Source organism: Nansenia antarctica, assembly GCF_963989245.1.
Source record: "Nansenia antarctica genome assembly, chromosome: 1".
NCBI classification, from domain to species: Eukaryota; Metazoa; Chordata; class Actinopteri; order Argentiniformes; family Microstomatidae; genus Nansenia; species Nansenia antarctica.
Window position 1 is genome coordinate 102,075,231 of NC_137674.1, and position 72,089 is coordinate 102,147,319.

Below are 72,089 nucleotides of genomic sequence, written 5' to 3' on the forward strand. Positions count from 1 at the left end.
TCCCGGCTCGACGACAGGACGTCGGGTTTCTGCGTCAACAACAGCCGCTGACGCTCCGACAGGCCGCCTTTGGTCTTGTATGGGGAGGGGATGGAGCCCTGGGGGCGGGGCTTCCTGGTTTCCATGGCGATGCAGAGCACCCCAGCCCATAGCACTAGGAGAGTGAGTCTCCAGAACATTCTGAGAGAGAAGAGAGAGAAATCAGTTACGTAACTGTTAAACCTACTAGAGCAGGGGAGGCTGGTGGTAGAGATCGGAGGTGAGGCTCATTGTGCATGGAATGGAATGAGGAATGGTAATTCCTCAGTCCCGGTCCATGCATTATTACAATGAGCCTCTCCTCCGATTTCTACCTCCACAAGTCTCTCCTGTACTAGAGGTTTGAGAAGAGTTTTTACTGCAACAGAGTTATAAAACAGTGAACAGGATCTTTTCAGAGTCTTTCTATTTTGGCTTGAAGATGGGTCTACTACTGTATATCTACCGATCCCACTCACGCATGTTTGTTTTTGGTGTGCGTATCTGTGTGAGTGTTTAGTATGTGTATCTCTGTGAGTGTCAGTGTGTATAACCGTACCGAAACTGCCTCGTCCTCCAAGGAAATTAATCTATCATCTGCGTCTCCATTCGTCAACATCTCGGTGTCGTTACTTGTATTTGCTTTCTTCTCAGCTGCACAACTCCTCTAACAATAAACACGTCTTGTCATCAAAGGAGGCACTTAAACACCCATAACGAGAAAGGGAAGTTGATTTTATTGGTCTCGTCGCCGGGTAAAATAATTAGGGCTTTGCTTACTCTAGTCGTAAACTATGCCACAGATATGTAAACATGCATTAGAGGGAACCATCTGAATGTTATTAGGGTTAGGGGTGGATGGGGGGGTGGAGGAGGGTGCCCTGTGGGTCCCCATCTCCATACTAGGACCAGGCAGAGTGAACTGAACTGAGAGTGACCTGGCAGGGCTCTGGCTCTGCAAGTGAGATATGTGACAGAGATGAAACCTTTCATAAACACACACACACACACACACATACGCACGCACATCACCTACACGCACATGTACGCACACACACATATACAGCCACGCACACATGCATGGACACACGCACACAGGCGCGTGTGCGCACACATACCTTTCTTAAACACACACACACACACACACGTCTAACTTTGCTGTTGAGGTTGCTCTCTCATTTCAATACCTTTGTATTCAGACTACAGAGGATTGCTGGTATGTATCATATGTACATAACTGTCCAAGCAAGTACATTTTTGACCATCACTCAGGCATCTTTGCAACAGATGTTGTTCTTTAAGAGTATTGCATGACATTTCAGTCAGAATCCTGAATGTGAACCAACTGCCTCAAGGCCTTTGGCCGCTCCTGTTCCCCCCAGTCTTTTTTGCTATGCAAACTTTTGACATCCTCTTTCCATTTCCCTGGACTTGGACTCACTTTGATGGCGGACAAATGGCTTTATCATAATCCACTTTGGGTTTGTGTCTCGGCTCTGTTTCTGCTCTTGACCCCGGGTCATGGCGGTTCTGCCCTGTTAAGCACCGAGTGCTGTCTCCGTCTCAATGTAACTGTCCCAGTGCTTAAACTGGTAATCTACAGAGCAGCTGTGGCCACTGGGTCTCTTACTACTGAGAGGGTAATGAAGTGGACTCAGGAACCAGGAGGGTAGTGGAGAGGTGTGTGTGTGTGGGGGGGGGGGACACTCAGAGGATGGTTGGATGGTGGTGGTTACAGGAGGGGAGGGGAGGATGGGAAGGGGGGGGGCGGTCAGTCATACTTCAACAGTCCTATAAAGAGCCCTGGGGATCCTCAAAGACTGAATGACAAGACACCAGCTTCACCATGGAGACACCAGCTTCACCATGGATGCTGGTCTCAGAGGATGTGGGACAATGGGTAAGTTACTGTAGTCTCTGTGTTGGATAGCTTACTGTGTTGGTCTCTATGTTGGTCTCTGTGTTGGTCTCTGTGTTGGTCTCTGTGTTGGTCTCGGTGTTGGTCTCTGTGTTGGTCTGGGGAGTTGGATAGCTTATTGTGATGTTCTTATAGGACTTAGGACATTGGGTAGCTTTACTGTGTTGAACACCTCAAGCACTGTAGTGCCTAACTACACTGGGAGAACAGTATCATGAGGAAATAAGAGACATACACAAACAGACCAGAAAAGAAAAGACCACACAGCATCCCAGATGAATCATGCTGTTTCCTTCCGGCCCTGGCTGTATCTTAAAGTCATGACCCTATTTTGTCTTCGAAATGTCTCTCAACTCCGGTGACTACTGATGTAAATGGATGAATCCCATGGTCATGGACAGTATGTATGTATGCTTCCTTCTAATGTCTCCCCTTCATTCGAGAGGACTGGCTCACATCTAGGTCTGCTGACTTACAAGGCCCTAGGGGGGTTGGGGTTTGGGGGACGTCCTGACTGTGTACACAGCAGATGACAAATGGCTTATACAGTCGCTGCCTCGGTCCCTCTCCACCTCCAAACTCTGCCTAAGTACGATACCGCCGACCCTGCCAGCTATCCTCATCAATCTCCTGGCAAGACAAATTGCGGTTTCGTGGGGGCGGAGGGGAGGTAGGAGCTTGGTGGGGGTGGGGGTGGTTAATGATAGTGTACAGAGAGAGAATGTTGGAAAACAAAACAAACTATTTAGTCTTGACTGTGCTTTGCTGCCCCCTGCACCCACTCCCACCCACCCACCCCCCCAACCAATCGTTGTGGAGTTGTTGAACCGGAGACCGCGGTTTGTATATTAATGCTGATACAAAGCAGAACTGCACCATGCTATCTGTTTCACTGTCTGGTAGGACCAGTGGTTCACAACTATACACTGGCTATGTTTTATCAGAACCACAAATCGATGGGGTTCTAGATAGGGCTTTGCTTCACTGGACTGTGGCAGACCCTGGGTCCACAAATAGTGGAACAACTGTATTTCAGAATAACAATAACTTATTGGCAACCCTGCAAATTTGAACTGTGATATCTATCACAATAACACATTCCAGTAACTCCACCTGAATGGACTGATGCTTGGGGGGTATTCCATGAAACTCGATTACAGGTAATTCAGGCTTGTTTTCATAATTCACGATAATTTCAAATCAAGTTCCATTCCCTGTTGCTATGCAACCAATCCTTCGGAACAAACCTGGTAGCTACCAGGTTTACGGTCTGGTTTAAGTTAGATGTGCGTCAAAAATGTCTCACAGGTGGAAACTAAATCCCGAACGACAGTTCCTCAAGTGTCTTTTTGGAAATATTAGGTCCCACCTTTTACGAGATAGATAGATAGTTAAAAAGGTGTAAAAAGATAGGTATGTGTATCAGCTTGCATCAAAAATAGCAGAGAGTTGTGTCTGGCACGGGGGTTAAGGCAGCCAGCTAGCAATCAGAAGGTTGCTGGTTTGATCCTTGCCTCAGGAGAGAGTGGTTAAGTTTAATTTAATGTTTCTTTTTCTGACATTTAACAGAAGCCTTCATGCAAATCGATTTACAATAAATACATTTGTCTAAGTAAGTGAATCATCTATCCCTCAGTAATCATCAAGACATAATAATCTATGCCATATCCAGGGTCCAGTTACAATGCTAGAAGAACATCATTTACTAGTCCACTAGGTGGAATACCCCGCTGGACCACAGGACCAGCGACTGTACTAGAGAAAACCAACAATGCCAGTTCATAGGCCAACAAATAATAACCAGACTGTATTTAAGAATCCCTTGCTAATTGTCAATTACTGTATGTAGTCACTAATTAGCTTTAAATAACCCTGAACACAGATCTTAAAGGTGATTGACCTTATAAGAGCAAGAACACACACACATATACACACAGAGCCTCACACAAACAGACACACGCACACACACATACAGAGAGAGAGAGAGAGAGAGAGAGAGAGAGAGAGAGAGAGAGAGAGAGAGAGAGAGAGAGAGAGAGAGAGAGAAGAAAAACTCAAATGTTTTTGCTTGAAACCAATTACCAATCATTAATGGAAAGCATGTTATTATTTTCTCCATTTGCAACTTGTGTTTTCTGAAACTGGCCTCTAGTGGCTCATTACCAGAGAAAAGGTTTTTGGGTGGATGTGTCAAATGCCAACATGTCATGAGGGGGCCCAAAGCTGTTTGGACAATCATTTGTCACCACAATCCATCTTCATAATGAGTACCAGCTGAGAGATGTTCCCCTGCAGTTTGGAGAGGGTCTGAACCCCTCAGTACGTAGTAGAAGAGATGTACTGTACCGATCCTGCGCGGATCAGTGACGGGACTGTGCCCTGCAAGGGAGGCTGGTGGAAGTAGAAATCGGAGGATGGGCTCATTGTAATACATGGAATGGAGTTGAGATTGGAATGAAATGAAAGGCAATGATATCAAACACCACGTGTCTCCTCAGATGTCTTCCTCCACCACCCGCCCCTGCATGGTACAGGGAGAGGCTGTACTTTGTCACACAAACGGTCCTTTTGTTTCCTGTCTTAATTTCTCGTTTTCTCTCCTACTGGGAGGTAGATATGAAGGCTCCATCTAACTAGTTGTGTTGTTTGACCATGAATGCTGGTGACTCCTAAGTTCGAGTAACGATGTCTAAGATGAAAGGTGTGTGTATGTGTGTGTGTGTGTATGTGTGTGTGTGTGTGTGTATGTTTATATTGAACACCAGGGCTAACAACAGCAAGGTGGAGCAGTCACCATAGCAGCAGTAAGCAAGTTAGCTCAAAGCATACAGTACATACACTCACATACATGCACATTCTCACACATACATGTACAGACAGGCACACACACACACACACACACACACACACACAACCTGCTGTAATTACTCCTCTACAATGTGATCATCTAATATATGTACATATATTAGATGACCAACTGTCACACCTTATGACTTATTACCAATTGTCACACCTCTACCTCACCTTCTCATATCAGTCTAAACAGCTGTTAAGTTCAACCGTTCATAAAGTTTTACTGTGTTATGGTCAATGAGAGCTCTCTCTCTGACACACTGTACATACTGTACTTGACCCGGGGAGGCTGGTGGAGGTAGATATCCAAAGGATGGGCTCATCGTAATGCGTGGAATGGAACTAGGAATACAATGAGCCCGTCCTCCGTTTTCGACCTCCACCAGCCTCCCGTGTACTTGACATTGGCTGGGCCAGGGTGACTGAAACGTACCTCTTGCCACAGTGTCCCCCCTCCGTCAGGGCTGGCTGTCCATCCTCACTGGTCCTGGAGAGGGAGTCCTGCTGGGGTTTCCATGGGAACAGCCGCCGCCGGCCAAGTTTGAGTGTCAGTTGAGTGTCCCTGAAAGTCTGTTTGCGTGTGTCTCTCTCTCTCTCTCTCTCTCTCTCTCTCTCTCTCTCTCTCCAACAAGTATTCAAAAGTCTTTATCTTTGATTGGATCTTCGATCAAATGTCCATCTCTCTGTTTGCCCTCTATCTCTCTCTCTCTCTCTGTCTCTCTTTCTATGTCTCTCTCTCTGTGTTTCTCTCTCTCAGTGTCTCTCTCTATGGGTAATCTCAGGCTGCGTCTCAGTGTGTGTTGCTAGGTCTGTGTGTCTCAGTGTTGCTCCCTCCACTGGGTATGGAGACTCTCCTCTGCTTGTTCCTCAATAGACCGGGGCTTTCTATTGGCTCTGATCATAAACCTCAAACCAAGCCTTACCTCTCCTATACCCCCTCACTCTCACTCTCTCACTCACTTTCTCTCTCTCTCCCTTATCCTCCCTCTCTGAGTTTCTCTTTACTCACTGCTGATTCTCCTCTCTTGAATTCCCAGTCGGTCTGTCAGTCTGTTTCTCTCTTACTCCCTCTTGATGTGTCATTCTGTCACTCCCTTTCTTATTCCTCACTTCGTCAAAACATCAATAACCATCTGAGTCAACAGTAAACAACAGTGTCCAAAAAACAAGCATGCCTTGAGTCAATCATGAGTCACTACTATCCCTCTCACGAAGGTCTGTGTTGGCTAAAAGTGATCTCAACTGATGAGGCTACTGAAACTTGGATAAGTGACACATTAATTAGATACATTTTGTATTCTTTACTTTAAAACAAAATTAAATATTTTAATTGATATTTAATTCCTCTGACGAGGAAGCCTGATGTGTATGATAGTACATGTGTATGATAATACATAATTAATTTGACAAAACCTGACATAATCTACATTCCCTGAAGTTAGAGCCTGATGACTGTGGAACTCTGGGCTCAGTTGCTCTGTGAAAGGGTCCATCATTGTGGTGACAGCTGGAACTACAGTTAACTGGGTAAAGTCAGCATGATTTTTTTACCAGGTAAATTGACTGAGAATATATTCTTGTGTGTAGCAACGACCTGGTCATTAGTTACAAGGAAGGGGGGGGGGGGTAAAAGAGCCAATTGAAAGCAGGGGATGATTAGGTGGCCATGATAGTTCTGTGTATGAGGGCCAGATTGTGAATTTAGTTTTTTAAGAATTTAATTTGACACTAGTTTGATAAGTGCCATTTGATCTTGAACCACTCAGGAGTCAGGACCTCGGTTTAACATCTCATTCGAAGGACGAAGACAGAACACAACCATTCATGTTCATGCTGCTGGTAAATACAAAGTACATGGATTCATAACTCAGACAACAGAAACAGATAAAGGGCCAACTTTAATAGATTTTAAGTAAAAGTGTATTTAAGTATGGTATAAAAATAAATGCAGGAGAGAGTAACAAATAATTACGTTCTACATAAGACCGAACATTTGACATTTGACATTTTGGAATGTGACTCTACAAGTGCAATGAAGACTGTGCTAATTATTGTAGTGCAATAAAATCAATGCAAAAGTAATCTCATAATATATACTGTATATGCATATACCGCACAACACTTCCCATAGCGTGACAAAGTATCTGTGATTCATGGTGTAGCAACGACATTTTGAATAGATTTTTCCGATAATGTCATATCTTTTTCTTTTCTTTTTTTTTCTTTTTTTTGACATCATTAGCTCAGCTGGAGCTAAAGACCAACGGGTCCAGAAAGATATGGTGGTGGACGGAACTGGACTGACTCTCTTCACAAAGGCATTTCCGGTCTCAATGTCTTTTTAAAAGTCCAAAAAATGCCTCTTCAAATACTGGAAATACAGATCAGGTAAAAGGAACAACAAGTCTTCTCCTTTGGACATGCGACGTCTGGCGGTGTAACTGTCCCACTCTTCGTCTGAGCGGAGAGCAGACGACAGACGATGACACAGAAATGATAAGGTCCTCCTCTGAACCCCAGAGAGGTTCTAGCATGATGGCACAAGATTGGTCAGCCTCTTTGACGTGAAGGATTTCCCCTGTGACAGGGAGAAGAAAGGCCAATGAGGAGAGGCAGAGGACACAGAAGAAAATAAATGAAATACATAAAAGCTGTGTGAATTGGCATGCCAAAGATAGATAAGAACCCGTATCCTCAGACCCTGCTCTTGTCACTGAGTGGGTAAAAGATGCGGGTTCTAGATGTACTGTAAGCCTGTGGTGTGTAGAATGAGATGTGCCATGTGAGGGGATGTCTGGGTTATACTGACATCCTATGGACGTCAAGTGAACAGCATAATGTCACATGACATTGTGTTCCATTTCCACTTTCCACTGCTGATACTGTACATCAGTAGAGGCTGTTGATGGTAGAAATCGGTGGACGCGTTCATTGTAACGCATGGAACGGAATGAGGAACGGAACGTGTTTGATACCATTGCTCTGCTCCAATTATGTTTTCGTATTTTGATTTTAGAAAGAAGCACTGCATGGTTGCACAAGGTCTCCTGGTCACTGTATCAAACTAGACCAGAGCTGACAATTTAGCAAAGGATTGTATTTGAATGTAATTATAATATTTGTTTTTGTTTTTGTTTAATGCACCACTATAACCTCACCACAATACACGTATATTTGAATCCATTCCTCATTCCACTCCATGCATTACAATGAGCCCATTCTCCAATGTCTACCACCACCAGCCTCCACTGCTGTACATAGTTAACTAAGAGTATTATCGAGACCGACAAAAACTAAATCTCCATGCACAAAAGTAGGGGAAAAGACAGAGTGGGTGTGTGACAAATACATTTACTATGGTGAGCAATCACAACCACATGCAAAGCGCTCAATATTACAGATTATTACCTGGAAGCAACATCCTTCAAAACAAGTTCTTACTCTTCTGTGGGGAGTAAGAGAGTAAGGAGAGAACACTTAGTGAAGCAGGAAGTACAGTACAGTACAGTACATTTTGGCAGGACAATTGGCGGTGGGCCAAAATGTCCAACATGCAACCCTGAGACCCTGAGACCAGCTCATCCAGTATCACCATTATTATTATTGAAAGGAATGATTCATCGCTACCATAATAAAGTAACAATAATATGATAATAATACATATAAATATATCAATTGAGATTTACAGCTGAAATGAGTGATTTGGCTCCTTTCCTTATATTATATGTTGCTCCTGTTCTGATTTTGCTCCTGTTCTTACAGCCCGGTGTTAATCAGGTGCATACTTAAAAGGCACTGGGTAAAGCTATAATTACCTGCATATAATTATTGCCTATTAATTATGCTTGCTGTTTTATTCACTGACTCAAGCACCACTGTGCCAGTTAGTCCCAGGTAGTTACCATTGGTGCTGTATTACCAGAAACTAAGTACCTCTTGTACCCACTACTACATTGTTACCAAATACTGTTGTTTCTTAGGAGATACTTGATGAATACCGACTGAAACAGGGCTGTACATTTTGATAAAATAAATAAATCAAGTTCAGTTCAGTCATAGAGAAAAATAACTATTCGAACATTAGATTTGGATATTGATAAAAAAGCCAGTAGAAAAAACAACACGTCAACATGCCCAGCCATGTTAACACAGGGGAGTGGGAAAGCGGACATGCTTTATCTGAACAGACTGCCCTTTGATTGGCCGGTCGGCTGACCAGAAAAGGACAGGTCCACGTACCACTTTCCAAGTGAATTGCTCAAATGAAAAGCCAGAAAATAAGAAACCAAAAAGTGAACAAATGGGAAGAAAGCTAGTGAAAGTGTAAGGGGAGAAATGAGCCTCTCTCTCTCCCTGGCATTAGATAACAGTGGTCCTCCAGCCAACATGTTTCAAAAGATGCAAATAGTAGAAAAAATAAGAATGGACTGGATATGTTTACAATGGATGGATGATACTGCAAAATCATAAGCCATATTGCAAATAATACAAAATCAAGAAGGTGCTATAACTTCCCCAACCTCCCCAGCATCACAACATCCCCCCCCCCCCCCCCCCTAGCTGCAGGGGTTTGTGGTACGCCGGTGCGTATGGTCGTTTCTAAGACTCCTTGGCATGTGAAACTACAGCCAATTATTCCATGGCTGCTAGAGACACAAAACATCCACACTTCCCGGCTCAAGGCAGACCATGAGCCCCAGGAGCCCCAGGCCTACCAGGTAGGGCAGCCCATGAGTTGTTTTTTTTTTTTTACTGTTCAAAGAAGCAAGACAACGCACCCCATCGTTTGGTGAGGTGCAGGGCTGGAGTGTGAAACTTAAAAGATAGAAATAGACTGCTCCGATGCTAATTATTTATTTAACCGATAATAAATAATTAGTATCGGAGCAAGAGTGTGCAGCTCTCGTTCTATCTTTTTGGGGGTTGACTCTACCTTCTTCTTGGCCTGTAGCAGCTCCTGGTAGGCACTGGAACGGATGAAGCGGCTGTACGAGTCACTCTTCATCAGCTTGTAGATGTGCTCCTGTAGACCACAGAGACTGGCTCAGATACAGAAAACAGACCGTTGACTGACAGTTGCCCTGTTATGGCTATTAATTATACACACCAGGGGAGGCTGGTGGAGGTAGAAATTGGAGGACGGGCTCATTGTAATACTTGAAATGAAATGAGCAATGGTATCAAACCACACCTTTCCTCATTCCGTTCCATGCATTACAATGAGCCCGTCCTGCGATTTCTACCTCCCCTGCTACACACACACACACACACACACACACACACACACACACACACACACACACACACACACACACAGCCGACCCAAGCTGTGCAGTAGCCAGCCTGTGTTTTCTCCTTCGTTACATTAACAGTCTAACACCGTTTTACCTGTGCGTCCTCGAAGGCGTAGCGGCCAGGGTCTTTGACATTTAGTGTGGTCTTGGCATAGCTCTTGGAGTCCACGTTGATGGCGCTGGGGGCTCCAGATGCCAGGAACTCCTGCCAGATCTCCTGGACCCGGGAGGGTACCTCGCGAATGGGACGCTTCTTCACCTCCTGTACTGCCAGCCAGAACCTGCAGGGCACAGCACCAACACCAGGTGGGTGGGTCGGACTCGGAGTCAGTCATCCAAGTCAAATGGTCTCTTGAATTGTTCCATTCACATTTACATTTTTGGCATTTAGCAGAAATGTGGCACCTGCTACGACTGGTGAATTGATGATTCACTTGCTTAGTCAAATGTATCGATTGTAAGTCACTTTGGAATAAGGCGTCTGCTAAATGTCAAAAATGTCAATGTAAATGCTCAGGCCAGGGGCCATTGGCAGTCGTTGTGTTAGAAGGACGTTGTTGTTTTTTGTTGTTTTTTCCATTGACACAGGAGAAACAGTAGGGGGTAATAGATGTCTCACGAGAAACAGTATAGGGGGGGAAGTAGGTGTCTCAGGAGAAACAGTGCCGGGGGGTAGTAGATGTCTCAGGAGGGACAGTTAAGGTGTAGCCTGAAGAGATGAGTCTTCAGTCTCCGACCGAAGATGGGGAGTGATTCTGCAGTTCTGACAGCCGTGGGAGTTACTCTGGCTTCTATCGTAGGAGAGCCTCCATTTGCAAAGAATTGGGGCATCTTCACCTTAGTAATTCTAATAGATGCTAATGAGAAAGAATCCAACGGGAGTTTCGAATGCAGCATCTAGCTGTTTCCATGATATGCAATGCATTTTCAGACTGTTTAGAAACACTCTGATTGAATAAATAGTCAAAACCATTGTAAAGATCAAGCTACAATAATAATGATGCTCTAGAGTATTCTAAAGTTGTTCTGTTTTGCTCTGCTCAGCACTACTTGCAAATTGGGGCCCAGAGCGTGTAAGAGAATGGATGGATACCTCAGGGAGGTCCTTTTTCGGGCTATTTTTGGTTGAATATAAATTAGGGTATCTGGACGGACTTGTCTGAAATGTCTGTAATCTATGATGAAGAAGGACCGGTTGTCACAGACAAGGCTTGATTCTAATCCTAGACTAAAAAGCGTAATCTTCAATGGAGATTTGACATTAAAGGTGTGATTTAGTCCAGGACGAGGCTTAAGCCATTGTCTGTGAAACCGGCCCTAAATGTGCTGTACCTTATGTGTCCTTTGCTCAACATAACATCAAATGTATTTAATTACAGGGATATTAGAGTAACTGATTAGGTGAGGAATGTCCCCTCTGACCCAGATGCGGGTACATTATGAAGAGTCACTCAGTAACATTCTAATGTAATTGACCTCGAAATTAGCTTTGGGCCAAACAATAATGACAAAGGCCAGCAGAGGGAGTACAGCAGACGTTCCCGTGTGTGTATGTGTGTGTGTGTGTGTGTGCGTGTGCGTGTGCGTGTGCGTGTGCGTGTGCGTGTGCGTGTGCGTGTGCGTGTGCGTGTTTTCATTACATCTCCTACCTCAGGTTTTCGGAGCTGAACTCTGACTCTAGGAACTTAAGGAACTGCTCTCGGCCCACCGGGTCCTTGAGCACCTCGTTGATCCCGAACGCCCATCTCTTCACCCTCTGCTGGCCTGGCTCCTTACTGGTGGAGACACACACACACACACACGCACACGCACAGGCATGCACATTTCAACAAGCGCAAAACCTCAAATGTATGTAGACAATATTTTGGAATATTGGTACTAACGAAAAAGTAATAGTGTGGAGTGCATGCACACACGTGCGCGCACGTACACGTACACACACACACACACACACACACACACACACACACACACACACACACCTGGCCTCCAATTCCCAGACCGTGGTGTCATCTGAGATCCAGGGGTTGGAGGAGGAGTCTGTCAGCGTGAGGAAGGGGTCATATTCAACATACTGCTCTGTGTAGGCCAACAAACTGATGAGAGAGGAAGGAAGCGTATGTCACCATCATCACCACCATCATCATCATCATCATTATCATCATCATCATCATCATCATTGCTATCTTACTGTACCATTAAAATATAAGATAGGTAATTAACAGTGTAACCCCAAGTAGTCCAGGGTTCAACGGTGCCATATAATTACTAGGTACCTGTGTCTATTTACTATATGTGTTTAGGCTATGATGGTTAATTAACATCTTAAATGACAATGGTGTTTAGGCTATTAGCCACACCCATTTATCCCTGGCCACACCCCCTGGTTACTACCTGGTGTGAGTATTAGGAAGCCATGTGCTGGTCAGTAATGTTTGTCACTAGGAAACACATAGTTTTAAGTCCTGTAGTGGTTGTACCAAGGTTACACAAGAGCGTCCAATAGACTAGTAGCATGCTAATTAGAGGATAATATACATATATTACTGTTCTATATTCCCGGTTGTGGATCATTGTGGACACCAGGCTATTGTAAGGTCTGCTGGAAGACAACGAAGGTTCCTTTCTGTGGAGGATTTTTCTGTGGATTTCTATGACTGAACTGAAGTGAACTGGTAAAATCAATGACTTCTTTGTTCATTAAAGATGGATTACATTCTCTGAAGGTTTTGGGATTTTGGACTGCATTGGACCTAGGTTCTGGGCCCTGGACAGTCTGGACGGATTGATGGCAGCTGCTGGATTGAAAAATCAGGTGTAGTGCTGAGGCACAAATGTGTACATTTCAAGCCTGCAAACTGCGACACTTTAAATGAATGTGCAATAACACTATGTGCAATATGACAACCCTAGGGTACATAAGGTTGCAGAGAAATAGGAAATGTTAGAATAGGTATAGCATAGCATAGAGTACAGCACAGTGTTTTATCTGTACAGTATAGTATAGTGGATAGTGTACATAGCCTTTATTTATGTAAACCAGCTCCTTTCCCTTCTTGTTTTTTTAGTTTTTTTTTTCTTTCCTAGCACCAGGGGAGCCACCCCTCCCAAATTTCGTTGTTTGGTACCTGTACTATAGCAATGACAATAAAGACCATTCATTTTTGCTGAGGTTGTTGGAAAAGGAGATGTAGGAGATCCCTCCAATTGCTTTTTGATCATTTTGAGAACTGTGTTTGATCCGTCACACTCAATTTGTGAATACATTTTGATGGGCATGACATGTATTGACAGTTTTGCTATTGGCGATGTTAAGCATCGTTAACCAACCTTTATAATCTAATCTTTGCTCAATGCTGCCTACAGTACAGGACATTCTAAATGGCCACTTGGCTGGTGTATCCTGGCAGGCTCCAGTAAGTGCTGACACACACGTTATTTCTTGGGCCAAAATGATCTCAGTGTTGTTTACAGTAAGGCCTTATTGACCTTCAACATTAAACATTTAAGAGTTCAATAACCGATCGATGCGTAATTGTATGAAGATGCAAAGAAGTTACAGTAACTCACCTCTCTGCCACTTTGGACATTTTCAGTCGATGTCTGTCTAATTGAGCTTGCCAAAACGTGATCTGAAACGAGCAGAGAAATAAATAAAACACATGCCGTGGTTGGTTTACATGAAGTAGACCCCATACATGTGTAGATACACTGTAATTAATCAAGCAACAACACTGTAGAAACATATTATTACACGATTTATTAATTGCATTCTAGCTGCATTGTTGAGGAATAAGGGCTTTCCCTGGCTTATTCCTAACCCTAACCCTAATAACATGAACAGCTACACTCCTTTACCGAGCCTAGCCTTAGCTTCCTTATTCACATTGCTCACAGACTGTTCCCACTCGACATGATGCTAACAAAATCCTTATTGCACCTATTTGCAAATACCTATCACCAGCTTTGGAGGTATTAGTATATCAGAAGTAATGGCACTGGAATTACTTTTTAACTGGATAACCAAAACTCAGGAGGTTGTGTTAGACCCAAGGCAACTGACCATGAGCCTGTGGTCGTTAAAGACCAAACAATCATCCAGGTGCCCTCTTATAAGTACTTAGGTATTTAATTAGACAACCATCTCTGCTGGAATACACACTTAGACAGCTTATGTAACAAACTACAGCAGAGGCTTTATCACCTGAGGCGACTCAGACTTTATGGGGTGAGAAAGCAGATCATGAGAATTTTCTATCAGTCCATTGTTGAAAGTGTAATCAGATATGGAATAATTGTGTGGTTTGGCAACTTAACTGTACAACAAAAAAACTGACTAGTCAGCATTCACAAAACAGCTATGAAATTTGTAGGTGAAAGAGACTATGTGATCCTAAATAAACTATATGAAAAAGCTGTCCTGGACAAGGCTAACAAGATAATCGCAGACCCCCAACATCCGCTCTCCACAGAATACGAAGTTCTCCCCCTAGGTAGAAGGCTTCGCATGCCAAGATGTAACTATAAGCTCTTAAAACTATCATTTGTCCCATTCTCCATTAAACTAATCAATTCTCTCAAGCAGAAACGATGATTAGGACATGATCACCAGCACCTGCACTTTATCTTAGACACCACTTGAAGGGCCATGTGCAATATTCGAAATCACCACTTGAAGGGTTATGTGCAATATATATTTATACCAAATGATGCCATGTCCAGGTGGAAACTGCTGCCAATGTTATTCAATGTTTGTTGCTGTCCTGTTGTTTACTTTGTCTACTGTATGTTGTATGTACCGTCACTGTTGCACTTGAAGCATGTAAGTACCATGCCCAAGACAAATTTCCCCTCGGGGACAATAAAGTACAATCAATCAATCAATCAAACTGGTTTCAGTTGACGATCATAGTAGGCAACTTATTGTTACACTTAAAAATAAAAAATAAATTTAAATAAGTTGAAAATCAATGACCCACTCGCTAGTCAAGCCAAAACATTGCAATGCAATGGATTCGGTGAGTAATCCCCACTACTCTACACTAACTAGGTAGTCGTGGGGATTACTCACCCAATCCATTGCCGAACGGTCCGTCCATTGGTGACCTGTTCCCCTGTGTTTCACCAGCTGCTGTCACATATGAATATCCAACTGGAACAAATGGGCTTATCCATTACGCAATTACAAACCACATTGGTAAATGTCCCTCTGCCCCTCAGCAGCACAGCGCCCCCTACTGTACCTGCTCCTGTAGTTCCTCCTCTGTGGGCTGCTTGGCCTCCGGGGCGGGAGTCAGGGTGGGGCTGTGGGTGCGGACGTCGTTCTGCAGACCGTACACAGACTAAGGGAGAGGAACAAAGAAAAACATAAAACAGCCAAAATCAAAATCAATAGCCTCTTCAGCTGACTGAATGTCCAACTGGGGAGGCTGGTGGAGGCTAGAAATCAGAGGAAGGGCTCATTGTAATGCATGGAATGGAATGAGAAATGTTGTCAAAGCCATTCCTCGTCCATTCCATTCATTACAATGAGCTCGTCCTCCGATTTCTACTTCCGCCAGCTTCCCCTTGATCTCCAAAGAGAATGTGTATGTCCATCTGTGTCTGCCTCGCTCCGTGTCTATCTATGCTCTAGATCAGGGGTCCCCAAACTTTTTTCTGTGAGGGCCACATCATTTTTCCTTTCTGTGATGGGGGGCCTGGGTCGGTCTCTAACATAAAATAATATGGAACGGAGTGAAATGGAGGCGGTTGCGCAAAGCAATTGCGCGCAGGAGAGCACTGGTGGATGCAAACAAAGTCTAAACAGTTGAATTTGGATGGAATTTATACCTATAGTGATATGTCAATGAAATATAATCAGTTTTACAGTCTGATACATGAGGGAGGACCCTCATCATACACGGGGGGACCCATGAAGCAGGGCTGTCTGGGGGTCCTTAAACGAGCATCAAACACTTAATTTCTACCATTCTGGTGAATTGATATGCACCAATTTGTGACCTTTCTGCATCAATTTATGGTGGAAATGTCATTATTTATGCAAAGGAAAACACAATATTCAGGCACCAGATGATCAAAATATAATGTAATATAATGCAATATAAGGCTCTCAGGCATTCTGTACTTTCAAATATGTATTCTCCTTGAGCAGTCAACATCAACTATCAGCTATTTCACTAGCAAAAACTAAAGATAACTTATTTGCGAAACAGCGCCCCCGCCACCACGTCGGCGCAGTGCCGCTATTGCAGTGAGAAATGACAGAAATCCACCGAGTGCAACGCCTGTCGAAAATTGACGTTGTTCAAAGGGCCGGTCCAAGTGTGGGGGTGGGCCGTGTCCGGCCCGCGGGCCGTAGTTTGGGGACCCCTGCTCTAGATGCTATCTATAGATTCTATGCTATATAAACAGAGGTAGACATAGACATCCCTTAAGAAGACACGGGCATCCCTTATTATATCATCAGGGAAGATGCAGTCGAGAGTTCATGAATTTTCTGAACAGAGAGACATAGGGCCGGTTTCACAGACAAGGCTTAAGCCTAGTCCTGGACTAAATCACACTTTCAATGTAAAATCTCCATTGAAGATGTTTTTTAGTCCAGGATTAGGCTTAAGCCTTGTCTGTGAAACTGGCCCATGATGTACTGTACCTTTCTAGTCTTGTGAGGATTTTTCATTCTGGAGGACTTCTTTATGTCCACTTCTGTCGTATTTACACACCCTGGCTGAGGAACAACAGAGACACACAGTATGCATGAACAACCCTGACATTGACTCATTATCAGCTCAGCAACGATGGTTTATTGTACAAATGTGACATGGTCTGGTGTTTTTGAACATGGGCGCCGAAATGAAACGCACACATGCTGCTGAGGTTGTCGCTTGTGGTCTGTTTTATTTATTTTTATTTTTATTTAACCTTTATTTAACCAGATAAGTCAATTGAGAACCAATTCTCATTTACAATGACGATCTGGCCAATTGGCAGAACAGAGGCAAGTCTATACACAAAACACAACACAGTATATACGATATAGAACACAACCCAATATATACAATATAAAACATGAATGCCATACACAAGTATCAAAAACATCTATATATCAACACAATATGTAAAAGACAGCAGGGACCAGGGGGAAGTTAACTTAAAAGCAGGTGCAGTGATCCGAGACAACATCTAAAAGTGAGTGTTTAAAAGTGGGTACACTTTTTAGGGGTTATTCAACTGAGAGACTCAACCACATGGTACTTGAGTCCAAGGGTAACATCAAGGACTAAGGCGGAAACAATAATACCTTGAGCTAAGTTAGCAACATTTATCAAGGCACAATCTTTAAGATTGATATGTACTCCCGTTCAATGGTTATTTGATATATACCAATTGATTTTCTATATGTATGTATAATATACAAATATTGTGACTTTAGAATTGCACAATGTGATGTGATGTGATGTGATTTTAAAGATAAAGAAACTCACCACTGGTCTATGTACATCCCAGAATGCTCTTTCTTGACTGTCGAGAATTTTCCTCTCAATCTTGTCTCTTTTCTTATCAACTCTGAGCATGTTGGAGAGACAGTACAAACTATCAGAAATCCTTTACAAAAAGCAGCATTTGTGAGTTTTTAATTAGTAGGTGTTTGAGTATGCAGGATTATGTAAGAAAATGCAGTACAGTATACATTTTGCAGTATGCATCATTTACCAAGATTGAGCATGCTTAAAATGTTTCTTACTACATACTTTTTTACTGAACAGGTAAAATGTTGTTGTGGTATGGTTAGTGGTAGGGATTAACAGGGACGGGGAATAAACAATAAAATGATGAGACCTGGGAAATGACAATACAAAAACATTTTCTTCAATGTCGGCACCTCAGCAATTCTGCCCCACTTACGTACATCCTTTGGGACCACGGCTTGGTTTTAAAAGCTTTTAATGGGCACTGGATTTTTGTGGTAGTTCCCGGGACTAATATTAATTATTTCCCGCATTGAAGCTTTGTCGATTTATAGGGACAAATGAATCCCTAGTTAATACTGTATGTACTGTATAACAGTGGAGGCTGGTGGAGGTAGAAATCAGAGGATGGGCTCATTGTAATGCATTGAGGAACTGTATCATACCATAACTCATTCCGTTCCATGCATTACAATGAGCCCGTCCTCTGATTTCTACCTGAACAGTATGAAAGATGATACTGCCAACGTAAGTGGGAAGGGAATAGCAATGATAATGAGAAAAGGTGTGGAGACAGAACACACATCAACACGTATACTGTGCATAGTTTCCATAGAAACTTACTTTGCTTGTGCTTCTGCTTGCATGAATATGAACTCCCATTTTCTGGCAAATGCCCTCTGTAACCTCGCTAAGCTCTCCTGAAACAAAGTAAGACAAACAAGACATATATATATATAAAAAGATATTACAGTCACATTTTTTATTAAACAGGAAAACAGAATGTTTCCTGTATCTACCGAATCATCTTCAGATGAAAAAATGCTATCACACCAAATCTGTGAAAATGCCAGTCAGACAGCCAGTGAACGGAGCACAACAATTCTTCATTTCACAAATTTCCCACGACAGAACAAAACAGACCAAAATGCTTTCAGGGGTCAGAAAACAAACAGAAAGACAACTGTAGGTTAATGATGCTTGCTAGTGCCAACACAACAATGATGATCTAAAATAGAGATACAGGCAACGCCTTACCGCCTCGTAGTCGGCCAGCTCCAGACGAGCTTTGTTTTGCATGGTTCTCTTGCAGAGGTAAACAGCTGGGAGAGGGGAGAGGGAGGAAAACAACAGGCCAAGGTCAGAGAAAAGAGAGAAGAACTGTAATAAGCACTAAGAGTTCTACTATATCTCTGCTTAGTGGAGGTCTTATAGCAGCTACTTGACCTGGAGTACCTGTGGACAAGTCATTCTAGGACTCTATAACAAGAGAGCAATGTGGTCAACTGACTTAAACATCCTTAACTGGCCCTAAGCTAGTTATCTAAAAACCATTCAACAGCCCATTTAAACTGATTTGTAAACCACAGAGGTCTTTAGCCATGTAGGCTGTGAAGGGGATTTATCAGGGACTTCATTTATATGGAAAGCACACCTTTATTCCCTCCCTCTGTTCCTCTGTCCCCTCTCTCTCTATTCATCCATCCCTCCCTCACTCCTTCGACCATCTGGAAAGATCCCTTTATTCCATTACCCCCCGTACGTGTTCATTACGAGGTGTCATTCAGACCAGTCAGTGGCTTTGTAGCAAGCAATTAAAACTCCTACAATGCTGCAAGATTATTCCCCTTTAATTTGTCAGTCTTGCTTCTCCCCCCAGATAACACACAACACATAGGAAATTAATGGAATAGCGCTAGGGCTAGGTTAGCCATGCGCTACACATACTCTATGTAGTCGTCAGTGCTTTGTCTGCTGAGCTAGGTTCGCTATGCTACACATAATGTATACAATTGCCAGTGCTTTATCTTCTCCCTAACCCCCTTAAACAATCAAACATTGCCCTCATTTCACACAACCCTTTGGGCTACATACTTCATCACAAGTACTCTACAAATACAATATCCTATCGATCCAGCTGTCTGTCATCCTCATGCATGTTCCATTCAATGCACAGCACAGCCATGATTGTGTCATATGATTCATATCCCTGCTCACCGTAGTCTGTGTTTTCAGGCTCCCAGCAGTTGGATGGCCAGAAGTATGGAGTCTGAGGAGATAGAAGTGAGGAGTAAGTAATAGGTCCGCTTCAGTACTCTATTGAGACATCTTGATCCTAGTTCAAATCCCTCGTACGTACTGTATGCCTCTGGAGCCCAAGGGCAATTCAGTAGCCTCAGTGAAATTCAAAGCAATATAAATGGATTATGTATGAGATGTACTATCATCAGGGGAGGCTGGTGGAGGTAGACACCGGAGGACGGGCTCATTATATGGAACAGAATGAGGATCGGTACCATTACAATGGTTGGATTGGCATTAGATGAGCCTTCCGATTTCTGCCTCCACTGGCCTCCACTAACTGTAATAATACTTACTACCCCCCCCACCCCCCACCCCGGTCGACAAAATGTGGGGCGTCACAATATGCTTAGGACCACAAAACCCCTAGGGCCAGGCCTGCTTTGGGACATTTTTCAGGAAATAGATCAGATTGATTGTAATCATAGTTGACAGGAGAGCCATCGGGGGATGGACGTTACCTGAAACCTGTAGAAGGTGCCGTCATCTTTGAGTGTGAGTACGTGGTCTGAGATGGGGAAGAAGTAGCCATGTGCTGCCATCAAGGTACCGAGATGAAGAGCCTCCACTGGAGAACATAAAAAAAAAAATGTTCCATTGTCAAAAATGCATAGCTGATATTCCCACTGCTCACTTTCACAGACCTGTCTCGAACAAGAAAGAGAATGTTGACCTCTCCTACCCCTGTCACTCTCCACCTAATGAAAAAAAGAAACACATTCTATTCTTACCACACCCTCCCCCCCTGTGGCTCTCTATCTAGACTGGGCTATGCAGTAATACATAATCGTTCATAAATGTTTAAACCTCATGCTTACGTGTGTGTGTGTGTGTGTGTGTGTGTGTGTGTGTGTGTGTGTGTGTGTGTGTGTGTGTGCGCGTGTGCTTGTGCGTGTGCGTGTGCATGTGCGTGTGCGTGTGCGAGAAAGAGAGAAAGACGATGGGAGAGAGAACCAGAGGAACAGATTGTCTCTTGTGTTGGCAAGCGTCACAGGCAGCATATAATCTGGAATTTGGGTGAATTTAAAGGTGCACATTAGTCATTTTGTTTAGTCATTTCTAGCTGCTATAGGACATTCTGGTGCTGCACAATGTTATTGCACAGTGATTCAAGTCAGAAAATTGCCATTTAGGTCAAGGTCTGTGTATTTTGGGCGACACATTGTATTTTCTGAGCTTCTCCTAAAACGATTTACCATGTGCCGTGACATTTCATACAGTGTGATGTGTCTCGCCTGTTTATAAAGTTAACGCCAGCCCAGGAGACAAATAGAACCCTCTGAACCCCCTTCACTGGCTTTTATGTGAGTGAGTCAAACAACTTTCTTTCAACACATTTCATTGCTCTTAATTAAAGCTCACATTGTATCTGTTGTTTCAGTATTTCAGTTTGAAGAGCCAGGGAAACTGGCTGGGTGAGGCCTTTAAACATGAATCAATATTACTGTCTGGAGACAGAGCTTCACACGCTGAAGGTATCGGGGAGCCTCATAGACAAATCCACTCACACACCCCAAATAAACATCTTTTTTTTTCTTTAAGGGTTGTTAAGGCCCTCACAAACTCTGGTTGAAAGTTTCAAGTCAAACCTTAGGGAACAGCGTCTAAGTAGGCTAATGAAATTCACTGCCCGAAAAAAAGGAGAAAAAGCATAGATACTAGTATGTCCTAGACTTTAATGGTAATGAGAGTCTGGGCTTCATGTGATCGGCCTCAAGTTGATATTTGTTTGCTAAAGTAAAGCTATCAGACTTCATAACCAACCTTTTAGGTTTGTGGTGGTCTGGTTGTTACTCGTCAGGGCTGGAAGTGGATCTTGTCAGGGGTGGAAGTGGGTCTTGTCAGGGTGGAAGTGGGTCTTGTCAGGGGTGGAAGTGGGTCTGGTCAGGGGTGGAAGTGGGTCTTGTCAGGGTGGAAGTGGGTCTGGTCAGGGGTGGAAGTGGGTCTGGTCAGGGGTGGAAGTGGGTCTGGTCAGGGCTGGAAGTGGGTCTTGTCAGTGGTGGAAGTGGGTCTTGTCAGGGTGGAAATGGGTCTTGTCAGGGTGGAAGTGGGTCTGGTCAGGGCTGGAAGTGGGTCTTGTCAGCGGTGGAAGTGGGTCTTGTCAGCGGTGGAAGTGGGTCTGGTCAGGGGTGGAAGTGGGTCTGGTCAGGGTGGAAGTGGGTCTGGTCAGGGGTGGAAGTGGGTCTGGTCAGGGGTGGAAGTGGGTCTGGTCAGGGGTGGAAGTGGGTCTGGTCAGGGGTGGAAGTTGGTTTTGTCAGGGGTGGAAGTGGGTCTTGTCAGGGTGGAAGTGGGTCTTGTCAGGGTGGAAGTGGGTCTGGTCAGGGGTGGAAGTGGGTCTGGTCAGGGTGGAAGTGGGTCTTGTCAGGGTGGAAGTGGGTCTTGTCAGGGTGGAAGTGGGTCTTGTCAGGGGTGGAAGTGGGTCTTGTCAGGGTGGAAGTGGGTCTTGTCAGGGTGGAAGTGGGTCTGGTCAGGGGTGGAAGTGGGTCTTGTCAGGGTGGAAGTGGGTCTTGTCAGGGTGGAAGTGGGTCTGGTCAGGGGTGGAAGTGGGTCTGGTCAGGGGTGGAAGTGGGTCTGGTCAGGGGTGGAAGTGGGTCTGGTCAGGGGTGGAAGTGGGTCTGGTCAGGGGTGGAAGTTGGTTTTGTCAGGGGTGGAAGTGGGTCTTGTCAGGGTGGAAGTGGGTCTTGTCAGGGTGGAAGTGGGTCTGGTCAGGGGTGGAAGTGGGTCTGGTCAGGGTGGAAGTGGGTCTTGTCAGGGTGGAAGTGGGTCTTGTCAGGGTGGAAGTGGGTCTTGTCAGGGGTGGAAGTGGGTCTGGTCAGGGGTGGAAGTGGGTCTGGTCAGGGGTGGAAGTTGGTTTTGTCAGGGGTGGAAGCGTGTCACACTAGGCAGCCCTAATGTTCTACCACTAGCATACAAGTACCAAGTAGAACAAGTAGACTACCTGCTCTGAAATATGTCCTCGGGCACCTTTTAAATTAAAAAGAGAACCTGTGCCTGTTTATTTCCACTTCAAACACTGCTTCAGCATTCCTCCCTGTCCTCCAGGTAAACAGCAATCAGCCTTTTCATTCAGGCCACCAGCCTTTTCAGCCTGTTTTATGCTGAGGTATTGGTGGTGTTATTTCACCCTGAGTGCCAGTGCTTTTGAGAGTGCCCCATACACACACACACACACACACACACACACACACACACACACACACACACACACACACACACACACACATGCACACGCAGGCTTTGTGGAGTACTGTTGAGTCAGCATTGTGTTGAGAAGTGAACAATATGCCACTAATGCGAATCGAACCCTTCATACTAACACACACACACACACATATCAGAATTTACAAAGCACACACATACATATATACAAACATTAGCTAGACTAGAAGCATGTGTGCGCAGTTTGGTGGCCAGAGGCCGGAAAAGATAAGGCCTCTTCTCTATCTGTGTCCACCATTGAAAGGTTTCCCCATCCCTCTAAATTCTTTAGAGTGGTAATGCCTTCTCCTGTCCACTATTAAAAAGCTTCCTCCTACCTCTAACTCCAACACAGAGCTGAAGTCATAATGACAAACCACTTGAAACATGCTGTTCCCGCTGTCGTTAATAAGCTGATGTTACCGTTGCACTCGATTACATAATGAAATAAATTGCTTGCTGTAGCAATATCCCCGGAGGCTGTACAGTGTTATGTGCTGATTTGAAACTTAACTTTTGGACTGCTGTCCATTTGAGGAATGGTATGAAACAGGCTCATTGTAATGCATGGAATGGGATGAGGAATGGGCTAGGGAATGGGTCATTTCTCATTCCATTCCATGCATTACAATGAGCCTTGTCTTTCAATTTCTACTTCCACCAGCCTCCCCTGGGTGTTGCCATAATCTGTGTTCCACACTAAAGAAAACAGATGAAGAACACAGTGTATGTGATGTACTTGCCTTGATCTTCAATGCTTAGGTTTTTGGTCATCCACTGTACGATGTCAGAGCCTTGGGTGAGAGGAAACAATAATGCAGAAATCAGCACATCCAAAACATTTATGCTAAGACACCTTTCTGCATTGCATTATAAAGTATACACCATAATGCACCCAAACCCATCCTTCTCATTATATGTAAATTCCTCTCAAGTACATCCATGTGGGCGGGTAATTGTACGTCCAACAGAAAATGTGTATTTATTATATAGATGAAACCGCCCACCTTTTACACCATCAATACACATGGTAAAGGAGAGGCTGACGCAACTCTGACATAACGTGACTGATCAACTCCACCAGGACACCACGACTTTAAATGGTAAATTGACTGACTTATATAGCGCCTTTATCCAAAGCGCTTTACAACAGCCTCTCATTCACCCATTCACACTCGCACATTCACACACCAATGGCGGCAAGCTACCATGCAAGGCGCCAGCCCGCTCACCGGGAGCAATTTGGGGTTCTTGCCCAAGGACACTTCGACATGTGGCCAGCCGAGACGCGAACTGCCGATCTGCCAACCTTGCCATCATTAGACGGTGGCGCTACCTCCTGCGCCACAGCTGCCCCAGACTTTACACTAGGCTTTTCTCAGTTGTTAGAAACACAACTCCTCACATTATCTCCTCTGTCCTCTCCACTTACATCATCCTCAAAAAGCATTAGAGGAGGATATGTTAGGGGAGGAACCTAGAGCTTCTCCTCCAATGAGTTGTCAGTAGGACGTAGGAGGAGAATGGAGGAGAGGACGTGAGGAGTCATTGAGAAAAGATTAGTGTGTTCTGCGTAAGTGTTTATGAAGAGATGCACAATGCACATGTCTCATCAATGGTTTGGCAAAGCCTTAGCTACAGTACTCTGAAGTACTGACAGAAAATCGAGTTGAATGTTTAGGAATTGCAAACCAAATTAAAATAGAGTGTTTTGAATAGAATATAAACAAATATTATGAGTCATAATAAAAAGATTGGATTTTAAAAATGTTTATTTATTATCTAACCTTAATACTAACAGCTTTCAGCACTAAGAGTGTGACACCCCCTAAGAGCATATTCACACTCCAGCTGCAGGTGTTCACTAGAGACATCCCCTGAGTTATTATCAGCTGTCACTTATTTATTATATAAGCTATTCACATTCTCAACTTCACCTCTTTATTTGGCTTGAGAGGTAGAAAAAACATGTGATGAGAAGAGGGAGAGAGAGAGTGTCAACGTGGTTACACAGGGAGGGCGTCAACGGAGGTTACTCTTTCCTCTCTCCATCACTCCTTCCTCTCTTCATCACTCCTTCCTCTCTTCATCACTCCTTCCTCTCTCCATCACTCTTTCCTCTCTCCATCAATCAGACTCCTCCCAAAAACTCACAACGTCTTCATACAAACTGATTACACTGGCCTGACAACTGTAAACATAAAGACCGGAAGCTTTGCCGTCGTAATGGTGGTAGGCAGCGCTCGTGCATATCCAGAGATTTATCATGGATTAACATCATTAACACATCCTGTAATCTTCACACCCACAGCAACGACCCATTTTTACTGGACCAATTAATTGAGATGTGAGGTAATCTGCTACAAGGCTATTCTCAGAACAGATTAAAATCAGATTGTGTGTGTGTGTGTGTGTGTGTGTGTGTGTGTGTGTGTGTGTGTGTGCGCGTGCATGCATGCGTGTGTGTGTTTCTGTGTTTCTTCAGCCAGTAATTGTATTAGACAGAGACTTTCAACTGAAAGTTGAAGAAAATGTAATAGCACAGAATAGCAGAGGAGAACCATTCATTCTGTGTTCTTAAACAACACACACACACACACACACACACACACACACACTTTTGTGTCTTGAGCTCTTTCTGAGATATTGTCGGTCCCTGAGGCCTAGCAGTACTTCACTCTAGTCCCTGAGGCCTAGCAGTACTTCACTCTAGTCCCTGAGGCCTAGCAGTACTTCACTCTAGTCCCCTGAGGCCTAGGAGTACTTCACTCTAGTCTCTAGTCCCCGGAGGCCTAGCAGTACTTCACTCTAGTCCCTGAGGCTTAGCAGTACTTCACTCTAGTCCCCGGAGGCCTAGCAGTACTTCACTCTAGTCCCCGGAGGCCTAGCAGTACTTCACTCTAGTCCCTGAGGCCTAGCAGTACTTCACTCTAGTCCCTGAGGCCTAGCAGTACTTCACTCTAGTCCCTGAGGCCTAGCAGTACTTCACTCTAGTCCCTGAGGCCTAGCAGTACTTCACTCTAGTCCCCGGAGGCCGAGCAGTACTTCACTCTAGTCCCCTGAGGCCTAGCAGTACTTCACTCTAGTCCCTGAGGCCTAGCAGTACTTCACTCTAGCAGGAATCAACATTGTCTACTCTGGGCCCAGTACATGTAGTACCTCACAGAAGAATAGGATCCAGTCAGATTCAATACAACATCTGCTGCTTACTGCCCTTGAGTGAGAACATGCATACTCCATCCTCATCAGGTATTCCTACATGTTCTTAATCAGTGTGAGTTCTGTTGCTCAAACAGGGATTGTAAGGGCTTTTCACCCACAGACAGCTCATTCTTTTACATTCTCCCTAGTGTAAATTGGTTTTACCACCATGGACAGCTCTGCAAATACAATTATGTAATATTTCAATATGTTTGCAAAATAGCTCTCAATGTTGACTATAGTCATAGTGGCAATACCAAAGTGTATGATACTGGCATTCAGTTGATTGGCATTCGGTCTCCTTTGTGGTCTTCCGAAGAAAGCTATTGGCCAGCTGCAATTAGTCCAAAATGCAGCAGCGAGCGTTTTAACCAAAACAAGAAGAAGAGCTCATATAACTCCTATTTTAGAGACTCTACACTGGCTTCCTGTTAAGTTCAGAATAGATTTCAAGATCCTTCTGCTTGTTTATAAAGCTCTCACTGGCACAGCACCAGAATATCTGAAAGACCTTTTGCTAGCATATCAGCCTAATAGAGCTCTCAGGTCTTCTGACGCTGGCTTTCTCTGTGTACCACATGTACAAAAGAGGAGATTTGGTGAGGCTGCATTCTCATTTTATGCGCCCAAATTGTGGAATGCACTGCCAGTTTACATTAGGGATGCAACCTCAGCAAATATTTTCAAGTCAAGACTAAAAACTCTGAGCTGCAACATTTGCAGGAAAAGTACTATAAAAATGTAAAGTTATTATTATTATTATAAAGGCCCAGTAAACCTAATGTAGTACAAGAAGGGAAGACCAAGACCTTACCTGAAAAAACACTTGGAATCTTGGATAAAAAACTTTTCACGGTGCGGATAGGGATTCCATTCTTCTCTTCCTGCATGCGAGCTATTACGTCCTCCATCTGGAAGGAAAGAGAGGGGCACATGATGGGCTTCAAATAGTGTCCAGTCCTGCAATACTTGAGAGACAGAGGAAACGGGCTGTACATTGCTTTTTTGGCACAGCGTTGGGTCCCATATGTGTAGCAGAGAGACATTTCTCATGTCAGTCTCCGAAACTTTTCACAGGATCAGTCAGATATCCCCCCCACACAGTGAAATGCCACCATACTTAATATCCTTTAGATCTAAGCTTTTCATGTTCTGGGTGCAAGAAGAACAGATTCCTCTGGTACATTTCCTCCAGTACTGACTGATGAGTGTCTCCTGCTTCTCCTGATTTTCACAGATAAGAGTGAAAGTGAGTTGGCTGCACTGTGACTCATGATGTAAATATGATGACACATAAGTCAATCAGTATATGAAAGTGATCAACACAAGCTCCACATACTGTATAACGTACCACTGTGCATCACCGACTCTGGGAGAGAAGTAAATTAAACTCACTTAAACTCACTTTTCAATTCAGTGCAAGGATTTTTACTCTGCTTTTGCCATCCAAGTGCTCCATACTAGTCATTCAACCATGATAAGAGACAAATAAAAGGAAGTATAATTAATCCTCTGAAATATTGACTCGATGCCATTTTGAATGTACTATATTAAGATGTTTTAAGCAGTTTTTCTCCCACAGTATTATCAAGCCGCCTAGGCACTTCCTCAGGATCCTGCATCCCACATTTTTAATTAAAGAGGAAATGTTGCTATTTCCAATTGTTATTGCCATGACTAATACACACTGTGATTCATGTATTGAGCATTATCTATCTGATCCGGAGGGGCTTACAATGAGGCACTCGATATATAAGATGTGGAACTGTGGCTCTTCTCACTTGACATGACAAATGACTATGACTGTGCCTTGGGAGGCACAACTCAGACGCATGGCTAGAACAGAGAGTGAAATGACCTTGTGAATTGTGTTCTACTGGATCACAGAGAGAAAATCAAGAAATGAATTGATTATCCCTCCACAGTCTCAAAGAATCCGAATGTTTAGTGAATCTGCCCTTTTCTTTCAATTTGGCAATCATGAAGCTCAGTACTACCGACGTATCTCTCTCTGCCGTCTACACTGAGAGAGAGGAACATAGCGTAGCAGGGAGCCACTTGAAGGAAATGAAAAGCTCCTGTGATTTTCCTCCTCCTCCACCTCCTCCTCCTCCTCCTCCTCCACCTCCTCCTCCTCTTCCACCTGATGGATCATTGTCCCAGTGTGATGCTGTAACACAGATGGGGGACAGAATTACCACAGCGCGTTATCTGAGGACAAAGTGTGTCATTTCCCATTGAAAAAGACACTGCGCACACAGCAGAGAAAATTCACCCAATGTTTGCAAAAATGCAGCTTTGAGTACCAATGTACGCCTTCAACTTTTTAAAACACCCGAACAGAGGAAGGCAACATTCCTTGGGCTTGATTTTTTGCTGTATAGAAACACACTAAATGTTTTGTCCACAGAGGAATTTAAAAACCCTGTAGTCCCTTACAAGAACACATGGCTTTACATATGGAGTCGTTCCAAACACATAATGGTTCTCTGCGATCCTCTGAGGGGACAAAGGAAGGCCCTGTACATATTCGCTGGCAGAACAGAATGCACGCTCGCTCAGGATATACAATATGTGAACAACACACCTACAATATGTGAACATAAACATGTAATAATCTGAACCTATCAACCAAAAATATTAACATTTCTTATACCCTACGGACATTATTTGGCCACAACAGTGAAATCCATCCAAGACAGCCAATGCTTCATACAGTGATACACATTCACTCTTCTGCAGTACTATGCTATAGAACCATAGCTCGGAAATATGTAGAAATCAACTATTATATTGCTACTAGACCATGCGGTAGAGGTTTGCTGACCTATGGTATGTCTTAGGGAATATTGTGGATGTTTTGTTTCGGATGGAGCTCGTTTCCGCCTGCGTGGGTTAGGGTTAGGGTGCGTTCCCACTGTGTGAGCACGCTACCCTGACCACAGCTGCAGTTGCGTGCGACCAGAAACATACAGTGATGGTGACAGGGACATTTATCGCTCTACCATTGTCACGTTAGCAACTGATTCTACAGATGTCAAACTAGCTCAATTATATTACAAATCTAATGTTTTTTGATCACCCCCCCCCCAAAAAAGGGAAAACTATGAACTAATGATGGAAGTTAAAAGACCAATCATGAACTTTGACTGTAATGTTGTCTAGCCTGTCCGGCTTGTGTCACATCGATAGATTGTGACTGTCGATCAATTGACTGCTAGGCCTACATCCAAATGTCCGGAGGGGAGCATTGCCATAAATAACAGTGTCACTCACACTCTATGAATGTCACTCTGTGTATTCCTAAAATAGGAGATACAATATACAATTGAATAAAGGGTCCAAAACGATGAATCCTCTTGTAGAATGAAGAAGGTCATTGCGTCATCAGTTCAATGAATGACTAATTGTTGATGGTTTCATCATCTAAACTGGGTATTCTATCAATGCAGTGAGTCAGATATCCAGTGGGTATTGCTCTGTCAGCCCAGAGCGTCACAAAAGTGCTGCGGAAAGAAATGACAATGCCCAAATTGATAGTTACCCTCGGGACAGGAAGAGGAAGCTATTGACCTCCCATACAAGGTTACTGCAGGGATGACGTGAATTCTTAAGTCCCACTCTGCGTGTCCATGAGTTCTTTGTTACTAGGGCAACCAGGTAGGACTTTGTAACACAAGGGCATCACAGTTGGACAGTCATTCATAAGGAGGGGGGGGGGGACGGGGGAGGGAAAGGAAGTTATATGCGGATGGGTTTTGTAACTGTCATGGACGGTTATCCACAGGAGAGAGTTGGCAATATAGCCCCCCCTCTCTCTCGCGCTCTCTCTCTGTCTGTCTCTCTGTATCTGTCTGTCTCTCTCTCTCTGTGTCTGTCTCTCTGTGTCCTGTCTGTCTGTCTGTTTTTCTGTCTGTGTCTCTCTCTCTGTCTGTCTCTCTGTGTACCGTCTGTCTCTGTCTGCCTCTCTGTGTACCGTCTGTCTCTCTCTCTCTCTGTCTGCCTCTCTGTGTACCGTCTGTCTCTCTCTCTTTGTCTCTCTCTGTGTACCGTCTGTCTGTCTCTCTCTCTCTCTCTCTCTCTCTCTCTCTCTCGGTCTGCCTCTCTGTGTACCGTCTGTCTCTCTCTCTCTCTGTCTGTCTCTCTGTGTCCCGTCTGTCTCTCTCTCTCTCTGTCTGTCTCTCTGTGTACCGTCTGTCTCTCTCTCTCTCTCTCTCTGTCTGCCTCTCTGTGTACTGTCTGTCTCTCTCTCTCTCTCTGTCTGTCTCTCTGTCTGTCTCTCTTTCTCTCTTGGACACAGTTCTTTCCCTCCAGCCCTAAGTGCCAATTGAATTATCTAAATTATTCTCCACCCACACAGCAGCACCCTGAGAGATGTACTGTAAATCAACTAAGCTAAGGGACAGAGACACTCGCCACATCTCCTCAATGGTATGCAGAGATCCAGTCAATCTTTACCAAGACTGTATTTCATACCAGCACTTCACACTTCACCCTTGGTAGAAATTGGGAGGATGGGCTCAATTAAATGCATGGAATGGAATAAGGAAAGGTATCAAACACATTCCATGCATTACAATGAGCCATACATTACGTGAGCTTAGAGGTTCTATCTCCGTTTAGGGCAGGTCAGAGATATTGAGCGTCCAAGTTTTTACATTCCATTATGTTTTGTGAGATGGAACCTTTGTATTTTATGAATTACTAACTCAAAATGTCAACATTAAAAAATAAATTTAAAAAAAACACACAGGCATTAATAAACACCTAATGGATCAGATTATGTAAAAAAAAACTCAATTTTGACAAAAATGGAGATAGAACCTTATAATTCTAACGTCGCGATTAGTCATCTCTAAAGCCAGACGGACGTGAACTTGTCAATCAATCGGACGTGTTTGTGTCTTCTCTGCATTTCCTTGACCACTCCCACTGGGGCGTCAAGTTTTCCGCAGACGGCTCATATTTACAGTCGATATTTACATTTCGTCACGAGAACTTGGCTCGTGTCTGCCAGGCTTAAGAGGCTTGATTGACGGATGGCATTCTCACAGTCTCCATTTAGATCTCTTCCAGATGGTTGCCAGCGGAGAGACCGGCGCTATCGTTCCTATTTAGCTTTGAAGTGTTCCCTGAAGCATCACTAAAGATTTGCTATCGGCTTAAACTAATCGAATTCACAACACTGTGTTAGTCACGTATACCGAGCTGTGAGAATAACGTGACGTTGTCGATGTCTATTTTTGTTCAAAAGGGTACAAAAGCTAAACGATATTGTGTTACTTCCATCCTATTAAACACCAAGGCCCCTGGTAGTACAGTACAGTCAACGGCCTGTCTCTTAAAAAATTCTCAAATCACTACCACTGCATATTCATCAAAGGGAAGCTTCTGGAACATCCTGCCTTTTTCCACACCTCCCCAAGGTATGAGCTTGGATGGCTAGAAGGGAATCTAGACTACTGTGGCGCCCCCCTCCCCTCCCCCCCCTCCGCCCCCCCCCCCCGCCCCCACCCCCAGGGAGAGTCGTCTGCCATCCCCTATCCTTGTATTGGAGGCAGAGCTTTTGAATCATGGATGAGATGGATGTAGGCTCGTCCTGCTGCCTGTGGGTAAAAAAAAAAAAAAAAAAACGACAGCATTTATCCTCGTTTGACATTCTCCACAGGCCACAGTTAACGCGCTTTACGTTTCGCAATGTGCAGGGCAGTGGTTTTTCTCTGGCATCTCGCTCTTGCTCACTTCTCAGCACTTGTATTATTCTATCTTCCAGGGGTGTGCACAGCCTGGATGGGCAGGTGCTGCTGTCCACCCCCACCCCCCCCAAAGAAACAACACAGCAGACGGACGGGAGCGGGAGTGCGATGTGATGCGATGTGATGAACGCGCTAGCAGCTGTTTCACAGAGACTCAGCTTATCTCTGAGGCTGTTGTTACTGTTCTTTGTCTCTCCTGCTGATCCCACTATTTTCTTTATTTTTTTTAATGGGAGCTCAATAATTCAATCTGCTCACTCGTCACACGTTTTTTTATTTAGGAATTGTTCTTTCTGTCTTTTTAGTACTGAAGCTAGCAACTGTTCGTCACTACCTATAATTGTCTACTTATAGGTCTATAGTCGAATTCTAATGCTGTTCCTGCGTCTCAGTCAGTACGCTCATTAGGTTCTAATCTCAGTACAGATGTACTGCTGACTCTATGATCCCTGCTTCTACTGTAGCTGTACTGTTTGGAGTGATGTCTCCCTTGGCTGATGGAGGGATCAAGTTCCTTGGACAAGGCCTCTGTCTCTCTCTCTCTCTGTCTCTTTCTCTCTCTCTCTCTCTCTCTCTCTCTCTCTCTCTCTCTCTCTCTCTCTCTCTCTCTCGCTGTGTCTAAGTGGGCGTGATGTGGGCGTGATGACTAAGCCAAGGTTGGTCGTGTACTAACATTTCACTGAAAGCCAATATAATATCACTGCCCACCTACTGTGGTTTCAGCACTATAACAGCCTGCTGGAAATTAATACAGAAAGTGTTGGAAAAGCTGCATAATAATCTTTGAGCATCCCTCCAGCGGTCCAACTGAAATTGAAAAACTCTTTGAGCGGTAGCACTTTTCAGCAATATAAGACAAACTGTTAATGTACTTTCTGTCCTTGCGTCTGCTACTGGGTGGGTTCAACTATGGTATTTCAGTTGAAAATCCGTTTAACGAACTATTGTTTTATGTGCATGCATCCAACCAGCAATTGCAATACATCTGGGGGGGGGGGGGGTTTGGCATCTGCTGAAAGGGAGTTATCCATAAAACGTTATTATCCAAATCCAGTAAAAATGGATTTCTCCCACTACATTGACGTCTACAGCGTCACCACCCCCCACAACTTCTTCCCACGTCCGCAACCTTGGTGTCATCTTTGACCAGACATTATCATTTCAAAAACAACATCACAACCTTCTTCCATCTCCGCAATGTCACTTGCCTCCTCCCTTGACTGTATTTCGCCAACGCTGAAACAGTCGTTCACACCTTCATCACCTCCAGACTCAACTACTGTAAGAGCATTCTTTTCGGCACCACCAGCAAACTCCTGAGTAAACTTCAGTATGTCCGAAACTCAGCTGCTCGGATCCTCTCTAAAAACCCGCTCCCGAGATCATATCACCCCTGTCCTCCAACAACTCCACTGGCTACTCAGTACAATTCTATGTACTGCTGACTCTCTGAACTCTGCTTCTACTGGAACTGAACTATTTGGAGTGATGTCTCCCTTGGTTGATGGTCCTCCAACAACTCTACTGGCTACCCATCAAGGACAGAATAAACGTCAAACTTCTCCTCACCACCTCTAAAGCCCTCCATGAACTGGGCCCTTCCTACCTCATGTCACTGCTCCAAACCTACAACCCTGCCTCCCTCCACAGCCTCAGGTCTGCTGAGGTCAACCCATTGGTCCACACATCCAGAGCAAGACTCCAACCCTGGGGGGACCAGGGGCCTTCTGCATCACGGCTCCCCGCCTCTGGAATGCTCTTCTCCCCAGGGGGCTCAGGGATGCTCACACTCTGTCCTCCTCTGTCCAACACTCTCTTAAAACCCACCTTTTTCAAATTGGTTTCAATGTTTGAATGATTAAGCTTCTATTTTGTTTATTTGTGTTTATTAATTTTTTTTTATTTGTATAGTTAGGAGTTAGTTAGGTGTTTCCAGGAAGTTAGTTCTAGTTAGTCTAGTTAGTTAAGAGTTTATAGAAAAGAAAACAATAAATAAAATTGTATTTGTAATAACAATAATAAGGATGATGATGATGATTATTATTATTATTGAATAATGATGATAATTAACTCATCACCTGTTTTTTTGTTCAGTTTTTGCCAATGTATAGATTCGTAAAGACTGAATTTATGAATGATTTGTGCTCAGCATTTTAACTGTTTCTGATCATTCTGGAGTTTATGGAGTTTTTAACTTAACTTTTGTACCTTCTAAAGAATACAGGTCAACGTTTGTTTGTTTGTTTGTTTGTTTATTAGGATAATGCCATGACATTAGCTAGTCTTCCTGGGGTCCAAATGTATGTCCAAATCATGTCAATGTAAACTCAGGGTAGTGAATAATGACTATCACCTTCACTGTCATTGAAGGAAGTGTGTAGCCACAATCCAGACAGTTGAGCTACACTCCTGAGGATCCTTATCTGTGGACAGCAACAGCTCTGCTTACTGAGTCCAAACAGGCAGAGGAGGAGAGGAAGGGAGGCTACAGAGGATAACAGAGATGTTTTGGCTCCGGAGGGGTGGGGGAGGGATTGGCTTCTATTTTTAGGTTCTGATAACATGAGTGAGACCCATCTCTGGTCCAGCCAAGCCCCTCCTTGACACGTGCGAGAGACGCTGGGGACGGCTGTGTGTCCCGAATACCAATAGGTATTATAACTGGATCCTGACAGGCATTCCTGACCAGTCCTGTCTATAGAGCCAAGACGGGATCGAGAGAGACAGGACAGACAAACTGACAGGACAGACACTCAACCAATAAGGTCGGACCAACAGACTTAGGGGTGAAGTAGCGCTAAACTTATTAAGCTAGAGATCAGTAGCATTTGGCCTTAAATAACTACACAGTTAATGCGTGTATCTACAAGCTGCCATTGGCACCCTCTGGCAATTTATCAAGAAAAAAAACATTTTATTTCCTGACAGAGAGCAGCTGAGAGTGTGGTCAAATCATCGTTATTTTCCTTAAGAGGGAAATTTGTTTGGCCAAAACTGCATCCACTTATAAAAACACAACAGACATTAAGAGAGAGGACGAAAGGCTGCAAGCCAAGTCAAGTCATCAACCTGATGGGGACAAGCAGGCCATGGAGGAGATTGTTATCTGATTTACGTAAGTGGTGTTGTATAAGGCTGGCCCAGTAAGAGACACGCTCCCTTGTCTCCAATCTTCATTATTTTGACACTTACATATTTTGGTTTGTTTTCTGTCCTCTTGTCGATTGATCCAGATGGGTTTGAATGCTATGTTAATGTTTGCCTGAGTACTGTTGGTTGTCATTAGCTGAAGCGCGAATCGAACCAGACTTCAGAGTGAAGCGGCTGTGCCCTACGCTGGTTGGTGTACCTCCTGTATCATTTATCTTCTGGCTTTTTTAATTGAACGAACCATGAGGTATGTTTAAGAGCTGCCCCATCACTTTTCGCTCCAACAAAAAGAGCAAGGAACAGGATGTCTTGCCCAAATTCAAATCCAAAGTGTGTGTGAGAACCAATCAATGCGCTCACTCAGAAGCCAACTCGAATATGGACCGCTAGAATGAGAGTTAATTACAGTGAGGAAAGCTTGGATTCTTAGACCATTGTGCGCAGTGCTCACTGTCACATTAGTCTAGCTTCAGCTAGGCTAGGTTGTCATGGAAATTCAACTGAATTCAAAGGCAAAGTCCATTTGAATGTAAGTGTCATCATGGGAATGTAACTGTCACCATGGGAATGTAACTCGTCAATTAGCACTCACACCAAGACAGATATGTGACACGTTCTAGTGTTTTGGTCCACATGTCAGCAACCAATCAAAATCTTCAGACTTTTCTTTTGAAACACGGAAATACATTTCAACGTTGTTGAGAATCACAGGGGATTCGGTGAGTAATCCCCACTGCTACCTAGTTAACTATAACAATACTTTACATTCGAGGCAAGTTGTGTTAGTTGCCTAGCAATGTGTCATTGATTTTCAACAGTGCGGAAATGTATCCACATTTTTCGTAAGAAAAGTCTGAACATTAAATTGGATGCCGACATGCGGACCAGCGGGTGTCACCAGCTGCTGTCATATATTGTATGAATTAGAGTGCACTGGCTTTGAACAGAAATTAGAGTATGAATTGGAATAATAATTATTCAGTTGTTGTTGTTGTTGTTAGTTGCAGTGACATTATTGTCTATTATTTATAAAACCCATGCACACATAAAGTCGCGCCAACAGCCAACCCAACAGACTGACTATTCTATTCCAGAGACAAAGCGAGGGTCCAGGGAGCCAAGATGGAGGCTAGGCGGGCGAGGGCTACTGCTGCTGCTGCCAAGCTGAACTAATGGCGTGAAGCTGTGAGCTGGGTTGCAGGTGGAAGCAGTCTATGAGTTATTACTGCTGGGCCATGAGTAATGAGACTCTCCACAATGAGGGACGTATCAGACGGGCACATTTTTCAAGCATTCAACCATACGCTGGAATATATGTTTAGTAAATTAGTAATGCATTGTGCAAGGACACAATACAATGTTTTTATTTGATTTTAATGTGCAGGGCATGAGTTTGAGGTTGGTAGCCAATGAGACATAATTTGTTTGATAACAGATTACTGTGAAGACAACTATTGGAGGGGATGACAACAATAGCCTCCGATGTTCCTACCAGAGCTCTGAGTCATGACTGAATAAACATTTCGTATTGGAGGAGAAATCATTATGCTTTTGCAACACCTAAATACATTCCTCTCCAAGATAAAAGGTCTGATTGGAGTGGAGTGGAGTGGGCTTCGACAGTGGCTCAGGGAGAGCACTTCAAAGGAGAAAGAGAGAACGGGGGGGGGGGGGGGGATAGAGAGAGGGGGACAGAGAGACAGAAAGAGTGTTGTTTTGCTGGCAGTACACCACAAAGAGAGAGAATGAGAGAATGAGAGGGGTTGTGGGAGAGACAGTGAGAGATGGATACTGTGCTGTGAAATGCAGAGAGAAAGACAGCAAGTGACTGACAAACCAAGGAGGAGAGAAAGAGAGACAGGCAATCAGAGAGGAAAAGCGACAAAGTGCCAACAAGAAAAATAACTAGGACATGACGTATGACAGACACGCTGATGTATCTGAGGTCTAAGGGGAAAGCAGAGAGAGAGAGACAGCTGAGCCTTTCTGTCAGTCAGTCTCTCTCTCTCTCTCTCTCTCTCTCTCTCTCTCTCTGATCGCTTCTCTACGTTCTCATTAAGGGCCATCAGTGTTGTGGTCAGGGCCATGGTCAAGGCAGTGATAACCTCCTATTGGATGTCTCCAGTTAGACCCAGTATGTAATGACCCAGTAATGACCCAGCGAGCCAGACTAAGACAATTCCCCTGATGCTTCAGGCTCCCTCAGTCCCTTATGTAAGAGAGAAGCCAGGACACACACACACACACACACACACCCATAGAGTTCTGAAAAGCTTAGCCCTCGCTGGATAGCTTAGAAGGAAGAAAAGAGAGGGGGGGGTGAGATGGATTGCCACACCATGCCAAGATGAGTTACAGGGAGGGCAACTTGTATTTGGTGTTTTATTCTAGTGTGCAAATTGTGTCTTGGAAGAGCGCTGCCTAGCTGGCCTCTTGAACCCCCACAGCTCTCGAATGCTGAGAATTGTACATAGACTACTTTGTCTATGTGGACAGGCGAATGCTATTGTCAAGGACAGCAAATGATATGAACAACAGTCATTTCTTTCATATCGGTGATTTCCAACATGTCAAGTATCCTTGCCTGACACACATCTGCTTGTGAGAAACACACCTAAATACAAAAACAACACTTATTCAGTCTTCAGTATTGCATAGTTGTGTTTTCAGACACAGTAGTTACTCCCAATGGTCGACATACACTAAACATAGGGATTCACACAGACATCTCTGGCAGAGGCAGGAATATACTTGATAAGCAGTGTTCTTGATTAGCTCTAGTAGCAGCCGACATGTACAGTAAGTCATGTACAGTAAGTACAGTATACTGTAGGCTGGTGTCTCTGTACCATAACGATGGCTTGTTCCTACACAATGGTTATTTTCTGCTTAATCGATTAACAAATCAATACCCACACTTAATAGGTTTTCTATACAGTGTTTTACCGGTACTTTCTGTTTGTTTGTTTGTTTGATTGTTTGTTGGTACTATAAATCAATGTTTCTATTCTGAAACTTGTTAACAGCATTACGCTACCACCTGTGACAAAGATTCTGAAAGATATTCCTGAGAAAAAAAAATGTTTGGGAAGGAGTTTTTCTGGGTCGGATTGATGTAATGAATGTAACGAATCAGAGGACGGGCTCATTGTAATGCATGGAATGGAATGAGGAAATGGTATAAAACATGTTTGTTAGATGAGCCAGTCCTACCTCCATCAGCCTCCCCTGTGGTCAACCAATGGTTTCCATATGATAAAGCTAAACACAATCTCTTGAAGAGAGGCTGCATCGGCTGATATCGGCTTGATTTCCTTCACCTTTCATTATAAAAAAACATTCACTGAGAACACGATTTGTTTCTGGGAGGCATGGTAGCAATATCAGCCAAACCCAGGGGTTTCAAAGGTCAAATGGGACATCACAATTCACCACCAATTTTGGGGCTACAATTTATGTATATGATTGATTTATATGATTACTATATTACTAGAATCTATTATGATTTCCCAGGAACATATATTTTTTTCTCATCATTTCCTCTTTAACATTGTAAGAAGCCATTATCATCTCTCAGCGCAACTGACAACATTGTAAGCACCAGAATACAAAAGAGAACTCCATCAGGGGAGGCCGGTGGAGGTAGAAATCGGAGGACGGGCTGATCACTAGAATGCATGGAATAGAATGAGGAATGGTATGAATTACGTGTTTGACATCATCATTCCTCATTCCATTCCAGCAATACAATGAGCCTTGTCCTCTGATTTCTACCTCCATCAGCCTTCCCTGAACTGTACTGACAATTATAACAACAAAGCAATGGCATGTCATTCTCAACAAAGACAAACAATGACACATACAGTATGAGTATGCATATACAGAGAGACATCCTACAAAGTATCATTGCCTGACACACATTCGCCTGTGGGAAACAGCTAAATACAAAAACAACACTTTAAGTACCGGTATACAGTATTCAGTATTACATACCGTAGTTTGTTTTCAGACACGGTAGTTACTCCCACTGGTCGACATACACTACACAAAGGGATTCACACACACATCCCTCTCATCTGATAATTACAGTCTTTCACTGATTACTGTCTGGAGGATTTCCCCCAAGTGTTACGTGTGTACAACTGGTAGAGGCAGGAATATACTTGATAAGCAGCGTGTTTGACACCATTCCATACAATACAATGAGCCCTGTCCTCCGTTTTCTACCTCCACTGAACTACATGTACTGAGAATTATAATAAGAGAGCAATACAATATACGATACAATGGCATGTAAACATACAGTATGAGTATGTTGTATATACAGACTCAGGGAGAGGGAAAGAGCACACTATACGAGTACCAAGACCTGCATAAGAAAAACCTAATGCATGAGATGATCCCCTGAAAACCCAGGCCATTTCGAATATGCAAATGAGGGTTTCAGGAGAGACAGAAGAAATGTAAGAAAAAAAAGATGAAAAAAAAAAGAAGTAAAAAACTGATACTCTCCCCCTGCAGTGAAACACTCACTCACGCAGCTTAAGCAGACCTTTGAAAATCTAGGCCTTTTAAGAGGAGGAGCTGAAAGAGAAATGCTGTCAAAGACATAAATATGCAAAGTTTTAAAAAAGTGGGTTTTGGATAAAGGGAAGGATTAACGTTTGACTTTTAACAGGTGTTTGAAAGTGTGTGTGTGTCTTCAGGATAAAATAGTGGATATCTATTATCATGGGCATAATTTTGTTCAACCCCAAACAGTCAACAACATCCCTTCTGCTCCAATTATTTTTGCTCATTTTGATTTTAGAAAGAAGCACTGCATGGTTGCACAAGGTTTCCCCTGGTCACTGTATCAAACTAGACCAGAGTTGAGAATTTAGCAAAGGATTGTATTTGAATATAATTGTAATATTTATTTTTTGGGTTTTGTTTAGTGCACCACTATAACCCCTCAACTATAAATACACATATATTCCTCATTCCACTGTAACGCACAGATGCATGAGTGTCCTAATCTCATCACACCACACGTTTCTGATTCAGAGCCACGCCTTGCAGTGGTGTGATTCGCTGAAATCAAATCATGACAAATACTTTACTGTAAATTCACTCCACCATAGGCCAGGTTTGAGTCGTTGTTATTCCAGGCTTATATGCGCTGTGCGCAATAGCCTGGGGAGGAGGTAATGAGTTTCCAGACTACAGAATGAGTAGTGAGAGCATGGAGCTGACAGTGACTGCTAGGTGCTAGGGCACACACACACACGCACACGCACACGCGCACACACACACACACACACACACACACACACACACACACACACAAGGGGGTACAAGGTTGTGGCCTGGCTCTGCCCACAGAGGCCACAACCACACACTCTCACACGCACACACACACACACACACACACACACACACACACACACACACACAAGGTTGTGGCTCTCCCCACAGAGGGGGGATGTTCTCTCCTGCTGAGTGGCTATGAGGCAAGCACCTCACCAGGACTGCTTTTGGTCCGCATGAAAAATGCAATACTCTCTCTTTACAACATTAGGCCTACATACAGTACACTGAAGAGCATTATTTATAAAGTAGCACATGTGACCATGCTTAGAGAAACACACTCACAATCTTGACATTGTTTCATGTTTTATACTGTATATGATCTGGGAGGCATAGGCCTACAGTATATCACAGCCAAGGCTGAAACAGCACAATGATTAAATCATCAAATTTTGGCTGAGCCTAGAAAAATCCAATATTGAAGATTATGTTATTGAATTTGCACAGTGCTGTAAAATAAATCTACACTGTATTGTAAAGCATCATTAACCTTCTAACATTCGGTTTTGATTGTTTGCTTTTACCCAGTGAGCAGAACTAAGCCATTGTAGCATCAATGTCACCAAAGAGTGTTCTGAATAAATCAGGTAATCATAGAGAAGCCTAAGCTAGTACAGAGTTGGTCTCCTTCATCAATCTGGAGATCTTTTCAGCATTCATCAATGTATTCTCAGTTGAAATATGTGACAGCAGCTGGTGAAACTGGGAACAGGTCGGCAGCCAATCAAAATGTTCAGACTTTTATTCTTAAAAATGTAAATAAATGTCAACGTGAAAATCAACGACACACTCACTAGTCAAGCCAAAACATTGCAATGCAATGGATTCGATGAGTAATCCCCACTACTACCTAGTTAACTATAACACTACATTGTTAGCAGGCTCACAAAAAAAGCTGTGTTAGTTGATTAGCGAGTGTGTCATTGATTTTCAACAACACTGAAATGTAATTCACATTTACATTATATTTCTTTGTATTTACCGGTACATTAAATCGGCTGCCGACTTGTTCCCGGTTTCACCAGCTGCTGTCACATAGAGATGAGAATACCCTTTACTTTTCTCTAGAACACTCACACCCACATGTGCTTGATGTAGCGAGTTACAATACATCACATCCGTGTCTAGTGGGCATCCTCAGCAGAGTGAACAGTACGCCAGGATACTCAATTAATTAATTGTAATTTCAGCTACTTTGATTTATGTATTGATTTATTTTAGTTCACAACATGGCTATATCAATACTGATAAACAATTATGCTGTAACTTGTCACAATTAAACTGTGAACATAGTTCATTATTTAATAATAATTAATTAGAGCAAATAATCTAATAATATATAATAGTCTATATACTGTAGATATACCAACCACAATCCACAATATGTATGTAGCAGTAGCATATCTGTGCACATGAATGAGTGAGTGTGGGACTTGGAAATTGAAAATGTCCTTAACTCGGAAATGTCCTTATGTGGGATTTCCTGTGTGTTTACTTGCTAATTGACAACCACTTACACATGTATCAGATTTAAGAAGATTTGGCATTTATCATTATAGGCACATGGTTAAGCACCAAATTGGATCTCTCAGCACATTTCATGAATCACTCGTCGGCTTTGCACATGAGTCTTTTTAAAGAACAATTCTGCCCATTATTAAAGAAAATATGAATGAATGAGGCCTATTATGTGTTCAAAGAGGAAGTTTAGGCAAGCATCACAGTCTATGTGAGGTCAACCCCACAGCCCTCTTTTTAACACAACCATTTGCATTACAGACAAACTACTAGAGTGGAAAGAGAGGAAATAGAGTGGTGCTCCCAATGGAGAAGCAGTGAAACCACCATCCAGGATCATCCCGAAATCACCCCCTAAAAACTCCACAATATGTGACACGGTCTGGTGAAAAGGTCTGCATGCCTTCTCAAGTCGCGCAATTGACCAAAAACCTTTTATTTATTTATTTATTTGTAAATGTGTTTTCCGTTTTTTTTGTGAGCCTGCTAACAATGTAAAGTAGTGTTATAGTTAACTCGGTAGCAGTGGGGATTACTCACTAAATCCATTTCGTTACAGTATTTTGGCTTGACTAGCGAGTTTGTGTTGTGATTCTCAACAACCGTGAAACGTAGTTCCCTGTTTCAAAAGAAAAGTCTGAACATTTTGATTGGTTGCCGACATGCGGACCAAATCATCAGACTGTGTCACAAATGTGTTCAGAGGAAGCTTGCTAAATTGAATGGATCACTGCACATTGAGAAGACGTTCATCTCTGCCACACAAATTCCAACACGTGTCTTGAGTGCCAGCCTATGTAGGTCAACACCTCTTCCAAGTCGTGTCCATCTGAAAACATGTGAGGCCACAGTTCACACCATGCTTTTCCTATTTGACCCAGGACTTTTATTAAGTCTCTCTGGTTCTCACTGTGTTGCCGATCATAACTCCTTCAGAAGTGTATATGGGTCAAAGTTCAGAGCAGTTCAGTGGCCACAACGTTTGCCAGAGGGGCCATAAGAAAAGAAGTTGAATTGAGGGGGATTACTGTCATACAGTTTTTTTTTGTTTTTTTAAATCTTAGATCAATACCAAGTGGAAGGAAGAGACATCAAATGGAATTGAATAACCAAAAAGACCACACATCAATAATGAATTCCAATGGTGTTCTGTCTAAGAGTCTTTGATACAGCTTCTTGCTCTTTTGTTGTCCTGTGTAGTTTTGTAATGTGATTGAACCATCGTTACGTTGTGTCTTTTTATGTGGATCCCAGTAAGATTAGCGGTGCTTAGACGACAGCTAATGGGTATCCGAATATAACATAAAAACGCTACCACAATTTCATCAAATGTGACACAAATCCCTTCCCACTCTCCGGCTAAAACAAACTAAGGATAACAACAAATCCATTCAAATGTCCCCACCTCATTAACCCCTAATGTTTGCCCTACTTTCCAAACAGTCGAACTTATGTTACATTCCCGCTAGAGTGACGTAGGAGGAAACTGCTGGCAGGTTATGACGTTAGCTAGCTTAGCTAACTTAGCTGGCTTTGCACTTTTGAAAAGAAGCACTTCCACTAAATCATTCTATATTGTCAGTAAACATAGCATTACATTCTGCATATATACAAGACAGACAATACATTGCATAACACAGGATTTCCCTCTGGCCTATAATACTATAGTAAAAGACTGTTACAGAGGAAAATGGAAGCATCCACTGAGCAGTGAAGGAAATGGAATGAAAAAATCAACTCCAGGAAAAAGTGACTATGATGGATAAATGAACTTCATGAACTTCATTCATGGATTCGACAGAGAGACATTCCCTTGCCCCCTATAAAGCTCTGATTACGTGGAAACGTATAAACAGCTGTCTGGTACATGTGGATTGAATTCAGAATGAAGGGTGTATCTGTATTTCTGTCTCAGAGGATGAGCTTGCAAGTGGTGTTACCATGGTTGATTGAAACAGGAAGAAACCATGTTTCCTTCACACATAATATTATTTCTGGTTGTCTACTCTACCATACCTCTCTTAAGAATTCAATTTGCACAAAATAAACTGTTGAAGCCTGGGGGCTGAAACGCATTGGTTTTAACAATAAGGAAGCATCTAGTTTCATTCTCCTTCAAGAGATCAAGTGAATTTCCTCTTCTTGCTTACTACGGCTTTCACATATCATTCAACTAATTCGTTGAGCAATATGACCAATATGCATATCTAACTCTTCACCAATGTGCTGAAATGGCAAACTATGCAAAAACTGGCACAATCGTCTTTAACTGTGCCTTCGGGAACTTGCTCTTGGTTCTAGGAAAATGCCCTGTGGCAAAAAGAAAACAAAATGAAATCCTCAGAAATACTGTGTAGCTACCAAATAATTACTGAATCCCATGTGCACTGCAGTATACATGTATTCACTCAATGTAAACATAAACAGCCAACCTAACAGCCTTATTTTCCCAACAGACAATTTCAATGTCTCTGTTTGCAGCTTGACTTGAGAATGTATTAAGAATAGACATAGACATATTCTGTACATAGAATATGAATACACAATTTCTCTTTCTCAGGGGGAGTTGCAGTGGTGAACTAGATACTGTGTAACATGCTAGATGAACAGTACATAACATGCTAGATGTACAGTACATAACAGCAAAGGCTGGTGGAGGTAGAAATCGGAAGGACTGGTTCATTGGGACTGTACAATGAGCCCATCCTCTGATTTCTACCTCCCCTGATACATAACCAGCACTATTAGCGCAATCCAGAGTATATGATAGTGTGCATGTAAGCAAGAGTATGTGTGCATGCATGCAGTATACTGTCTGTGACTTCAGTACAGGCATTTGAATGTGTTTGCATGTGGCGACACTAATACTGTGTCTAATGCTCAACATCTCATCCCAAGCACACATCCAGCTCACACTGTGAGTAAACCACACCGGAACACAAATTCCTGTGAGTTGACATCAAGTTTGCACGCACATCCGCATTCTTACAGTAATATCACCACTGGAGTAGAGACAGGTTCCTAGGCTGGCTTTCACTAGGGGAGGCTCGTGGAAGTAGAAATGGGCTGGATGGAGGATGGGCTCATTGTAATGAGTGTATTTGATACTATTCCCCATTCCATTCCATGTGTTACAATAAGCCCGTTGTCCATTCTCTCACCTCCACCGACCTCCACTGGCTTTCACACACACACACACACACACACACACACACACATACACACACATACACACACACACACACACACGCACACACACCCACACACACAGCTTGATCATGGAACACCTTACCTTTCTGTACACAATCATGTTAGGTGACTCATCTGTTACTCCATTGGTCCCCTGCACGACGCTGTTGGTTTGTGCCATGGTCCAGTAGAGTTGACGGCCACAGCGATGATCAGGTGCTTTACTGCACAGAGATCAAACGGTCAATGGAGGAACAATTCCAAAATCTGTGTCCGGACAGTTTCCCGGACACAGATTAAGCCAAGTCCTTGAAAATGTTTTTTTAGTCCAGAAGTAGGCTTAATCTGTGTCCAGGAAACCAGCCCTCGTGGTGCAGTAGACCTCAATTCTATTATCTGTATTGATACACCTTTACCAAAACAAGTGTAGTAGAATGCAGTAGGCTCCAGACATAATGGTCATGGTGAATTCAATTGCTTACTGATCACTGAACTCACAAGATGGTCATTTCACTGTATATATTGATTCATATTGTCATTGGTATTTCATCCACTATAATTTGTAATTGCCTCAGGATATCACCCTATGCAATTGTTTGTTAAACAGCTTAAATAAGGGCAAGAACAACGTCTATGTTGATGTCTGCATTGATTAAGATCATACAGTAGAAAATGTAGCCTACATCGGATAATCCGAGAAACCACCAAACCCTAAAAACCAATCGTCACAGTGGTTGGCAGGATTAAGATGAACATTCCAGCTCTAAATCCAACAGTGGATGCACAGTTCACGCAGTAAACTACCGTATAGGGTTGATCCAGAGGGAGAAAGTAAAAAAGCAAGAGTGTAAAATCATGCATTCATTTGTTAGTTTAATGGCGATATATCAGTATACAGTCCGACGTAAATACACGTTATCTATGTGACCGTCCGGAACGGAAGACGTAAAACAAGTAAGGTACGAGCACGATAAGATATACATCAGGGAGGTTCATCATATTATCCTGTCGCCTGGAACAGCACCACTACTTTAAGAAAATGTATTATAGCCTAAACAAATAATGCAGACATCACAGCCGTCTTCCCAGCCGTCTCAAGGCTACCTACACAAGTCATTCAATTGTCCTCGCCAAGGTTCGGTGGTTTCAGGACCATGGACAGCAGCTGAAAAACCCCAGCAACCATAATCAATCTTCTCAATCTATTGCGAATATAAAGCACATGACATGTAAACGAGCAATCGTTCCTTAATAATAACATACCTCAAAAATGCACAGCCTGCGTTGGAATCTTGTTTCCGTGCAGAGTGTGCCTTGCGTGCAGTATGTCAACTGGCAGACATAGGAATGCGGGGATAATTCATTGGCAATGGGGAGATGATCGGCAGGCATTCGATGCAGACTTCGGTGTCGCTCTCCTGCTCTACTCTAAATGATGCTGAAGCTAAAAGCACAGGCGCGCGGCACGCAAGAGTTACGTGAACGTGCATCGATCTTTGATCACGTGCAAGGAATCTAAATCTGTTGGCAAATTAGGTGGACAATGAAGAAGTTTCAATAATAATAGTAATGACAATAACAATAACTACTAATAATAATACTACAAATGCTACTACGAATACTATTAATAATACTACTACTAATAACGCTAATAATAAACATGATCTATTAACAATAACAATAATAATGTTATAATATATAATATAATGATACCCTATATGAGGCCCGTTAGCAGCACCACCAAGTTAAGGTTAGGGTTTTGGTGTTGGAGCTAGCGCGGCCGGTTTGTCAGCGGAAGGTCCTGAGTTCGATACCCGCTTAGGGCAATCTACCCTGGTGGGCGCAACAATACTATTAAAGGCATTTGCCTTTACGTAATATATTATGATTAATTAACCATATTCATTACTCATCCAAGTAAAAAAACATATTTTTAAGATATGTTGAATTAAGGATGTGGATAGCACCCCCACCAACCACTGTTTAATCCTGTTATTGCTCATATTTAACCATTCTATGGATTTTATCATCAGTACAAAGATATATTACGCTACTCCTATTCATTGTCTAGTCCATTTGTATGTGCAACTCATCATCATTCATGGAGAGTATGTATCGTGGTTCGATAGTACCCTCTCTAACTGAGCTTTAGTACCAACTTGCGGTGTTGCACTGTACTCAGCCCAGTATCCCCTGAAAACATCTATCTCGTTCACTAAAGATTGTGCGATGCGTGCAGCACTGTATGCCAACTGACAGACATAGGAATGCGAGCATAATTCATGGGATGGCAATGGGAGGAGGCAGGCATTCGATGCAGACTTGGTCTCTCTGCTCTCTAAATGATGCTGAAGCTGAAGGCACAGGCGCGGCACGCACAGAGGTACGTGCATGCGCATCGATCTCTGATCACGTGCAAGGAATCCAAATCTTTTGGCAAAGAAGTGGATCATGAAGAACTTAATGATAATAGTAATGATGCATACATTTACATTTAAGTAATACATTATGAAATGAATATAAATAGAAACATCTAATTAACGTCTTCTTTGAGCGTAAAGTCATTAAAAATATCTCTGTTGGCTATACAGAATGGGTCAGAGTTGCTATATTTCAAAGGCCTAATTAACCATATGCATTACTCATCCAAGTAAAAAAACATCTTTTGAAGATATGTTGGTTTAATGATGTGGATAGCACCCCCACCAAGCACTGTTTAATCCTGTAGTTATGCTAATATTGACCCACTATACACACAATGTTGTCTATTGTCTAGTCCCTTTGTAAGTGCAAGGCTTCATCATTCATGTGTCATGGTTCGATAATACCCTGTCTAACTGAGCTTTAGTACCAACTGGAGCAATGTGGAGCAAGGTCCCAATGCATTTCACTGTGTCAGTTATGGCTGTACGTGACAAATACAATTTCATTTCATTTCATTTGACTTGCCGTATTCCACTGTACTCAGCCCAGAATCTCCAGAAAACATCCATCTCTTTCACTACAAAATCCTATGTCCGAATGATGGCAAACTCTTAAATGAATCCACTGCACTCATTTCTATGGAGATTGCTGGTGAATGTGAGCTAACATAGATACATTCGGGATGTTTACTAGATCTGATAACCCACCACCAGTGTCTCTACATCCATATTTAGAGTCACTTCAGAGGAGTCCTTTCATCCCCCACATCATTGCTCTTCTTCACCTTAGTTGACCACGTCTCAGCAGCACCTGTGGAGCGCCTCATCAGTGGAATTTACTTCAGAGTCAGGCCCGGTTGTCGACTGAGAACCGTCTAGTGCTGCTTAGAACAAGAGCACATCTCATGAGAGAACCCCATGGTTTCTACATACCAATCCTTCCTCCATCACTCCCACGGGCCATGACAGATTGAGTCCCTAAAGGTCATGTAATACTTGGATCAGTCATCCTGAGGGGACCCTACGGAGCTATGATTGAAGTTAATGATCTCTTTACAGCTGCAAGTGGTTTCAGATCAATATTGATAATGATGCAAATAAAGGCCTTCCATGCCCGTTTCTCTGCCAGTAGGCCTACTACTACAAAAGACACTGTGATAATGTGCATAATTTGAGACAACTGAGGGATAAACAGACTGGGAAATGTCATGTTTGACATACCATATTGAAACATCTAGTAATTTACTTTTAAAAGATTTAGATACTTCCTATGTATATGTTATTATATCTAATATCTGGACACACATCTGTGAATTCACACAATCAAGAACATTGGGGCCATCTGGTGGCCTGTAAGGTCACCTTACCAAAACTAGTAGTTTTATTTATAAACAAAACAACAACATGTTTTGCTGCTTCCCTGTCATCTCTTGAACACTACAGATGTCTCATTGAAAATGAAGTGACATTTGCATGTGAAAATGCCATGCACACATTCTAGGCAAAACGCGACGCCGGGGCAGAGTACCAACGGGCATAGACGTTAGACGTCAAAACTCCAACCCCCAGAATGCACAGGCGTTTGCTTCCTCGAACAAAAAGCGGAAACAAAAGAAATCACTAAATTCTCTAAACAAATTTCGTGAGCTGAGCGCATAAACGGACATAACTGACAGCTTCCAATCGTTATACCACACACACACCTAATCCCGGAGGGCAAATATGGCTTTGAAAAGAATACAGAAGGTGAGTTTAAAGTATTCGTTTGGAAACGTCGTTAGGCATAGAAACGGTTGGTGACTGTTGCCGCACGAATTCCACGATAGCGTTGGTTGACATTAGCTACTGCGGCGATCAGGACTCCTACTATGTTGAACATGAATGTTCGCTAACAACTGTTTAATTTAACTTGTCAACATTGAACTCATCGCTTAGTTAGTGCCTCTTTTGTCTTGCCGTTTGAAAATAGCAGTCAAATGAATAAAATTGTATTTATTTATTGCGAGCTAACTATCTTACTTGCCAGGCTAGCAAAAGCTATCTAGCCTAGCTGTGTTGCTGTTTAATACATGTAGCTGTGCTTGTGTGTGCTCTGTTCATCCCATTCATATAACATGTATAATATGATCATAGTTGGCTAGCATCATGACATTGTTGGGCTGTTGTCTAACATCGGTGACTAGTCAGCTTTCACTCAGTACCCCAGCTAGCTAGCTGACTGGCTATTCAGGGGCTTTTAGCTAATATATAAGATGCGGTAGGCTAGATCGGTGTATATATGATTTATTATTCTCTCCTGGTCCCCCTGGTTATTCTCCCCAGACCTGTCAATGAGCGATGCCAGGCCTTAACAAAAAACGTTTCTGGAACCGCCATCACGAGTGGGCTATTGTATTACCCCTTGTTTTACATTGAGTGTGTGTGTCGCCATATCATACCACCATAGAAAGGTCTTCTGCAGTCATATAGGCCGAGTGTTAGTCAATGACCTAAATAGGCCTATGTATCAGATAGAAGTTAGGCCTAGGAGACCAATTGTGTATGGATAGTTCTTATACCAAAAAGCCATAGCTAAGACAAACTTTTTTCTTTTTTTTTCTTCTTTCTTTTTTTTGCCAAAGTACTAGGTTTGTTTAAGAAACAACATAGTCAAAGTGGACTATGTCTTTGAGCATTAGCCTATTTGTTGAGTCTTCCCCATTTACTGACTTTTATGCACTGTCATGTTCTTTTATATTGACAGGAATTACATGACTTACAAAGGGACCCTCCTGCTCAGTGCTCAGCTGGACCAGTTGGAGAGGATTGTAAGTTTCCCCTTCAGTCACTGGTTAATTCAAACTTAAATTAAGGAATAGGTCTACAATTGGGTGCCGATGGGCATATTCTTTGGGGTTCAATTGTGTGCATTCATTGTATTATTGAATTGATGTGGTCTGATGTCTCCCCTCTTTCTTTTGCAGTGTTTCATTGGCAAGCCACCATAATGGGACCCGTAAGCACTTTTCTAGAGTTTCCCTATGCTGTTTCTAGATATTTGGTAGACAATGGTGTCATTATATTGATTGTCTGCACCTTCACTCTATGACTATTGACTGGTCTACATTGATCTCTCTGTGTTCTAAGCACAACCCTTTTGCATCTGTAAATATACAAAATGTTACACTGACTAGAGGTGCACAGGTAGTGTCGCAGGTACTTTTATGGACCAATGTGGTACTATTATTTGTTACTACTACTTACTGCTAGTATCTGTATGAGGGGAACAATGTTCAAAAACAACAACAAAAACCACTGTTACTAAGAATGTACACTAACTGACATTGAAATCTGACCTGTGGCAGTAACAAAATGAAAGTGAAAGTAGCAGATGGCAAGGAATGCTAACCGGACTAGTAACGTTATCGGTACAAAGCCAATTCTCAAGAGGAAGTACTTTGTACTCCGACCGGTTTGCAAACAATTATATTGTCCACCTCCTCCCTTTTATCACCTGAATTTTGCTTGGCTGTGCTTGGCTGTGCATTGTCGAAATAACCCCCCACTACTTTGTACAGTATGTTTGCTTTAACCTGAAATGAAGTAGCCTATTGATAGTGTGGTGGCAGTGAGTAGGGCTGTTTTTAATGACTCATCTTTCCTCTCTCTTTAGACTGACAGCCCGTACCAGGGAGGAGTGTTCTTCCTCACCATCCACTTCCCGACAGATTATCCCTTCAAACCACCAAAGGTTCAAAACTGTTTCACAATTATATGTTATGAAAGCCTCTATCTCACAAACTGCAGAATGTAAACATAACTGGGGACACTCATCATTTTGGAGACCGACGTCACTGTTATGATTGCTAGTGTTTATATTTTTTTGTATATGCCATTTAGCTGACACTTTTATCCAAAGGACCACAAAAGCTAGGAAAGTACATGTGTGGTTGCTAACAAACTGTAAATGGGTCAATGAAGGATAAGGTTTTCAGAATTGTAAAAAGTTAAATGATGTATAACACATTTTCCATTAATAATATATTTTATATTTTGCACCCAAAGATGTGCAAATAGGACTAACATAGATTGTCATCATTCGGTACAACCATTATATTTATATTTAACCAGATTTCCGGTTGTGCCGAATGATTATTTTTGGTTGTACTGAATGATTTTCTTCAAGTAAACAGTTAAAACAGGCACATGTTTAGCTACCTATGTGAGAACTTGACCTTGAGCTTGAACTTAGCAATATAAGAATTCATATCTTTTCACTCAGAGGGTCTGCTGCAGGGGTCTTAATGATGTCATATCCTTGTCACATGATGATTATCAGTTGATTTGAGCCTTGAAATTGGTTGCTCCGAATGATATTAGTGAAATTATTGTATAAAAGTGATTTGAGGAAAACAAACATTTCTACTTAAAAATCCTTAACCATTTGCAGTATATTGTTATAAACCCTTTTAAAATCATGCCAGAATGTTTATATAATAGTTGTAATATAATTGTAGATATTTTAATGGCACATTAGCTGGTTGCATTTGTGTTCGGACAGTTGTACCGAATGGCTTTTCAACCCTTTAAAGAGCTGAAAGTGCTTGAATTTGCTCTTTGTGAATTCAATAAAGGAGAGCAAATAGTGTTAGTTAACATAATGTATATGTTACGGTACATGTGGGAATACGGTACATGTGGGAAAACTAGGGTTAGGGTTAGGTGCTAGAGTGCTAGGGTTAAGGTTAGGGTTAAGGTTAGGGGTAGGGTTAGGGTTAAGGTTAGGGTTAGGGTTAGACATGCCAGCATGTACCAAGTCACCCTAGCACCTAACCCTAACCCTAGTTTTCCCACATGTACCGTATTCCCACATGTACCGTAACATATATATATATATATTAATTGTTAATTTTGGAAAATATTACATTTGGACACAAAATGTACACGTCACGTCATTGACCCAAATATCTTCTGATTTGGCCAAAGTTTGACGAAGCTTGAAGGTAAGGTTAATTGATGCATTTACTGGAATTGACTGTCAATTTGCTACCGTGCTGACACTCTTGCTAGCAATCATAATAATGAGACTTCTCCAAGTATGACGAGTGTCTCCAATTTTGTGTACATTCTGCAGTTTGTGGTTTACAGAATTTCGTAGTGTATTGTTGATGAGGGAAAATGGAAGACCCGAGAGTCTATAGTCTTTGAAATACTATTTTTTTTAAACTTTGTAAACAGTATACAGCATGCAGTATGCACCTACAGTGACATCCCTGGACTCTTTCGACATAGGGTGCTCCAAAACAGTGTCCCGTGTCTGGAGCACCCTCAAGCCTCATCTCATCTGTAATTTCTCTCTGTGTTTGTGTTCTTTTAAAAGGTCGCCTTCACAACAAAAATCTATCACCCAAACATAAACAGTAACGGTAGCATCTGTCTGGACATCCTGAGATCGCAGTGGTCCCCAGCACTCACAGTATCTAAAGGTAACAGACAAAATGGCCTCCATTAATAGTTTTGTAGTAGACTATTGTTTTGTTTTGTGTATGGTTACACAACATAGAAGGAATGGGCATTACATGTCTAATGTAGATTATAGCCTTATTCCACCAGTTTGCTATTTACTCATTGAAATCTCTTATGAATTGTGTTTTTATGGTGTATGTATCTTTTAATGATGTTGAAAAAGAAGAGAACATCAGCAGCACATGAATTGCCGTGTCCTAAATGTCAGTTGTATTGTTGTGCGTTCTTGCCAAATAGGCCTATTCTGATGACCTCAACTTTTATCTTTCCAGTTTTATTGTCCATATGTTCTTTGCTATGTGACCCAAACCCAGACGACCCCTTAGTCCCAGACATAGCACACATCTACAAGCAGGACAAAGAGAAGTGAGTATAGATGCATACATCAGTCCTCTTTTACTATGGGAAAAACGTTACAAGACATTGCTGTCAGCGTGGTGTTTTAATGTATCGATGTTTAGAGCTATCAATCATAGAACAAACTTCTCTTCCAGCGGTCGACACTCCTGGCAAATATGAACTGTTCATTGATATGACTGCTTGAAACTGACTGTGGCTGAATTGAAGATTTGGTTACATTTATAGAGGAAGACTATTCTAAATGCTCTTTTGTTTTTGATTCAACAGGTACAACAGATTAGCAAAAGACTGGACTCAAAAGTATGCAATGTAAAGGACTGAAGTTTTGGCAACAAATGAAAAGGTTTCGGTGAATGAATTAGCTGGACACCTCTGAATACAAACTCCTCATCCACAATGGTTCGAGAAGTGTTTGATATGGGAAGCACTTTTTCTGCCCAAATTAACTGGTTTTATGCTTTGAAGACATTACTTTCCTCTTGTTTGACATTCCCAATGTTATATAAATTATTATTCAGTTATTGCTGAGATGGGCCATACATATTAAAAAGACCAATTCTGAGTTATTTCTCCCCATCTTATAGGTACTTTTCTTTCCTTTTAGAGATTTTTATTGTATAGTATAAAGCTATACCGAATCTATTTTTATTATTTTGCATTAAAAAGTGAAATGAAAAAGGATTAATTGTCTTTATTCTGATCCCTGGGGTAATATCATTTCCAACCCTGGCGTTGTCACTTTCCTAATTGAGACTGAAATTATAAATTGCAATAGGGTCTGATACTCAGCAAAGTGGTTCATATCATATCGTCACGAGTAACTAGTACCGTATTCCATATGCTTTTACAACAGCATTGATCAATGCCCTTTGTCATTATTAATTTCACCACTAGATGCCAGCATTAACATTCACACAAACCTTCTCTGCAAAGGCCTCAGAAGACATTTAGCCCTCATTGACCTTATCAATATAATTCCGTTTTATTGTGCTGGCCTGGTTACACATCCACCATAGTTACTCAACCAAGGCTGGAAAGGACGAGGTGAACAGAAGATATCCGAGTTGATGTAGTATACATTTCATCATTTATAATACATCACTTTCTTGGTAAGAAATATGTGAGATGGACACTTTGAACTGTTTTTGATACCATTCCTCATTCCATTCCATTCATTACAATGAGCCTGTCCTCCAATGTCTACCTCCACTAGCCTCCCCTGCTCTCTACCTAAGGATGTTTGAGCAGATCCACTGTTGTTGGATGATGTGTCCCTGCCAGACCGGTCTGTACCCTGAGTCATCTGGCCCTCCCGACCCTGAGTGGTTGGGGTGAACACTCCCACAGTAAAAACATCTGCAGCCAATGCCTTCGACATGATCATGGTGGAACAAGTTCACAATTAGCGATACTGGCTATATAGGGGCATCTGTTGAAATTAATATTGAAATGAAATCCCAAGATGCAAAAACTAAATTAGATTTAACATGAAAGACAATTTCACAATATTTTTGCAGAACAGTATATTATTAACACTCACTGTGTTATATAAAGCCTTTTCTAAGCAATTAACCTTTTCCTGCACACCTCCCAAGATTAGTTCCCAATGGTTTCATAGTTTCTTGGTCCCCTCTGTCATTATACACTACAGTAGCCTATAATTAACATATCCTAATATGGTTTGACATTAATTAATAAAGGGCATTATCATTCGGCCTGTAGCCACATAGTCACATAGCCACATAGTCACACCCTTCCCGCCCAACCTGGATCCATACCAGTTCGCCTACAGAGCCCACAGGTCCACAGAGGACGCCATCGCGACGACTCTCCACTCCACTCTATCCCACCTGGAGAGGGGAAACAGCTACGCGAGACTGCTCTTTGTGGACTTCAGCTCTGCCTTCAACACCATCCTTCCAGACAGGCTAGTGACCAAACTACTAGACCTGGGACTATCACACTCTATATGTGCATGGATCAAGGACTTCCTGTCCGACCGCCCCCAGAGGGTGCGGGTGGGCTCCCACACCTCCACACCTCCACAGCCCTCAGACTCAGCACTGGGTCCCCCCAGGGCTGCGTGCTAAGCCCCATCCTCTACAACCTCTACACCTACGACTTCACCCCCGTCCACCCCAGCAACTCCATCGTAAAGTTTGCAGACGACACCACCGTGGTGGGCTGCATCTCGGGGGGGGGGAGGCGGCGTACAGGGATGAGGTAGAGCAGCTGAGCAAGCTGTGCAAGGTTAACAACCTGCTGCTGAACCAGTCAAAGACCCAGGAAATCATCGTGGACTTCAGGAGGAAAAAATCTGAGGTCCAGCCCCTGCTCATCGACGGAGAGAGCGTGGAGAGAGTCTCAACCCTCCGATTCCTGGGGGTGCACATACAGGATGACCTGTCCTGGAAGAACAACACAGCAGCCATCATCAAGAAGGCACAACAGCGGCTCTTCTTCCTGAGAGTCCTCAGGAAGGACCACAACAAGCAGGAGATACTGGTGGCCTTCTACCGCTGCGCAGTGGAGAGCATCCTCACCTACTGCATCTGCAACTGGTTCTCCAGCTGCACAGCCGCAGAGAGAAATGCGCTACAGAGAGTCGTGAGAACAGCCCAGAAGATCACCGGCGCCCCCCTCCCCTCTCTGGAAGAGCTGTACAACACACGCTGCCTCAGGAAGGCCTCCAAGATCTCCAGAGACCCATCCCTCCCTGGGTACGAACACTTTGCCCGGCTGCCCTCGAAAAGGCGGTACAGGACCATGGCCGCAAGGACAAACAGACTGAAGCTCAGCTTCTACCCCAGGGCCATCCAGGCCCTGAACACAGCAAAGACCTAGGTTCTGGGCCCTGGACAGTCTGGACGGATTGATGGCAGCTGCTGGATTGAAAAATCAGGTGTAGTGCTGAGGCACAAATGTGTACATTTCAAGCCTGCAAACTGCGACACTTTAAATGAATGTGCAATAACACTATGTGCAATATGACAACCCTAGTCGTTTTATCCGTACAGTATAGTATAGTGGATAGTGTACATAGCCTTTATTTATGTAAACCAGCTCCTTTCCCTTCTTTTTTTTTTTTTTTCTTTTTCTTTCCTAGCACCAGGGGAGCCACCCCTCCCAAATGTCGTTGTTTGGTACCTGTACTATAACAATGACAATAAAGACCATTCATTCATTCATTCATTCATTCATTCATTCATTCATTCATTAGCGATACTGGCTATATAGGGGCATCTGTTGAAATTAATATTGAAATGAAATCCCAAGATGCAAAAACAAAATTAGATTTGACATGAAAGACAATTTCACAATATTTTTGCAGAACAGTGTATTAACACTCACTGTGTTATATAAAGCCTTTTCTAAGCAATTAACCTTTTCCTGCACACCTCCCAAGATTAGTTCCCAATGGTTTCATAGTTTCTTGGTCCCCTCTGTCATTATACACTACAGTAGCCTATAATTAACATATCCTAATATGGTTTGACATTAATGAATAAAGGGCATTATCATTCGGCCTGTAGCCTACTGCAGTACACAGAGGTAACAGCAAGTCATAGGACAATAGCAATGGCAGTCAGGTTGGAAATGAATGAAAGGCCTACGTTCACACACATTTATATATATATATTTTTTTTAATAGTGTTCATAGAGTGAGAAATCAGGGGTACCAAACCATCATGCACAGGGAGTTAGTTAGGGAGGAGTCTCAGAGTTTTGCATGACGTGAAAGTTTTGCCGAGTTGCGCTTCCAGCTCCAGACTCACAGCAGAGACACTAGTGCAGAACGCACTACAGGCTCGAGGAAAAAGCTCGTGGCGCAACAATGACTCCTGACACAATTTCGATGTGAGAAAGTAAACGTACGCGTAATTAGCCTTTAAAGTGCACACTTTTATAACAGTTTGCCAAATCATATTCGAAACGCAGTGGCCCACTGGATAAGTTGCTGTGCGGTGCGCAATGGCTGCCCAGTGCGACTCGTTGAGCGGATACTTGCAGCAGCAGTCGGACCAGGGCTCGAACAGCGAGCGGAGTACCGACTCTCCGGTGCCCGGTAACGGTTCCGAGGATGACTCGGGATGCCTTGTTGTCTTACCGGACCCGGAGTGGACCGAGGAGAGATTTCGAGTGGACCGCAAGAAACTGGAAGTCATGTTATTAGGTAAAAAACAAAACAAAACAAAAAAGTTAAGATATTATGGCACTGTATGGGTTTGACAGCTTTTCCTTTGTTAGTTTTTAGAAGTCAAAGAAAAGGCCAATGCCACCCTTCTCTTGTCTGCTGAACTAGTTTTCCTTGCACACACGCTGTCCAATAATGTGTTCAATATGGCAATGGCTTTCTCCAAAATCGATACTTATGTTGCGAGCTCGTTCTACTTTGCAAACAACTACACGTTGTTGCACTTGTAAAATGATATATTATATATACCTCAAACAATAGATAGATAGGTACTTTATTGTTCCTCGATGGGAAATTATGGGGTTACAGCAGCTCATTAACAACAACAACAACAACAACAACAAATAGAATAATCGAATAAAATAGACATCTGAAACATTATCATTACATTATCATTACATACAGTAAGAACAGTGCAGTATGATTTAATATCCCATATTTAACATCTCCTAGAGCGCTCCTTAGTGCAGCGTGGTTGTAGTAGTCTGTTGCTGAAGAAGCATGCAAGGAGCCAAAGGAGCATGCAAGTCTGACTTTTATTTTAGAAACTGCCTGGTTTAGGACAAATCAGTATCTTGTACACGTAGCCCTTTTATGCACAGAACTCTTTGAATGAAGAGGTTAATGGTGAAAGTAGATTAACCATGACCCTTGCCTCGGGGTTAGGTTTCTAATGCCGAGGTCACGACCTGTCGGTTTGAATTTGACTCGGCCAGAAGGGGTCGCTACTGATCACATGCATGTCTGACAATGATTTTACCTTCCTGCCTGGTGCCGCTGATTGAAATAATGATTGGCGGCCCTTGGTAATAGGACTGTATTTCCTATTCATATAAGTTTGTATTCATGGACAGTGAGCGATCTATAGATGCCCATGTCCAGACTTCAAGGACATGCAAAGACACGTGGATTGGGTGCGATGCGATGGGCATGTCTGGGAAGGGCAAAGGGGCAGGTCCCTGCCAGACTTGGATACAAACAGGTTTTTGCCAGGCCCCATCCATTGACCCAAGATGTGTAAATATCATTTCCCCTCCAGTATGCCATCCAATTGGTTGCCACAGCCAAAATGTGACTCACTCTTTGGCCAAGCGTCTATCTTTGCTATAGTTTTTCAGCTCGTGATAAGACTGAATATCTACTCCGTAATGCTCTAGTCTAGGCTATCTGACAGAGAACAGTTAAATGGCTGACGTCATGTTTGCTGCGATGTCTCTCAGAGCCTGTTTGACTGCTGAGGTCATTATCAGTTATTCCAAAACACAGTATTTGTATATTTGTATTTTGTGTTCTGTCATTGAAGTGGTCTAGCAGATACTTTATCAATCCCGCTAGAAGACAGGGAGTCGCCTTCATCTGGAACAGCCAAACAAGACCATACGAGACACATTAAAAAGCAAGAGAGATCCTTAAAAACAATGAAAACAGACAGACGAAGTAGAGCTGGAAGTACAGCTAATACACTGATCCAAAACAAGTATCTCATATATGTCACTTTGACGTAAGAGTGTTTGATAAGTGCTTGTCTTGATGCTTCTTTCTAATCCAATGGAATGCCTGGTTCATAGGACACTGATTGTTGTTCTTTCCCTTTGATTACCTACTCTCCCATTACAGGACATTCTTGATTAGAAAGACTTGACAACGGTAATTTTGTAAGACAAGCCTCTGGAGTACAGTGCATGAGTACGCCCACATACTCATACACGTGTGGGTAGATTTGATTAATCAGGGCCCGTTTATTAAACTTGCTGTGCGATTACTTTCTGATTGATGTTTGGCGAAATAGGTTTCTTTTAGATTAGGGGGAGGATAGTGACTGCCAGTGAAGCATGTCGGTTAGATATTCAACAGGAGCTCTTTGGATTTTTTTTATTTTGGATTTTGGATTCGTTTGGAGACTCTCCAGATGTTCGGTACCCGTGTGCTCAGTCAGTCTCCAGTATGTTAAAGTCCTAGAATTCTGGACAGATGTTGTTACTGTTTACCATCATAAGCAATCCTATGGAATCAGAGGTATGAATGTTCTGTTTTGTGTTTCATTGAGGTTAAAACATGCATTTGCAGTCTTTTTGTATAATGGAACCACATGGGCACGCACTTACATTATGTACACATACAGTACTGTACATACATACATGTACATGTAAACACACACACATTAACACAGTTCCACTTCAGCTCCTCCTGGTTGTGGCCCGGTCGTTGCTGCATTCCTCAACGCGTCATCGCTGCCGTTTCCAGGAAAACAACTTAACCAGACGCCTAGTCTGCCGGACATGCTGTACTGTATGCCACATCACTGCATGCATGCATGCGGCTGTGCGTGCGTGCATATGAGGCCGGCACAAAGCAGTCACTCACTACAGTATTTGCAATCTGAGAATACCTTTACAGTTTGGTATGCCAGAGAATCTGTTTTCTCATGATAACTATTTATGATAATGGCAGCTATTGTCCAGGCTGATGTTCAGCAGCATTTTGTGCCGTGTCTCTGCCTTTTTCTCTCTCTGGTCAGACATTGGTTCATGCTAAGTGACCATAGTATCTCAACCGTGAAACAGCTGTAGTCCTTCCTCTATTTAGTTGGGGCTCCAGGATAGACTCTTCTCAAAGACATTCTTTTCTTAATCAGATCCTTGAATAATAAATAACCTTCAACAAGTAAGAGTTTTGAATTAGCCCAATTTGTTCAGTAAATCCTACTGTACTCTCCTCATGTACTGTTTGCGTTTCTTATGCATAATCAACCAATGTGCATATGAGTTCAAATCTGTGTGGATGTTCTGATTGGTCATAGTCTGTTAGCGTCAGCAGTGTAACATCTGGCCCTGTTTTCATTGGAGGAGAGTGGATTTGTTGACATGGGACTCCGTGTCCTGAAGTGGACACAGCTCCTGCGTTGGGCCCATAATGAAATCATTGTGTGGGAACTTCAGTATATTTGTACTCCATACTTTATTGTCTGTGACCGTATCTCTTGCCTCCCCTTTCTTGGAAACTTGTGTAACCTGCACTATACTAAAGAGCCAGGAGCTGCATGGCATGACAATGTTAGAAGACCCGTTAAAAACAATAGTACCACCCCTCTCTCTCTCTTTCTCTCTCTCTCTCTCTCTCTCTACTTCTTGAGCAGTGAATCACCTCTTTTGAAGAGAAAATCGATTTTTACCAGGTGTAGATTTGATTAAGTGTTTAGTTTGTGTAAGTAATGAGACACACCTTAGCCCCAACTTACATCGCAATGAGACCAAGTTATTACCATTTTTCTTTTCACAGCCATGAGGCCATTAAATGTTATTTTGAATAGTCGTGATGAAGTGTTGAAATGGAAGACAGATGCTCACTCTCCCATGTTATTCTCTCTGTCTCATGCCTATGGTGCACACATCTGCCATAATATACGTCAAAACTCCTGTGAAAACATGAATAGAAAACGTCTGTTTTCACTATCACCAGAGAAAGCCCATGCAACTGAATTGATACGTGTGCAAATGAATAGGCTATAAAGGATTTGATATCGGCCTATCGACTGTTCTCTGGAGGGTTCGTTTGCTGTGTTCTCTGTGTGTCTCCGGCTGTATCAGAGCTGCTGAAATTAAGGGAATGTCGAAGAGGACGAAGTTCAAAGAGTCTAGGGACTGTCGTGGACTAGACTAGAGTTACCTAGAAGCACTCTTGCCCCATTGAATGTTATGGCTTCCCAGTACATCAGCGTAAACAAAGGAAGTCTCTACAGACATAGTCACACTCACCGCAGCCCACTAGTACTGCATTGTTGGTGCAAGAGGAAAACTTTAAAGGGCCAATCTGACATTCAGACAACAACAAAGCGGTCACCCCGCCATTTGTTTTGGTAAACAGCTGAGGGACGGGGCTGGAGAAATGTATCCACTCTCAGATGGCCTGGACTGACTATTCATGAGATTACAATTCTATTTTTAACCATGCTATACAGCTTCTTTATAAACAATAGAGTACAACAAGCTTATACTGTATTTTGGGTTTAGATAGAGAAGACAGTTGAACTACGGTATGCTCATGAGGTTATGTTCTTCAAGAATCAATGACTAGGCTATATATATCATTCATTTAAAAGTCCCAAAATCTATGTACCAAATACAGATTTCCTCTTTCATATGTAGTGTAGAGTTCCTTACCAAAGAATCTGTGGGAAAACACTTCTTCCTAAACCATGTATGTGTGGTTTCCATGGCTCCCAGGAAGGCAAACAGATGTGCATTCTGTTGATTTGGAGTAGCTAGTACTTCTCCTTCTTTATTGGGGTTCGTTTTCCTTGCTAACAATATTTAGTGTGAGAATTTATGTGAAATCTCTACACAGACAGACACTCCTGGCGGCTGTAGTGTATACTAATTGCCGACATGTTTGCATAGTAACTACACCCCCTTATTAAATTAATAATTGTATTGATTAATCAAATTTGGTTTCCCTCCCCTAAACCTCAAGACTACAGTATTGTTGGATTGCGGTATGTTTGCCGCAGGGAGGAAAAGCTGTAAATTAGTACATTTACAGGTTTTGCAGGTACCTCATTATACATGCTTCCTAGTCATATCTCATAAACATTAGTGAATGTATGCAGAACAGTTGTTCACTCAGTCAATAAACAAAATCACAATGACTTAGTGCATTTGATACAAATGTAGAACTGACATGAGATCATATCTATGCAGCAAAAGAATTGTGTGTGTGTGTGTGTGTGTGTGTGTGTGTGTGTGTGTGTGTGTGTGTGTGTGTGTGTGTGTGCGCGCGCGCGCGTGTGCATGCCGTGCGTGTATGCGCCCACCATACGTGTGTGAGTGTGCCACGTGCACACTGTGCGTGCGTGTGAGGGCCTGATCCTCCTCTTCCTCATCTTCCTCCTGGGTGCTGAGTAAGAGCTTCAGACAGGAAGTGAGTGTCGTGTGGGGAATGTGCTTCAGGCACGTTCTCTACTGAAGGGGAACACAGGCCTGTTGTTCCAACTTTCACATTCACACACTGCTAGACTCGCAAAGGGCCATATTTATACTCTCACTGTTTTAGTACTGTTTGCTGTTTATCACTGTCATCAATATATGTGGTACTCAAACATATAAACGAGAGACTGCCGAAAAGAGAGATTTATACGTTTTCAAGTTTGTGGTCTACTCTACTATGTGGACTGTTTGACTTGACTGTTACTTTGTACTGTGGGAGAGTGGGCTATAGCTTACTCAGGGAAACGTCGAGCTATAAACCAAGTATAGCGACCTAACAGTAGAATATGTTTCACAGACCTTTTCAGTATTGAGGACGGAACCTATATATAGTACAGTAGAATTCGTCACACTGATTATTTTTCAATGGGACGTTGAAAACGTAGCCTAAATGTAGTGAAATTGATTGTGCCAAGCTTTTCTTTTTTTTTTTATATACTGTAAATCTCTGTTTCAACTGTGATGAAAGTGATATTATCATATTATTTAGCCTCATCTGGATCCGTGCCTCTTTATATTGTAGCCCCTCTCTCCTCCAGCTTTCGGGTGAAACATGCTGATACAATTAAAAAATTATATTCAGCTTTGCTTACGCGTCAAATTCCTCCATCCCCGAGCATGATGAAGCTTTCAGGAGCTCTAATATAATTGAGCTCCGGTCTGTGGAAAAACCTGCGTTTCATTACTCAAGAAAATAAAAACCTGGAATCGTATTTCAATGGTTCGATTCGACTGGAGCTCTCTGACCCGTTCCCCTTGCTCCTGGAACTGTAAATGGGGCTGAAATGAATACCTGTTTTTCTACTTCACTCAAAGCCCCTTTTTTTCTTTTTAGCTCTTTCAAAGTGCAGATTTACATTCGGTCTGGGTTGCGGTTGCTATTTTAAACAAGTTTTTTTTTTTTTTAAACAAGGTGCCCCCCCCCCCAACCCCACACCGTCTCCCTCCTCTAGAGCTTTGAGTGTTTATCTTCGGAGGACCTCGGTTTTTGGTTTGTTGTTCCCTTCTCTTCATTCAATGTTTCGTACAGTCTGCCTTTTCTCCAGTTGCTCTGATTGGAGAGAGTGATTTTGGTTTCTGGATCTGGTATATATAATTACATCTTTTCACCCGGAAAAGGGAAAAGAAAGGGAAGAAAAGAAACCTTTATCTTGTGGTCATTTAAAAAAAAAAAAAAAAAGACCTTAATTGAATTACTCCATTTCCCATGAGCACTACAGTAGGGTATAGCTTCATTGATTGGACATGACAGTGGTTGACTCCGTTGAGTAATCGAGGAATGAATTCCCACGCACTCGGATCAAGAAATACTGTGGTTATTTTTTAGCATTGATGTATAGTGTTTCAAATGAGTGTATTGCGATTGAATCTGAAATATATACACATACAGTATATACTCACTGAACACTTTATTAGGAACACCTGTACACCTGTCAACAGTACAAGCTGGTGGAGGTGGTGTAATGATGTGGGGAATGTTTTCTGGGCACACTTTGGGCCTGTTAATACCAATAAATCATCGCTTGAATGCCACAGCCTATTTCAGTTTTGTTGCTGACCATGTGCATCCTTTCATGGCCACAATGTACCCATCTTCTAATGGCTATGTCCAGCATGATGAATGAATGAATGAATGAATGAATGAATGAATGAATGAATGAATGAATGAATGAATGAATGAATGGTCTTTATTGTCATTGCTAGTACAGGTACCAAACAACGACATTTGGGAGGGGTGGCTCCCCTGGTGCTAGGAAAGAAAAAAACAAGAAAAAAAACAAGAAGGGAAAGGAGCTGGTTTACATAAATAAAGGCTATGTACACTATCCACTATACTATACTGTACAGATAAAACACTGTGCTGTACTCTATGCTATGCTATACCTATTCTAACATTTCCTATTTCTCTGCAACCTTATGTACCCTAGGTTTGTCATATTGCACATAGTGTTATTGCACATTCATGATGATGCATACCAGGTACCAGCGGTACACTCAGGTTGTATAATTAGTCTTTCAGAGGAGGGAGATGGAAAGATACAAAATAAAACTAGCCTATCAGTTAGCCATTGCCTCGACAGGCTCAGTGGTTTGAGATAGACCTGTCCCCTGTGGCTCATATGTTCTTGTGAGATAGTAATAAGAACAAGTTATTAGCAGTTTTTTTTATGTCTAATTGTTTATGTATGATGTCTTCAACTGTTTGATGTTTATGGACATAGCGTGTTGGGAGTTCAGCCTTGACCTTGGATGGGAGAGCGCAGTCCCTCAGGAACTCTCTGTCTGCTCGATCATGCAGCATTACACATCTGGACGTTTGTCTGTTTATTTATATGATATCACGGTTGCCTTGGCAACTGCACAGATTCTTTCTCCTGTGTGAGAGCCATTGAGGGCTAGTTCTTGTTATTCTAGCTATTACCTGTCTAAGAGAAATGCACGGTTGATTGGGAATTTAGCAGGCCGTACAGCAAGAGAGGAAAGAACCAATATGGAGGACCCTTTGAAAATGTTTACTCCGGCCCATACAGTGGCCGTGTGGTTACACTCACTCTCCAACAACTGCACTGACCGGAGGGTGTCGACAACTCATCTGGCCTTAGCTGCTATTTGCTAAGTCCTCTTCTGTGATGATTAGATACCATTGTGTTCTTAGTCAAAGAAGTGGAAGGCCACTCAGGACCTGTGGCTCTGTGACCGTGTGCCAACCTGTGTAATGGTCTGCCAGGGTAGCACACAAAGAGCAAGAGAGACTAGACTAAATTGCACTCTTGTCTGTATCTGTTTTCATTTTGTTCTCCTCCAACTCAAGCTCTGCCAGACACCTGTCTGTTGGAGGCTGATGTAGCGAAAGGAAATGTCATGGCGAGTTGGCAACATTGCATGTTTGATCGTAGTCATAAGACTTGATTGATTTCTACCAGCAAGCAGCGTATCTTTGAATAATAATGTGTTTGGCAGACATGGATCGTGCTTAAGTTAACTGCCTTTTGTGTACCGGCCAGACCTCCTACTTGAAGATTACAGTTGTCCTTGAATATATCTTTACGTGGGGAAGGATCTGGTCACTGTCATGTCATTTCTTTTGCAGGATGATGGATAGGAACAGCAAGAGTGAGGAGAGAGGAGTATTGAATGCAGCTGTGTCATCAACGTTGATAAAAAAAAGAAAAAAAAGAGACCATCGTGTGTGTGTGTGTGTGTGTGTGTGTGTGTGTGCATGCCTGTGTGTTACTACGAGTCCCCAAGGCCCACTCAGTTGAATCAGCTTCCATTCATTTTGTTAGTCTTGAGACACTGGTGGGTGAAGAGAAGAGAAACAACATCCTGCTGTCTCTTACACGCCAGTATATCTGGGTGCTACCGTACTGGGAGCTACTGTACTGGGAGCTACTATACTGGGAGCTACCGTACTGGGAGCTACTATACTGGGAGCTACTGTATAACTTCTCCTAACGTGTTCTGAGTCCCTATTTGAATTTCACAAAACTGGTTTAAGATTTGGCCAGCCAACCAACCAAGCAGGGTAAAGAATAACATTTGGGAAACTTGACATTTAGACAGACGTACAGAAGAACAAAACATACTCTAGGCACAGCATCTGACAGGTCCCCTTCAGTTCAAATATGCTGATGATAATCTCCTAGTCTCTGTGATGTCTGGTAGTCTCTGTGATGTATTGACTGTTAGTCAGGGGTGTAACGGTACACAGAAATCACTGTTCGGTACCTCGGTTTTTGAGTCACAGTTCGTTCGGTATGTTTTCGGTACAGCTGGGGGGAAAGAAACACAAAACACATATACTGTATATACAGTATATAGCCTATAATTTTTTTTTTTTTTTTTTTTAACCAGTGGTTTGCAGAACAAACCATGGGTTTTTCTTTCTTTAACAAAAAAACAGAAACCAGCTGCAACCTACTAATAAATTAATATTCTCTCAAATTAATAAAAAAATATAATAATAAAAATATCCATTAAGCATTTAGAAAATGAACTGTACTTGAACTGTGCTGTACTTGTGTTCACATAAGCAGCTTTCAGCTTCACACTAGGACTTGGACTAGTTTCAACATTTAAACACAGGTTTAAAACCTGCGTTCTCGTCAACGGAGTATGGTCGCATATCCACTGCTATAAAAACACCTATGGCGTCTGTCATTGCTTTGGCCCGGTGTTGTGTCGTTTTCCGACTCCCCTTCATATTCGTTTAAACTATTACGTATTTAAGTGGTCTCGTAGTTCATTATGGTTGATGTTATAGCGTACATTATGGGTCGCCTAGTAGACTAGTATTATGTGGTGACGACGGTAATTTGTAATAATTCCAGAGGTGTCTGTGTTCTTTGTCCCGTGCGCAAATTACCTACCCTATTTTGCTGATTCTAGAGGTCCTGGGATAATAGTAGTCCAGCGTGAATTGGCATGTCGGTAATTTGGGGTGAGTTTGTTTACACCGCCCCTTTTTTTGCTGTGTGTTCGAGAACTAACCAATGCCTGTTGCACTTGTTGTTCATGAAGCGGATGTTACCCAGAGCCATGATATCATATCCGGGGGGGAATGTCCGTAAATTCCAGTAAAACACAGACTTCACTTATCCCGCGCAAATGCGCCACACGAAACACAGACGTCGGGGGGGGATTTCTAAATTACAGAGGTCACCAAATAATACTAGTCCCATGCGAATAGGGCTTAAGACGAACACATTGCAATCCGAACCTCAGAATGGCACTAGCAATTCAACATAAAGTTCTGTACACACAAAAAAGGTCTGCACATGCAGTGGTTAAAACAACACTGCATTCCTTCGGCACACACACATACCGAACCGAAAACCGACCCATACCGAACATTTTCTGTACAAATATGTGTACTGTGAAGGCCAATGCACGCGGCGTGCGATGCGACGTCGCACGACAACGTTCTACGACAACAATCGCATCCCAATGCACACAGGGTGTCGATGCGACGTTGCACGACAACATTCGATTCAGGCTGATTACTATAGGCTCTACCAATACTAACCCAATATTGCTTGCCTTGCTTCCACAATTTCTACAATATACAACTGGGCATATTGTGCTTACATGCTTGATTATTAATATGTAATATAGGTGTCTTGTAATCCTATGAGATGGGCCGTGTGTAGCTATGTGGCATGACACGCCTTCCCACGTTTTATACATTAATGGTGACCACAATGGTTAACTTACCAGAGAATCCTCAAAGTTCTGTCTCCCCATGGTCTTTACTGTTGTAGACCCTGCCAAGAAATGCATCCATGTGTGTCTTAATAAAGTACACTGTTAGTTAACGTGTATACAATGGTGCACTATGTTTAGCTTCAGTTCGTTGACCCGTCCATCTCTCCCTTTGTGTTCAGTGTTATTGCTGTCCTGTCAGATATTCCAGCGGCTGTATTTCTCCTTCCCTTATTGGCCCGTGTCATGAGGCCATAATTCTCCAGCTCTAACGCTATTTACATTCCTCTAACTTCTCGACCCTTCAAAAACAAGGGAATTGCTCTGAGAAATCTCTCTCTCTTTAGTCTTAGACACACATAATGGATACCAGACTGACTCATCATCTCTCCAGGCCAGTGTTGCGTCCTTCAGAGTGCTCCCTGGAGAGTTGTCAGTATGTTGTAGATGCTGTGATTTGAGGTATCGTATTGTTGAGGTATCGCTGGGAGTGTTGGGCCTAATGGGATTGATTCGCTATATTGTTTTCGATTTGTCATTAGGCAATTACTACCCGTAAATTATGTCACGTTTTTTTTCTTTCTCACACAGGCAGTATTGATTACGACATCTTGATGCTGTACTCTGGGGTCTATGTGTTGAAATGCAGCAGTGATTCCTACACGAACGCTGGAAACACAAGCCCAGGGTTGTCCTGGTTTAACCTGACCCTCGTTTAACCAAGCTAGGCACAGTCAGTCACGCAATTGTTACTTTTCATACAGCCATTCTGATACTCTTATTCTGCCGCAAACCAGCGCCAACATCAATGTGGAACACATGGGATTTGCTGTTGACATGAACTGCCATGGCATACGACCATAACAGACAGTGTCATATGCATGTCATAACAGACGCCTTAGCATGTCATAACACATTATTCCTAGGCCAATATATACAGTTAGCTGATTTGGTCAACAATGTTGTTGCCTTTACTATAGTGTGTTTTACTAAGTAAGGCTCTTGTGATTTTGTGCGTGGGTGTGTGTGTTTTTGTTCGTGTGACCCATGACTTGAGCATAGTGCAGACCTTGTACAGTATGAGGGAGAAGAGGGGGGGTGGGGTTCTCCACCCTGTAACATACCCCAGAGCTCGCAGGGTGCCCCGGCCCTCCCCTCGTTCTCCCACGACCAGCCTGCATGCTACGGATCGGCCAACAGGATGTTGGTTTGCTGCTGCTCACATGTCCTCGACACATATGCAGGCTTTATTATGGAATTGGCATGTTGGAAATATGCTTGTTTGGTTTGTATTTCTCCTGCCGGGACTGAGTTGATGAGCTCAGATCAAATGAATGTGTATTTACCATGTGCACAGGATACAACAGTGTACAGTACTGTTGAAATGCTTTTGACAAGCTACCTCTCAAGAGTGCAGTTAAGTACAAGGATAGGAATCAAATATTAAGAGTAGTCTGGCTCGCGTGCTTACTGGACCTACTGTTGTTATTTCTGAGCGTCTTCACAAAGGTCCTTTCCATCTCCTTCTTGCTCCACGTCTCTCTGCCTGCCAGCATCCACAGTTGATTGCAGCATAGTCTCTATGGCAGGTCTTGCATCATTTCATCCGCATGCCAAGAAATGCATTTATTTCTCCACTTGAGGAAATACTGTATTGTACAGTGTGTTGGATCCAAAGTTCCTCAGCTATTTGTAGTTTGTGGTGTTCTTGCGCTTTTGGCCCCAGCGGTTCTTCTCATGCAGTGAGAATGTTTGTCATTTCGAAGTTAAATCCCTCCTATCTTGTCTCCCGTTTGTATTCCCTCTATGACTGTTTTTAATTTGGGATTGGCGGAGGGCGATGCATTCTTAAGATGGATGTTCTTTTGTTGAGATGATGTAGAGCCCAGAGACAGAGCTCTGAGAACGAGCACGCATCACTCTGGAAGCCTGGGGGGATGTGACCTCTGTTGTAAATTCTCATTTTTACCACTTGAATGAAAACAGAATGTTAAGGATATAAAGATGTTATTAAGCAAATTGCCTCTCTCTTTGTGATGTGATCAGAGAGAGTTTTGTTTAGTTAAATGGAACAGAGAGTGTTCTGTGGGGTCTTTAAGCGATATCAATCTGGTAAGCTAGACTGCTTACACCTGTTGCGTGTTCCCATTCCAGCCCTCAGGACAGGGACGTGATGTTTGTCAGCGGGTGAAGCAGAGTGGGTGTTGTGTTACAGTATTACCTTCATTTATGGTTGTTGTTTTTTTCTCTCAGGAAAAGTCATTAGACATATGTTTCCTGTAACAGGGGCTTTTATGATCTTTCATAATACTTGCCCACCCAGCTAGCAGTGGAGGTAGACATCGTAGGACTCATTGTGATTTGATACACGTGTGTTTGATACCATTCTTAATTCCATTCCATGCATTATGCATTTGAGCTACCTCCACCAGCCTCCACTGCTACCCAATAGCCACTATCTGGACCTCAGACCATGCTCACACAGTTTTTTCGCACCTCTATGGTCTTGATAGACAACAGCATCATCCACACAGTCCTCTCATCCACAGTCCTCTCATCCACAGTCCTCTCATCCACAGTCCTCTCATCCACAGTCCTCTCACAGTGGTGCAAACTTGTCACCTTTCGGCGAAATTCGCAGTTTTTACCTCAAAATATGTGACCTACGCGAATCATGTAGATCTGCAAAAAAAACTATTTGGGGGGGGGTCATCCAAGTTACATGATGCCCAAGCTAACATCTTCCTGTCTGCTAAACTCTGCTGCAGTTGAAATAAAAAGATCTTAAGATGGAAGTAGAAACATAAGAAGTGTGTGTGTGGCCCTCCTGTGAGAGGTGTGTGTGGCCCTCCTGTGAGAGGTGTGTGTGTGCCATATTTCAGTATGTAGGCTATGCAGTGTAAGTGAGTGTAAGTAAGTGTGTGAGTTTATTCTGTTATTTATGCTATTATATCTAGTAATGTGTTGAGAAGCAATGGAAATGAATCAAGAAATTGATACAGTAGGCTAACTTACATTATTAACTTATTAACTTATATTATCATGCAACAGAACAGATCACCCAGCATTGCTAATGAAAAGAATCAACCAATGTGAGTCTAATACCAATACTTGCTCAATAGGTCTTAAAATCTATTAAAAGTGGTCTTATAAAGGTCTTAAATGTAACTTGTTGAAACCTGCAGGAACCCGCATAATTATTTTGAGAACAGGTTGCTTACATTAATTATGAGGGTGTTAAGGTCAGGGCCATCGCTACTTACACATGCATCATTGTTAGACCACTGTTAATGCTAGAGCTAACCATCTACGGGCAAAAAAAAAAGTGTCACCTTTTTGGACCATCGCCAGTTTGCACCCCTGTCTCATCCACAGTCCTCTCATCCACACAGTCCTCTCATCCACAGTCCTCTCATCCACAGTCCTCTCATCCACAGTCCTCTCATCCACAGTCCTTTCATCCACAGTCCTCTCATCCACACAGTCCTCTCATCCACAGTCCTCTCATCCACACAGTCCTCTCATCCACAGTCCTCTCATCCACAGTCCTCTCATCCACAGTCCTCTCATCCACAGTCCTCTCATCCACAGTCCTCTCATCCACCCAATCCTCTCATCCACAGTCCTCTCATCCACAGTCCTCTCATCCACAGTCCTCTCATCCACAGTCCTCTCATCCACAGTCCTCTCATCCACAGTCCTCTCATCCACAGTCCTCTCATCCACACAGTCCCCTCATACATACGGTCCTCTCATCCACATATTCCACACATCCACATAGTTCCCTCTAATATCCAAATTCCCATACTTTCCTTTGTCAGAAAAGTTAGTTTTTATATTGCATCATGTCATTCATGTACTCTGACAAATGTTTTCAATGACTTTAATGTAAAGGTATAAACAGACGTATAAAAGACAGAAACATGTACAATAGTGACGAGACAGGACAACCGGGGCGGCTGTGGCGCAGGAGGTAGAGCTGCCATCTAATGATCGCAAGGTTGGCAGATTGGCGGTTCAAGCCCCGGCTGGCCACATGTCGAAGTGTCCTTGGTAGGGCTGGGACGACGCGTCGACGTAGTCGACTACGTCAATACGCCGACTTGCGTAATGTGCGTCGGTGCGTCGCAAATAAACAACATGGCTGCGACCAGTGGAAACATGGAGGAGGCTACTAGCTAATGTTACACAAGCAATGTAGCTCA

The 72,089-nt window shown here is 42.8% G+C and overlaps 4 protein-coding genes across 4 annotated transcripts in view; 2 read left to right on the plus strand and 2 right to left on the minus strand.

Moving 5' to 3' along the window:
* Positions 1-179, minus strand: part of LOC308170367 (gremlin-2-like) — a gene marked incomplete at both ends in the record, with an annotated part of 552 nt that extends 373 nt beyond the window's left edge. The window contains one exon of the mRNA XM_080545150.1: positions 1-179. This exon is cut by the window's left edge and continues 373 nt beyond it. Coding sequence (XP_080401276.1) covers positions 1-179 — 179 coding nt within the window.
* An 8,034-nt stretch (positions 180-8,213) lies between these two features.
* Positions 8,214-45,398, minus strand: LOC308158047 (regulator of G-protein signaling 7-like; the record flags this gene model as incomplete). The annotated part of the gene is made up of 16 exons (XM_080531638.1): positions 8,214-8,234; positions 9,723-9,812; positions 10,178-10,364; positions 11,733-11,858; positions 12,066-12,179; positions 13,654-13,715; positions 15,327-15,425; positions 16,739-16,813; positions 17,571-17,652; positions 18,399-18,475; positions 18,813-18,877; positions 19,773-19,824; positions 20,318-20,424; positions 23,798-23,848; positions 27,070-27,166; positions 45,321-45,398. 16 exons carry the CDS (start codon positions 45,396-45,398, stop codon positions 8,214-8,216), a joined length of 1,383 nt encoding a protein of 460 aa, XP_080387764.1.
* Positions 45,399-49,253: 3,855 nt separating this feature from the next.
* Positions 49,254-54,153, plus strand: LOC308158263 (ubiquitin-conjugating enzyme E2 D4-like). Its single transcript, XM_080531857.1, has 7 exons — positions 49,254-49,386; positions 50,384-50,447; positions 50,604-50,635; positions 51,293-51,370; positions 53,000-53,105; positions 53,418-53,511; positions 53,773-54,153. Exons 1-7 carry the CDS (start codon positions 49,363-49,365, stop codon positions 53,816-53,818), a joined length of 444 nt encoding a protein of 147 aa, XP_080387983.1. The 5' UTR covers positions 49,254-49,362; the 3' UTR covers positions 53,819-54,153.
* Positions 54,154-57,477: 3,324 nt separating this feature from the next.
* The window catches only part of bicc1a (BicC family RNA binding protein 1a), a gene marked incomplete at both ends in the record, with an annotated part of 56,908 nt that continues 42,296 nt past the window's right edge, over positions 57,478-72,089 (plus strand). Inside the window, one exon of the mRNA XM_080549297.1 lies at positions 57,478-57,679. Coding sequence (XP_080405423.1) covers positions 57,478-57,679 — 202 coding nt within the window. The remainder of the gene's footprint in view (positions 57,680-72,089) is intronic.

Coding starts and splice junctions, on each gene's coding strand:
- LOC308158263 (XM_080531857.1), top strand. CDS start 49,363: ATGGCTTTGAAAAGAATACAGAAG. Junction 49,387..50,383: donor CTTTGAAAAGAATACAGAAG/GTGAGTTTAAAG, acceptor TTATATTGACAG/GAATTACATGACTTACAAAG. Junction 50,636..51,292: donor AAGCCACCATAATGGGACCC/GTAAGCACTTTT, acceptor CTCTCTCTTTAG/ACTGACAGCCCGTACCAGGG.